At 33.7% G+C, this 72,089-nt stretch overlaps 2 protein-coding genes and 1 pseudogene across 2 annotated transcripts; all 3 read left to right on the top strand.

The window, feature by feature from the left end:
- Positions 1-9,858: 9,858 nt before the first annotated feature.
- LOC129233088 (zinc finger protein 239-like) lies at positions 9,859-17,853 on the top strand (the record flags this gene model as incomplete). Its single annotated transcript, XM_054867152.1, has 3 exons — positions 9,859-9,944; positions 17,112-17,184; positions 17,470-17,853. Coding segments are annotated over exons 1-3 (543 nt in total), but the record flags the coding sequence as incomplete, so codon positions are not given.
- A 48-nt stretch (positions 17,854-17,901) lies between these two features.
- Positions 17,902-18,466, top strand: LOC129233089 (zinc finger protein 239-like; the record flags this gene model as incomplete). The annotated part of the gene is made up of 2 exons (XM_054867153.1): positions 17,902-18,370; positions 18,456-18,466. Coding segments are annotated over 2 exons (480 nt in total), but the record flags the coding sequence as incomplete, so codon positions are not given.
- A 14-nt stretch (positions 18,467-18,480) lies between these two features.
- On the top strand, positions 18,481-40,040 carry LOC129233090 (zinc finger protein 570-like; annotated as a pseudogene).
- The last annotated feature ends 32,049 nt before the right edge of the window (positions 40,041-72,089 follow it).

Raw genomic sequence — 72,089 nt, forward strand, 5'->3', positions numbered from 1 at the left:
TGGAAAAAAAATCCAAGTAGCTCTTTTCTTATTTTATTTATCGTTATTTTTCAGTCTTTTGCATTTCAAAATGGTCCAAAAAGCATATTTCAACCAAAACTTCATGTACTACCTAATTTGCTTGATTACTTAAGATTTATTGAAATATATTATGTACCATATTGAAGCGATGCATACTGTAAAAATATCTCATTACTAGAATATAGTCGAGTCCCGACTTACGCGAGGGATGCGTTCCAAGACTCCTCGCGTAAGTCGAAATTTCGCATTGTGGAAAAGGATATGTATACACATTTTTTTGAACCATACCAAATCCTTTTAGACATATATAAACACCCCTCAAACTGATTTATAGCATTCCTCAACTATACATTAAAGTTTCTTATAATTAAGAACTGTACTTATACTGTACTTAAAAAAATAAAAAGCTGCTTCTTTCAACATAAAAACTGTTGAGATGCACAAAATAAATGATCAATGGCAGGGAAAGAAATAAATTAAAACTACATGGTACGTACGTCACTTATACTTATTGTCCTGCTACCGTCGACGTACTTTTTAGTTGTTCATCAAACATATCTTAAGCTTTTCCTTTTCTTGCCAGAAACTTTCTTTTTCTTCCCGTATTTACAAACTTTAGATGAACCAGTGCACTAAGGTGCCATTTTATTTCATCAACTTTAATATTTAGAAAGAAACAAAGACGCCGAGTAGTTACTTGATGCACTAACAAAACGATGCGTGGACTAGTATGGTGAAGGGAACTTCTGCTATCAGAATCATTATAGGGATAAAATATATTAACGAAATCAATATTTAGGACCCAATACACGAAACCGATACTTCCTTCCAAGAAAATTCGTATTGCGAACGAGCAATTCACGTTAGCCCTAAAGTTCGTTATTCGGGAAAAACTTGCGTTATAGCCATTTCGCGTAAGTCGAATCGCGTTGTAGCGGGAGTCGACTGTATTCAAATGACAAGCGAAAAAAATAACTTAAGAAGTCCAATAACAATTAGAGTAGGCATAAAATTGCGCGTATACCTGAACACTTTTTGCATTCCCGATAGACGATACAGTCTGAACAAGAAAAGAAAATGTATAAAATTATGAAAACAGAAAACATTCATGTAACTACCCAGACAGCACGAAAAGTCCTTTGGACGTCCATTTTATGTCCTGAACGTCCAAATCTAGTCCGTTGTAAAAATCGATGAAATTTGGCGATTCTTAGACACGTCTCGCAGGACGTCCCAAGGACAAACTCTTTTTTAGGCCTAAGGATGACTTAGTGATCCTTATCTTTTCAGGACGTACCACGGACTTTTTTTTTAGATGACCTGGGGACTTATCTCTAAGGATATCCCGAGTCACAACAAAATCAATCATTTTTAGGACATTCATCTATCTCAAGTTGAAGGAAAAATTTTATTTTATTAGTTTTCTCACTAAAATTTTCTAAAAATCCTAATGAACTATGATGTACAAAACTTAAAACGAGTTACGAAAATAACATTTAAATTAAATAAACGTAAAAATTTATTATTATTTTTAGTTTATTATTTTTTATTCATTTTATTTTATTTTATTTCTTATTTATTTATTTATTTATTTTTATTTTGTTTTATTTATTTATTTATTGAGGAAAAGAAGTTTTCTGAAAAAATACAATTTTTTTAAAATCCCAATTAATTATGAAATAGGAAGCTCAAATTAGCAAAAGAACTCATTTTAAAAAATGAAATAAATACAAAACATGCTTGTTTATCCAATGTGCTCTGATAAAAAAAAAATTGATGCCAAATTTTCGCCTTTCAAAAAACTTTTTTTATCCCAATAAAATAAAAAATAGTCTCATGTATTAATGGTGAAAGAATCAACAAACATCATTTTTTTATGAATCTTCATTATTAAAATATATTAAAAGAGTATATTCATTTAAGTTTGTACTGAGGCTTTTAATTAAAATGATTTTTTTTTTCTTTGATAAAAAAATTGTATTCCTAAATGCTAACTAGGAGGCTAATGTCAACTAGGAGAAATAATGTCAACAATGAAAAACATAGTGATTTTCATAAAACCTACTTGTCCTGTTTCTATAATTGTTGTCACTGATACATTAGGTAAATAAATTACATGATTTGTAACTTTTTTAAAAATCTTTAAACAATATAGGGTAAAGATCCCAGTAATTGGCACTTTAAGAGTTGGTCCTTAAACTTACCTCTGGGGGGGGGGGGTTTTCAGTACTTAGAAAAAAAAAACTCTCTTGCGAATATTTTTGCATCAAAGAGTGCACATTTGTGCATCTATTTGGTTCACTAAAATCAAAAATATTTGAAGGCACAAAATTAGTTTGTAGCATGGGAGTGTGTACCTCGAAGCGATTTTTTGAAAATTTTATTTTCTTTTTTTCTATTCCAATTTTAAGAACAAAATTATCATAAGATGGACGAATAAATTACGAAATTATCATAACGTGGAACCGTAACATGGGCACCAGCTTATTGGCGAGATACGAAATTATCATAACGTGGAACCGTAACATGGGTACAAGCCAATTGAAGAGAAAATTCGCCACACAGGCGAATCAAAAGACCTTTTAATTTTTCTATTACGGCCAAAGCCGTGCGCGTACCACTAGTTTTATATAAATTAATGCTAAATCACTCTTCTTCATGTTGGAAAAGTATTTTAGAGAAATAAAAACATAAATTTGGAATGTTCCATGGAAAAGATATTGAAATTAATGCTGTTTCATCCTTCGGTTTACAGTTTTGATTTTACGAATGCTACCAAGTTAGGTTTTCCCCAAGTATAGTTAAAAACTCATAAAGAATACTTTTTTGCATAAATTTTCCTCTTTTCTATTTATCAAACGCAACAAGTCGGTTTTCTTTCTCTTGAAAAACCACCCGCTGCAGGTGGCATTGAGATACCGTAGATGGCGAACGGGGGTTAGCGAGCGAATCGAGCAGAGGACGGAGCCCCCAGTATAATATTAATTACTGACTAACTTTCATTTGGATTTTCTTCTGGTGAAAGTCACTCCAATTGACAAAAAGTCTTAACTTCAAAAATTGATGATTTTTTTTGACAATTACTGTACAAAAGCTACCTATTTCAATTTCCGCTTTATCATATTCGTAATCTACGCAAAAAACGGAAGATAATGACACCTCACTCAGCTTTATCGCGAAAATGACGCTATTTCCCCAGTACTTGGCACACATGCCAATTACTGGGGGACTAGCAAAATTGAAGCACCAGTAAATGGCACCCATCATTATTTTAAAATTCCAAATAGGGACGAAAATATACTTCTACACAATTAAAGTAACACCTTTCAACGAAACAAAACTTTTGACAACGAAAATTTAAAATATATTTTAAGTCAGATTTTAATGGATTTATGTGCATGCTTCCCTTAAGCCAGAGAAGAAGCTTTTGCAACAAAAATGGCTGATTTGACACAAGTCACAATGTTTCTCTTTCCTACGTACTGCTGCCATTTAGTAACATGAATTGAAGTTATAATCTTTAAAATTAATGTACATTCAGTTGGTATATAGCCTTCTATTTAAAAAAAATTGGATACGAGTCTTTTTTTAGGACATTTTTGTTGGAAGTGCCAATCACTGGTGCCGTGCCAGTTACTGGGGGTGTTACCCTATGTGTTGATCTTTTGATTTTTAAAGTTGTATAATGTACATCAGACTTAAATGATTCATTTTTAGACATGTCAAAATACTTTACCATGTTTAAGAATGCATGATTTTAATTTTACTTTTCTATTCGTAGTAGATAGCTATGATTATGACATAATTATTTTGCAAGAATTTGTTCTTGGTTATTTGTTATTAATAATGTCTGCACTATCACAGTAAATTATTTCTTTGATTATTTATACAAAGACCCATTTACTGATTGTATTTTTTTAAAAACAGTTAAAGATTTTCAAACAACATTCTCCTATAGAAATCTCCAAGTATGAGGAAATAAAATTACAAGATTTTACTCTTAATTATTTAATTAATTACAAAGAAATTAGTTACAGATATAAACATTAAATACCCCTTAACAATTAACTCATAAAATCTTCATGATTTTCCTAAAATAAAAATGTTTTTTTTACAAATAGTGATAGAAACCAAATAAACCTGGTTTAAACCAAAAAAACCTGATTTAAAACCAAAAAAAAAACGTTTTTTAGGTGTTACGTTTTGAGGGTGCAACACTAGGGTGGTGCAAAATTTCGAAGGTGAAAATGTTTTGAGTCTTACCCCTTTCCCTCCCATTTGGTTCCGATACAGTATTAAATAAACAGAACAAAATTTAATAACATCTGAATAATATTACTGGTAAACAAAGGTTGAAACATTTATAGGATCCCTAAAGGTAATTTTTGACGCTGATTTCAAATATCTACGTAGATTTTTTTCCACCACCCACAGTTTTTGTGTGATCATAGGTTTTAAGGTATTTATTTTTCCCAAGTTTTCCTATAACACGTAATGATAAAAACTAATTGACTGGTAAACAAATACTTCGTTAAAATGAAACATTCATGGTTTTGCTAAGGTAATTTTTGACACTGATTTGAAATATTTAATCAGTTTTTCCATCACCCATACAAGCGGAACATTTGAAAATCAAATAAGATATTTTTATTTATTTATTTATTCATTTTTCGGAATCGGAAGACGAATTTATATTTGTTCAAGCAGTTTTATTTATTTATTTTAAGTTTATAGTTGTCCACGCGAAGTTTTGGACGCGAAGTATTGTCTAGCGAAGTTTTGACCCTTTAACCATGGACTAGCTCTCAAGGTCTCCAGATCTTAATCCTATTGAACATGTTTGGGATGGTGTGGGAAGAGTTGATCCACGGCGTAACACCCTCTAAGGAAGAATGGGCCTTGTTGCCCCAATCATTTATTGCAGGGGTGCCCCCTAATCGCGAAGTCCCCCTCCAAAAAAAAGAGAAAAATACTCGTCAAAACCACCCTCCCCTAAAAATTTCAATGGCGCTGTCTGTGTCATGACCCTTCCTAGGTGGGCACCCCTGTGAATTAGCACCGTCATAAACAGTATGAAAGCTAGTTGTGAAGCTAGTATGGCAGTGCAAGGGCAAGGTGATTTATTTTTCTGTAAATAAGTAATGCTTCACATAGATCGAGGACTGCGTACAATGCGCCTTGCCTCCCGGAAAGGCACGGGAAATATTTACATCACACGTGAAAAAAACACCCAGGGCACCTGCGGGAATCGAACTCGCAACCTCCGGCGTAGAAGACGAAGCTTCTACCACAGCGCCACGGAGGCCTCCTATGCAAAGTGATCACTCTCCAAATTAGGCAGGCTTTTCCTAAGATGAATGCCCGCTTAAAATAATTTTCCACGTTGTTATGTTTCTATGCTATTTCTCCCATTTTTTTTAGATTTTATGTTTGTGCCCCTTTTGGCCTTAAATCTAGAAGTTTTCGAAGATGGTGTTGAAGAGGAGGAACTGTTCCTTGTCATACTCCGTTGCGAGCATGGAGGCGGACGCCAGATATTGAAATGAATTTAAACTTAACTGTGACCGATCGTCATTGTTGACTTGACGCGCCTTTTTTGTCGTGAGCGTTTTTGTCCTGTTTTTAATTTCATCAAAGCTTCCTATTTAGCTACATTGCTAACTCTTTAAGTCGCTACCATTCGTGTTTAGTGTTCCAAGTTCCGGCTTTTGTATTCAATGCAAAACCCCGTCAGTTGGAGTGTTGAAGTTTATCCTTCGAATGTTGGCAGAAGATAATGGATCAGTAATCTACCGAACATTTCTCAACAGCATCGACATTTTGATACCAATGAGGAAGTGACCGTGAGTATCTAATTAATCTTTTCGGGAAATAAAGTACCAAATTTTTATGTGTAGGGGAGAGGGGGGCACCTTTGAACAATTTTTTGAAAAATCAACATATTTCTTACTCAAATTGTAATTATTAATGCTTAAATATTTTATGATAAAAAAAATGCATTTCTTTATCATATAAAATCAATATCAAAATTTTTACTGATAAATTAAATATGATACAAAGCTTTAAAATTTGTAAGTATTTCTGTTCAAACCGTGCCCCATGTAGGGCACCTTTGAACAAACAAAATCAAATTGTAATAATAGAGTGATTTTATCAAAAATCACATACCGTTAAGAATTACAAAATAAAATTAGAGCATTTTATTAAACTGAAATTAAAAATTTATAACTATTTAATTAATTTTATATGAATCAAAATTGACATCAAAGCAAAATGTTGTAGCAGCAGGTTAGGTCCCTCCAGAAATCTGTGGTTGTGGCAGTTTTTTACTATATCTTGGAAATCTACTGTGCTGGTGTCTGATGTTTCGGGAAAGTAAAATTTATTGCTTTCCTTTTTGCGAAAAATCCTAACATTAAATTCAGTTTCGTCTTGCAACTGCTGTTCAATTTGACCAACGTAATGAAGAACGGTTCGTTTAGTTTGGAATTGAAACTATAATGAAATCGTTGACATGTAAATCTTCTAGAACAAGAGCTTTTTCCTCTTCATCTGTATCCAAAATAATATCTTCAAAATTGGATTTTTTTTTTATAAAAGACATTTTTCTCTAATAGGAATAATGGCAATGTGCAAAATAAAAAACAAGAGTAGTAATTAAAAGTAGTGTTTATATATCAGTAGAATTTTAATATTAAAAAACAGACTATTCAGTAATTTGTATGTCTTTCATTTTTCATATTTTTCTTTTAAATCCAAAATAAAAATAGTAATATTTAGGTGCATTTATAACTCTTTTCTTCTAAGTTTCATTTGTTCAAAGGTGCCCCCAACTTTTCTGTTCAAAGGTACCCCATTATATGGAATTAGAAATCAGAACAATTTACTCAAGTAGGCTTAAGAATAATAAACAAAACAAAACCTAAAAATTAAAGCTAAAACTTATCTTTAAATATTGTAAAATCATTTAGAATTATAGAATTAAATGTTTTTAAACAAAAACCTTACAACTTTATTTTGAAAAGTTTAGATTTCAGAGAGAAAAAAACATACCTTGCTCAGACAATAGTATGCATGCAAAATGATCAAACTTGGCTTACTTTGCTACAGTGAAACAATAGTAATGTGCTGCCGTATACATTAAAAAACATAACATTTTAAGATAATACAGTACAACCTCGATATCTCAAATCTCTCGGGACAGAAAAAAAATTCGAGATATCGAATTTTTGAGTTATCAAGGTTTTGAAAAAATTACACTAGAAATTCTCACAATTACATGCACAAACGCTATATGCATTTATACATGTTATATGAGACCACTTTGAATTACGATCAATGAAGTAGTCTTCAATATTTTACTAGATTTGAAATTTTTATAATTGTCGAAAGTGCACAGGAAGAGATTTTAAAATGAACAACAACTTCAACTTGGTTTTTCACCTAAAAATTCAAAATCCTTATCTTCAACTAGTAGCTCCCCACATTCAAAAAAGTTTTCAGTAGCCATTTTGTAGGAGTTAAAAAAGCAGAATGATGAAAATGAGGAACGCATTTTCCGTTTTCACTTGAAATCTGACTGGCGAAAAATCAACCCCCTTTCCTCAAAGTGGACAACATGTTCGAGAGAAATGCACAAAGATTCTAAAACTCTAGGGAAAATACAGCACCCCTTTCATACCAACACTTCCTTATTATCTTGCTTCAATCCCCCAATCAAAGTTTCCAAGAAGAGAGATGAAAACTGGTCCCTGGAACTGGTTTTACTACAAAAATTGCCTAAGAAAAACGACAACTGAAACTTGCTTTTGTGCAAAAATTTCGACATATCAAGGGTTTCAAAAAATAAATTTCGAGATAACTATGGAAAATGCATTCGGGTTTTTATAGAAAATGCAGGGAAAAAATGTTTTTTTTGTGACATCAAGGGTTTCGAGATAAGGAGGTTCGAGATATCAAGGTTCGACTGTATTTACAGTATTCAAAGGTGCCCCCCTCTCCCCTATACCTTCTAAAGTGTTTTGGGGGCTGTCCATAAAAGATGACACTTTTTTAAAAACGTATTTGAACCCTTTCTCCCTTTACCACACCGTGTCCTTCTGCCGTGGGATGGGAAAAGGCCGTATCTGCAGAAATGAGTTTTTTAGGTGTTTAAAGAAACTTGTTTTGGATCTCCTACCAGGGGAAGTGTTGAAATTCGGGGGATATTTCGATAATTGGGAATCTGGCGATCTTTCTTCATTGGCGTCAATTTTTGGCTCCAGCGCCTGCGCGAGAGGTATTTTTCTTTGCAAATAAAAAAAAGAGATCGGAAACATCTATTCACATCGGGTTACTATAAATCAGCAGGGTTGCCAAAAATAAAATTATTTACGCCAAAACATGAGACGACCGCTCCAGATTCCCAATTATCGAAACATCCCCGAAATTTGCCTTTTTTTGCACTCTTAAGGTAAACTGCAACAGATGACCAAAATGCAAAAGAATTTAAAAAAAAAAAAAAAACGAGATATGCAGCATAGACTGTATTTTATTTCCCCCACCGCAGTTCACTTTACCCTTCCTTCTCCTTGTCATGTGAGGCTATTTGGTTACAAAAAAAAAAAAACTAATTTGAATTTTTGGCATTTTGAATTCAAATTTTGTTTTTCGCAATCACGAATGTGTGTGTGTTAGTGCTGTACGATATATCGATATACCGCTGAACACCAGTTTCATAGCCATAGCATAAAAACCAGTTTTTTGAAAACGGAACCCATGATATATCACGGCAGGCGGTGTATCGTAAACGAAACCGGTGTCTTCGAATTTGGAATTCACCGACGCTGGAATCGGCTGCAGGAAACCGGTTGGATAGCGATCTCTCCGACGGACGTTCGATTTGCCGGAAGATCGGTGATTCCCCTCTGAGACCTGCTGATTCGAAGACTACGCTCCCCCCCCCTCTCCGCCGCACGATCGCTTCCCGTCGCATAGCGCGAACGGCAGACTTAGATAAAATGAAAAGCTTTCTGCGAACACAAATCCTAACTGGAAAATTTTCTGCAAATAACTATTTTGCCTTATTCACGCTTTTATACAAAAATAAAAAAGGGGGGGGGGACTTTATTTTTATTTATTTATTTATTTATTTTAAAACAGCATATAGTTTATGCTTACTTTTCACTAACTGAAGAAAACTGCTTAAACTATTATTTTTTGCTCACTATCAATCACATGATCATTATTCTTACTTTCATTTTACAGTGAAAAAGTTCATGGAGATCTGATAAAACATGAGCTACCTGCTTTTTACTTGAAAATTTTATGAAGATATTTGATTTTGTACACAAATCAACAAATCTACTTATTTGTTTGAAATTAAGTATTTCTGCAAAAATAAATACCGTATTTTCTGCATGTTATCTGTTAAAAAAGTTTTAAATTAGTGCTCCCCCCCCCCCTCTTTCTACGGCAACGCATTTGAACTCAATTTACAGCGGGAGTGATCGTTCCGTAGTCTGTAAAGTTGTTTATTTTATGTACTTGAATTTTCCCCTTACGCGATCCAGGCTGTGTAAAATAAAAAACTATACAGTCATAGTAGGAGCGGTCTCGACTTGATTTGCAACTGTCGACTCCTTTGTCTTTTAAGTAATTAGCGTACTATAATCGCGATTTCAAGAAGAAATAATTATTTTTTAGATTAATTTTGCATAAGATTTAGAAGAAACAAATAAAATGTGGGTATTTTAAAAAAAAAATTCATTTTTTTTAAAATTAACGTTAGTAGTGAAAAATAAATTTCTGCAGAGCCAAAAATTTTCTGCGAACACCGTTCGCGCGTTCGTCTATATTATGCAAGACTGGCGAACGGAGGAGTGTTACGTCATCGGTGCATCTGGCATGGACCACGCTTGCGCTGCTTCGAGGGTGGATGAAGGGTGAGAGGGGACACGCCCCTCCCTAAGGCCTAACGATACCGGTATTTGGTAGCAAGCTTCGTCGTTTCGAATTTCGGAGGAGATTCGAAGATTCGAATTTCGAACTTGTCGAAGCTGCTGAAACCGGTTTTTTCACCTTCGTGAGCATCACCGAATTTATCACTAAGCTTTTATTTGGAACCGTTCATTTGGTTTTCTGGCGCTTTATTAATTTTCTTTTCTCTGTTCTCCTTACTTCATTGTTATCGTTATTGTTACATATTTCAAAATAATTATCGTTGTTTATTGTTCCTATTGTTCTTTTTTTAACTTTCTTCTTAGTTTATGCTTAGACCGTTTGATGCAATTTATATCGCTGTAAGTTATATATAGTTAAAACTTATTCTGACAGGGATACTCACAGGGAGGAGAGGAGGGGGATATAGCACGACTTGTGCCATCCAAAAAAAAAAAAAATTGAACCAAGAAGGGGGGGATAATTTTTTATTTATTTAATTTTTTTTTTATTTATTTAATTTTTTGATTTATTTGTATTTTAAATTATTAATTTTGTTCTGTTTATATTTTATTTCATTTATTTATATAGTTTGTGGGTGTGTGTCATTGGCGTAGCACACAGAACATTTCTAATAAAATAATAATAATAAACCAATAATATATATAAAAATATTTAAAAAATAAATGAAATAAAAAGGAGATCTAAAAAATAAAAAAGGGAGAGGGTTGAGAAAAGGGGGGGGGGCGATTGGCACCCCTGTATTCTGATGTGATTGGCTGATTGGTATCTGAATAGTATTTTATAAATTTTAGAAATTGTCTATATAATGCCAAAATCTTTGATGCAAATGATCCCAAAGTGTGTGTTGTAACGCTCTTGTATTGTACCCATAAAGGTTCGGAAATTCTTCAAAACTCTCGTTTCGAATTGAAAAAAGGAATTATTAGTATGATCCTGTAAAAAATGAGAGCCTGATTTTGATATGTATTTCATAAAGGTGTGGACAAGGGATGCCATGATAACTCCCCCTCTATATGTATACAGCTGATTATACCGATATATCGATATATCATGATGTTTACTTTCTGATATATCGCGATATGGAAATCCAGATATCGTCCAGCCCTATAATGCATAATTAAATTTCAGCTGGAATTTTGTTTTAAAAACTATTATTTAAACATGGAGGTCTGTACTACTACTCCGATGAGTTCATAATTCGTCACATGTGGTATTTCTTAAAACATAATTGGAACTCGGTACTCGTTCGAATAGTGAAAGGCCTCTTACTTGGTACTCGGCTACTCGGCCAAAGGTACCGCTCGTTATGTCTCTATCATGTATCATAATCCGGTTTCTTACTCCAACTTTAAACAACAAAAGTCATTTTTGACTCTGATACTTAATTGTATTGCGGTACAAATTTGTAAGCTGTCCCCTCTGGCAAATCTTCCATCTCCATGTTTTGATTATTGATTCATGTCAGATCAACTAAAAAGATTTTTGAGTCAATAATTTGTCAGTTTTTTTATTAATGTGTTGTTATTCGTGTCCTCTCAACAAAAATAAAAATCTGAAATTACAGGAAGGTTTTCCTTTGCTTTTTGAGTAATTAGCTTTTGTAAAGCAAAAACTGGGTTTAGGGTTTGTGCTCTAAAATCTTGCAATGGAGAAGGAGCATTTTAATTGTTTGAAGAATATTGAGTATTTTTTAATTTTTTTAAAGAAGAATCTTTGATGTCTAGAGTTTATTCCATGGTTATTAATGACGGTTAAATCCTTTTCAGCTTTGATGTTGGAGAAGTTATCAGGGTTCGTACGGGTCATGGAAATCCTGGAAAGTCATGGAAAAAAAATTAACACATTTCAGACCTGGAAAAGTCATGGAAAATTAATATTTTTGTTAAAGGTCATGGAAATTTATTTAAAGTCATGGAAAAATGTCCTGGGCAGAGAAAGAAACAGTAGCCAAAAAAAAACATTTGAAATCTTGAATGAGATAACAGTGTTGCATATTAAAACTGGAAAAATTTAACTATCCTAAAAGTAAATCTAAATTTTTAAATCCCATTGCACCCACTTCTGTAGCAGCAGCAGCCGCCTGCCTTCTTTTGCAATGAGATTTTACTGCTTCAAGATCACTAAATTTGAATTTACCATTATTTATTTTCATCACTTTTTTTATTTTATATTATGTGGTAGCAGATTTGCACATTCTTAATTTTTTACGCCCACTCAAAAAATCTCAATTTTATTGCATCTGAATTCGTTTCAACTATTTCTAAAAACTTGATTATCAAATTTATCAGAATTTATCTTAGTTTGCTGAAGGTTTTAGAAACTAATTAATCAGGTAATAGATACAGAAATAGGAGAATCCTAGTATTTTAAAACAGTAGTACCCAACATATGGCGGGCGAAACTGTGGCCCTCTGCTATGTTCAATGTCAGGAATCGAACATTTTTCTGAATTTTAGAAAAACCTTTTCATTTTTATGCGTTTGAAAATATATTCGTAAGAAAAAAAATACATTTAAGTCCGAAGATTTATTCACTACTGAACGGTGTTTTATTATTATCTGGTTTAGAAAAATGAGTTTACTGTAGACTGTGACTTTGCTTTTAAGAACCAAAACACTGTCAAGTTAAATAGATTAATAGATGCACTGTTGACACCAAAAGGCAATGTTTTGTTGAAGCATATTTGTTGAAACTAGTAATGACTCATTTACGTTTTGTGTCCCATTCTCTATCATTTTGTTCCATTTATTAAATATTTATTAGACATTCCACCAGTATATTGCATTTGCTGTATCTTTACTTTACTTAAATTTATATAATGAAGAAAAATAAAAATAGCTTAGCTTTTGCTGTGTACACTGATATTTTTTCAATTACAAGTAAGTGCTTTGATGAGGTAGAAGCATTGACATAGAAGTTTCGCTAATACTCATTTCCAAAAATTAGCGAGTTTGATAGTAAATAGTTCTATCCTCCTCATTTAACAGGGTCATGAAAGTTTTTGTGAAGTCATGAAAAAGTCTTGGAAAAGTCATGGAAATTTTTCATCCAAATAGAGTATGAACCCTGAGTTATTAATATGCTCTGCTCAGATCTGAAATTGACCCACTGGTACGACTTCCAAATTCTCCATCTCAACAAAAGTAATTTTCAAAGATTTTTTTTTTTTTTTTTTCATTTTACTTCTTTATACATTCAACATTCTGTTCATAGTAAGTCTTTCATCGAATGCATTTTCGCAGTTGAATGGAAATATAAAAGTACATTCACATAGCATAGTGAACTAACACTTCAGTAATTCTATTTATATTGTACTTATAAATTTAGATTTGAAAACTAACTTTTATTTCAATCGAAACAACACCCACCATGAAAGCTTATCTGTTTATTTTTAAATTGAGAACAGATGTTTCAATTTACCTATTAAAAATAAAGCAAATGCTGTAATTTGTTTCTCACGACCCTTATTTGTATAAAGAGAAATAACAACAGCTGTCAGGATTTTTATTGTGGGTTCATCCAGCACCTCTGGTGATTTAAAAAAAGGTGACAACATTTTTGTACAGAGGTTTTTCAAAAAACAAAAAAGCACATAAATACTTGTTGAATGTTGTAAAAATATATTCATCCTAACTGAAATTGCATGGCTTAACAGGGCCCAATACAGGCTGTTTTTCGGTACTTTCACAAAAATCTTGTTTTGAAATCGGTACTTTCACAAAAATCAAGTAATAAAATCAGTAACTTCACAAAAATATCGAAAATTTCACAAAAATTCGCATTTTAAAGTATAAAATTTATTTCTCTGTTTAAGACAGAATATACTCATAAAATAAAATTATAAGCAGGTTTATATGAACAATCGCTTAAATAGAAACCTTTTTGTAGTATTTTAACTAATTTTTAGCTGTTTGTCACCAAAATGTATTTATGCAATATTATCGCAATCTTTAAACATCTGTTTTGAGGAACCGTTTTTCTAATAATTTCCTATATTGTACACAGTACATAGACCATTAAGCTGAAATTACGATGGTATTTTTCGTACTTCTTAGGTTTTTAGCCCCCCCCCCCCTCCAAAAAAAAACGAAACATGTTAAAAATAATACTAGATGACATTTACACTTTCGAACTAAAATTTCACTTGTTCTACTACTTCTTTTGCAAAAATTAGGATGCGTCTAAAATTTCACAAAAACAATGCTGATAAAAAAACTTTCACAAAAATAGATTGATGCAATACTTTCACAAAAATAGGTAGCGAGAAAAAAATCCTGCATTGGCCCCTGCTTAAAATTATTTATAGCTCTATAAAAGTTAAAAGTAGTTTGGTAGAATGTTTAAATAGAGATTCAGATTGGTATGATTTTTTGAAAAACAGGAAAAAGTCCAAGCTTTTCATTACCCCCCCCCGTACCCCGGAGTATTTCATCAAAAACCGAAAAGGGCTGGGGTTCTTCTAAAAATCCCCTGGTTTTTTTTTCAACCATTGGCAAAAAGTCTTCCACTAACACTGGAGATACTTAATACAGTAGAAGACCTTTATAATGCACACCTTGGGACCAGAGTTTTTGCGTTATACAGGTTTTGGCGTTATATAGGTCAGTTCACAAATTTTTAAACTAATATTCAAAATACATCTGTATAATAGCACTTCAGAATGAGTTTTATCTGTAGTGAGTGTTAAAGCACTAATTATACAATGAGTCATTCACAAATAAATATGTTTCTTTATTACAAGAAAGTGAAATATCCTGCACTCCTGCTGGCTTCGTGGTTTGCATAATAGCTGCATTTTCAAGAACCATCTGGTATTTTCATATTACTGTGAATGCTGATTTTCCTTTAAAAGCTTTGAATTAAGATGAAAAGATGAAAAACTGATTCAAAATTTAATTTGCCTTACAATTTTTATGTTTGCAAGCCAAAACAGAGGGATTTTTTAAACTTCCAAACTTATTGTTTACTTCTGGAAAGTTGTGCGGTTTGTTGCGTTATACAGGTCGGTGTTATAAAGGTATTCTACTGTAGTGCAATAGGACTTCCATGATTTCGTTTGAGAAGTCAGAAAAGAGAATACAATCAATAAAAACAAATCTGTATAATCCTAATAACTAAAGAAATAACCTGAAAATTTAAAAGAAAATCACAGACTCACACACACAATTTCATTTTTAGTGTGACAAAGGGCTTAAGTTGTTTAAGAAACCTAAAAGCAAAATTCAAGCTACGGTAAATGAATTTTCTCAGTGCTTTAGTTGGAAAAAATAGTTTGGGTTGACTCACCTTGGGGTTTGAAGGACTCGTCAGAAGGAAAAAATAGAACCTGTTTACATTGCATTTGTAATATTTTTACTGTAAAAGGGGGATCCAACATTTAAGGGGATGCAACCCCTCCTCCCCCCTCCAAACAGCCCTTACTGTGTAAACAGAACTCTTGACTGTTGTAGAAAGGCCATTTTGGTGCCAGGAACAATGTGCAGGAATATCTCTTTTAGCCCAGCTCCATTCAATAACAGCCCCATCATAGTTAACACGATTTCTGTCAGTACTCTAGATTATAAACAGGTCCTAGGGCATGAAGCTGGGCAATTATATAAAAATCTCAACTTTTTTACAAGAGTACATCTTTTCGCATGGCATTTTTAAAATTAGCTTTGTGAAGAATAAAAATTTGATTTGTTTTGAAAACTGAAAACGTTTTGCTTTTTTCCCCCGTTAATATAAAAAACGTTTTCTATTTTTAGATCGGAGTTCAAACAAGGAGATTATGTATGTGACCATAGTTCAACCTTGTGATTTGCTCAAATTTGAAGCTTAAAATGGGAATGAACGTAGAAGACAAATCATATTCCTGTGAATATTGTAAAAAGACATTTAGGTACATTTCATGTTGGAAAGTACATTTGAGGACACATACTGGAGAAAAACCGTATTCTTGTGAAGTTTGTGCAAAGTCATTTTCTCAGAGTGGAGACTTGAAAGTCCATTTGAGAATACATACAAAAGAAAGACCATATACTTGTGAAATTTGTAAAAAGACATTTTCTGTGAGTGGAAGTTTGAAAGATCATTTGAGGACACATACAAAAGAAAAACCATTTTCTTGTCAGATTTGTAAAAAGTCATTTTCTGAGAGTGGAAATTTAAAAGTTCATTTGAGGACACATACAAAGGAAAAACCATATTCTTGTGAAATTTGTAAAAAGTCATTTTTTCGAAGTGGACATTTCAAAATCCATTTGAGGACACACACAAAAGAAAAACCGTATTCTTGTGAAGTTTGTGCAAAGTCATTTTCTCAGAGTGGAGATTTGAAAATCCATTTGAGAATACATACAAAAGAAAGACCATATACTTGTGAAATTTGTAAAAAGTCATTTTCTCAGAGTGGAAGTCTAAGGAACCATTTGAGAACACATACTAAAGAAAAACCATATTCTTGTGAACTTTGCAAAAAGTCATTTTCTGTGAGTGGAAGATTGAAAGTTCATTTGAGGACACATACAAAGGAAAAACTATATTCTTGTGATATTTGTAAAAAGACATTTTCTGAGAGTGGAAATTTGAAAGTTCATTTGAGGACACATACAAAGGAAAAACCATATTCTTGTGAAATTTGCAAAAAGACATTTGTTCAGAGTGGAAATCTAAGGACCCATTTCAGGACACATACTAAAGAAAAGCCATACTCTTGTGAAATTTGTAAAAAGTCATTTTCTGAGAGTGGAAATTTGAAAGTTCATTTGAGGACACATACAAAGGAAAAACTATATTCTTGTGAAGTTTGTAAAAAGACATTTTCTGAGAGTGGAAATTTGAAAAATCATTTGAGGACACATACACAGGAAAAACCATATTCTTGTGAAATTTGTAAAAAGACATTTTCTGAGAGTGGAAATTTAAAAGTTCATTTGAGGACACATACAAAGGAAAAACCATATTCTTGTGAAATTTGCAAAAAGACATTTGTTCAGAGTGGAAATCTAAGGACCCATTTCAGGACACATACTAAAGAAAAGCCATACTCTTGTGAAATTTGTAAAAAGTCATTTTCTGAGAGTGGAAATTTAAAAGTTCATTTGAGGACACATACAAAGGAAAAAACCATATTCTTGTGAAATTTGCAAAAAGACATTTGTTCAGAGTGGAAATCTAAGGACCCATTTCAGGACACATACTAAAGAAAAGCCATACTCTTGTCAAATTTGTAAAAAGACATTTTCGAGGAGTGGAAATTTGAAAGTTCATTTGAGGACACATACAAAGGAAAAACTATATTCTTGTGAAGTTTGCAAAAAGACATTTGTTCAGAGTGGAAATCTAAGGACCCATTTCAGGACACATACTAAAGAAAAGCCATACTCTTGTCAAATTTGTAAAAAGTCATTTTCTGAGAGTGGAAATTTAAAAGTTCATTTGAGGACACATACAAAGGAAAAACCATATTCTTGTGAAATTTGTAAAAAGTCATTTTTTCGAAGTGGACATTTCAAAATCCATTTGAGGACACACACAAAAGAAAAACCGTATTCTTGTGAAGTTTGTGCAAAGTCATTTTCTCAGAGTGGAACTTTGAAAATCCATTTGAGAATACATACAAAAGAAAGACCATATACTTGTGGAATTTGTAAAAAGACATTTTCCGTGAGTGGAAATTTGAAAGATCATTTGAGGACACATACAAAAGAAAAACCATATTCTTGTCAAATTTGTAAAAAGTCATTTTCTCAGAGTGGAAGTCTAAGGAACCATTTGAGAACACATACTAAAGAAAAACCATATTCTTGTGAACTTTGCAAAAAATCATTTTCTGTGAGTGGAAGATTGAAAGTTCATTTGAGGACACATACAAAGGAAAAACTATATTCTTGTGATATTTGTAAAAAGACATTTTCTGAGAGTGGAAATTTGAAAGTTCATTTGAGGACACATACAAAGGAAAAACCATATTCTTGTGAAATTTGCAAAAAGACATTTGTTCAGAGTGGAAATCTAAGGACCCATTTCAGGACACATACTAAAGAAAAGCCATACTCTTGTCAAATTTGTAAAAAGACATTTTCGAGGAGTGGAAATTTGAAAGTTCATTTGAGGACACATACAAAGGAAAAACTATATTCTTGTGAAGTTTGCAAAAAGACATTTGTTCAGAGTGGAAATCTAAGGACCCATTTCAGGACACATACTAAAGAAAAGCCATACTCTTGTCAAATTTGTAAAAAGTCATTTTCTGAGAGTGGAAATTTAAAAGTTCATTTGAGGACACATACAAAGGAAAAACCATATTCTTGTGAAATTTGTAAAAAGTCATTTTCTCACAGTGGAGGTTTACAGAGCCATTTGAGGACACATACTAAAGAAAAACCATACTCGTGTGAAATTTGTAAGAAGTCATTTTCTCACAGTGGAAGTTTACAGAGCCATTTGAGGACACATACTAAAGAAAAACCATACTCTTGTGAAATTTGTCAAAAGTCATTTTCTCATAGTGGAAGTTTGAAGTTTCATTTAAGAATGCATTCTAACGAAAAGCCATATTCTTGTGCAATTTGTAAGAAATCATATTTTCGGAGTGACAGTCTCGGGAAGCATTTGAGGACACATACTAAAGAAAAACCATACTCTTGTCAAATTTGTAAAAAGGCATTTTCTCAGATGGAAGTCTAAGGAACCATTTGAGAACACATACTAAAGAAAAACCATATTCTTGTGAACTTTGCAAAAAATCATTTTCTGTGAGTGGAAGATTGAAAGTTCATTTGAGGACACATACAAAGGAAAAACTATATTCTTGTGATATTTCTAAAAAGACATTTTCTGAGAGTGGAAATTTGAAAGTTCATTTGAGGACACATACAAAGGAAAAACCATAGTCTTGTGATATTTGTAAAAAGACATTTTCTGAGAGTGGAAATTTGAAAGTTCATTTGAGGACACATACAAAGGAAAAACTATATTCTTGTGAAGTTTGTAAAAAGACATTTTCTGAGAGTGGAAATTTGAAAAATCATTTGAGGACACATACACAGGAAAAACCATATTCTTGTGAAATTTGTAAAAAGACATTTTCTGAGAGTGGAAATTTAAAAGTTCATTTGAGGACACATACAAAGGAAAAACCATATTCTTGTGAAATTTGCAAAAAGTCATTTGTTCAGAGTGGAAATCTAAGGACCCATTTCAGGACACATACTAAAGAAAAGCCATACTCTTGTCAAATTTGTAAAAAGACATTTTCGAGGAGTGTAAATTTGAAAGTTCATTTGAGGACACATACAAAAGAAAAACCATATTCTTGTGAAATTTGTAATAAGTCACTTTTTCACAGTGGAAGCTTAAAGCGCCATTTGAGGACACACACCAAAGGAAAGCCGCATTTGTGTGATATTTGCTAAAAGACTTTCATTGACACATCATATTTGAAATGCCATTTAAGGATACACACACTGCAGAAAAACCACATTCTTGTGATAATGAAATTAAAAATTTCACTACCAGTTGTTATATGACATGATGGTGTGGTACACTTGATAGTGATGTTGGTACACTTGAAATATCTTTGATAAAAACAAATTCTTGTGATGTTTCTGAAAGAACCTTTTCTGATGATAAAATTTTTTAAAGGCATTTGACATGTTCACTAAAGGACCTCATTTGTGTTTTTCTTTTCTTTTCGAATATATTTTATGAGAGCACGTGTTGAGCAGACATTTCAGAATAAGCACCAACGCAATAGTAGAGTGTTGTGATTTTTGTTACGTGACATTTGTGTGATTTTTTACTGGTAACTGTTTTTGGGAATACTTTCTTAAAAGAAGCTATTATTGTTTCGATTATTACAAATGAACATTACTGTAAATTAAACTATGAATGTATCTATGTTTCTGGATATTTCATAAAGAAATATATTGTTCCTACTGATGATTGCAACACATCATTTACTTAGTATGTGCATAAAATGGCAAATGATTTTGGGAGGAGATCCCATTGGCCTTAAAGACACACCATATTTAACTCCTTTCCTGTTTTCCTGAATTGAGTTCCAGCAAAGCAAATGAAACCGAATTAAGGAGTGCCCAATCCGAGGTCCTTCAATTGTATATACGGTATTTCCATTTTATGAAGCCCAAACTCAGTTTGTCCTATGGATAATTATTCGACTAACCATTTTCCCTGTCGAGATTACCTTTCCAACAACCCCAAGTTGGTGCAACAATTGACACTTTTAATTTTACACAAGAAAAGTAACGTTTTGAACTACTTTTTGAGGCTAATTTGATTCACACCATCATGGAAAAGATGATATAGATATGCTCAAATTATTTGAAAAGGAACACCTGAAGCCAAAAAGTGTATAAAAAAACTTGGTGCCTGCAAATAGATAACATGCTGAAATGAAACAAAGAGTTCTATAATAGGGTAGAGGAACGACTCGTATACTGCTTCCATTGGCCGCCATGACCAAGCACGAAGACCGGTTTGAGAGAGATTAGAGTGGCAAGAACAGTAGTTTTGTTATGAAACGTAATGAAATTCATTGGCAATAAATATCGGCACTGCGTCAAATTGCTGATATTTTCCCTCAAATGCAATTTCAAATGGAAATAACGGTGGAATATGCTGGGAATTTTTGTCAATTAATTTGAGGTTAAACTGTATAAAAAGTTTTAATGAATGATGTATAAAAACATAATGCACTGACAGAATACAGTGATTTCCAACAGATAAATCGGGAAATTTTTAATCAGTACTCAAGAACAACAAAAAGCTCTACATATTTTATTAAACAGATTATAAAATAGTTTTTATATTGTTGGATCTTACTTTATAACAGAGTTGATAAAAATCAGGATTTTTAAATATATATATATATATATATATATATATATAAATACTCAGATTTTTTTTTATTTAAATCGGATTTTTTTGATTTAAATAGAATTTTTGATATTTAAATTTATTTAAATATAGTATTTGATATTAACAAGTTAAAATGCCCAAGTTAGATGTTAAATTAGATAATTCTTTTCCTATATATGGTTAAAAATTCATCAAATCAAAGTTTGAGTAATTCAGAAATCAGTAAAAAATAATTACACATCAGACTCGATAAAAGCTTGCTACAATATAAAGTCCCATATCCATATGGGTGTATTTCCTAGACATATTTAACAATCAAAATAAATAACACCTTTCTTTTTTCTAAGGGGAAAAAAAGGAAATAATATGGAATTACATAAACTGAGAAAGAATAAAAATAGCGTAGAACATAGAATTATTTTCCCCTTTTTTTTTGGAAAAATAACACCTGAAATAAAATGCAAGAAGAAAAAAAGGAAACCATATGCTACTTGTATTTTAAATATTTTAATAAAACTCATCAAGGACTGAAAAGAAGACTTTTTTAGAATTCTTATGCATATTTTTTTTTCACTGTTTTGACTTACTGTAAGTTGAGGAGGATTGTATGTTTCTTTTTAGCGTACTTTCCCAGTAAAAGTCAGAAAAAGAAGAAACGAGCATGAAAGAAGGCTTAATGCATCTTAAAAATATCGTGAAAAACAAAAAAAAAAGTCAAAAAATAAATTAAATAATTAAATAAATATTGAAAAATTAAAAATTGGAAAGTAGGGTATTAAGATGGAGAAAAATGTCTGTCGGGCTATCTGTCTGTCCCCCCCTCCCCGCTAATAACTTTTGAATGAATAATCAGGGGTAATTGTGTTCCGGTATTTTACCGGATTTTCGGTATTTACATCTTTATTTCCGGTATCTTCATCTTTGAAAATACCGGAACCATCCTATATTTTCAGAAAAACCCACTTTTGTAAAATTTAGGTCGATGTTTAATGAAACGCCGAAAGTCCAAATTGAAGACGTTTCGTTTGGTTTAAAGCGTAAGCTACCGTCATATTTTTCAATCTCTATGGTAATTATTGAAGAACAGCTGGGGTGAGAGATGGAATAAAGGCTAGATAAGAAGAGAAAGGAGTGTTACTTGATATTTTTCCCCTTAATATTTTCTTTTCAAGATGTCTAATATCGTGTCTCTGTTGCATATCTTAATATGCAGATGATGTAACTAGGGTTGCCCATTCCCCCCGACTGCGATGGCACCCCTCAATTTTACCAAGCCCCCTTTTCCCTCAAGAATTGCCACCCACTAATAAAAAGACTTAAATTCTTCTAAATTAATTTCTCCAAAAGTTTCTGTGGTATAATCTGCTTCATGACGATCCCTCCCCCTCCCCTCCCCACACAAACACATGAAAATCCTTGCTATAACTATATTATTGGATTAAATTGCTGAAATATTTATTCACCAAGATGGCCTACGACTTTTCTCTGTTGTAGATGCTTATATAATAGGTTTTACAGTCCCCCCCCTCCCATGAAATGTTGAATTTAACGACTTATATATATCGAAAATATCGATATTTGGAGAGCGATATATCGTGGTATTAAAATTCGGATATCGCCTAGCCCTATTGCGCAGTGACCATAATACATTCTGCGCCTTTTGCCCCAAACTTATTTAATTCTGAAATATTTATGCACTTTTAGAAAATGAATGTAATAAATGGTTAAGAATACAAATACAAATGTGACGACCAGCAACAGGCTCTGGGCCCAGCTAGACTGGTCCTAGTCAATTTACAATCCCCAGTGAAGATCAATGGCCCTCTTAAAACTATCTACTCCCTTGCTCATTACCACCTCTTCCGGTAAACTGTTCCAAGGTTCCACTACCCTGCTAAAATAATAATTTTTCCTAACATCCATGTTAGCCTGAGATTTAAATAGCTTAAAACAATGACCCCTTGTCCTGTTTTCAGTGCTAAACTTCAGCCCCGTAACATCTTTCGTTTTAATAAATTTAAACAACTGAATCATGTCCCCTCGGTCTCTTCTTTGCTCAAGACTGTACATTTTTAGCCTTCTAAGCCTGGAATCATAGTCTAAGTGAGAAAGTCCATTTATTAGCCTTGTAGCTCGCCTTTGAACCCTTTCCAATACATTAATGTCTTTCTTAAGATAAGGAGACCAAAACTGAACAGCATACTCCAAATGAGGTCTTACCAAACTTCTATATAAGGGCAGAAGAACTTCTTTAGAACAATGGAGGAAGATAAAACATTCTTTGAAAAATTTTTAGAAATGAGAAAAATTAAAAGAATTTAATTCTCTCCATGCACATGGACATACTAAGTCCAATTAAATCTTCGAGTTTTAGCCCCAACAAATAATTATGTATATAAATAATGTGTGCATACACGTAATGTGTATATGTATGCCCTTCAAAACACTTTTTCTTCTTGGGGGAAAAAAGTTCAGGTATTTTTGCATGGAGTTACAATCACCCCTGTCTGAATAGTCCGATTCGAAAAAACTTTTTATTGTTCGAAAGATCTCGGCGAGGACTCCTCATTCCCATATTTCACTTTTTGATTTGAACTATTTTTTGTTCAGTTTTGAACAGCTCAAAAAAACTTAACATTAGCGCCTACGGGGAAATTCAGGGCAATTCCGAACTGTGAGGCGAATTTGCTTCAAACAAGCTTTGTAGGGAAAAGATTTTGATGTAAAACTTGTATATAAAATATCTTTTTGATTTGAACAATTTTCTGTTCAATTTTGAACAGTTCAAATCCCTTAACAATAGTGCCTACTGGGAAACTGAAAGTCAATGTAGATTCCGTACTTGAAGGCGGATTTACTTCAAACAAATTTTGTTGGAAATAACTCTTGACGCCAAACTCCAGACTTCAACTCCGAGAATTTAGGGGCACTTGACTCCGACTCCGACTCCTGTGCCCGACAGTTAATCGGACTCTGACTTCCGACTTCGACTCAGACTTCGTAGTTTTGGCAAAAATTTATCCTCCGAAAATTTATACTGGAGAAATGACTTACTCCGATTCTTAAATATTCGACTCCGACTCCTTTATCTCAAAATGAGATTGACTCTGACTCCGCAGCTATGGTTTTCACTGTGAAATAATTGTTGTTGATATGACTTGTTTTTTTTTACGCTAAAGTTTCAATTTAGGTACTCAGTTTTTGGCGAATAAACTCGAAGTCATTTATGTTTCTACATAAAGATATGCGCAGACGATTTTTTTTTTTTTTTTGACAAAGAAAATTATTTCTTAAGTTGACATTTTATTGTTTTTTTTTTTTTTTTTTTTGTTTTGGTAAGTGCATTAATTCATTTTTAAAAAATGTTTTTGGCAACACCGGAAAAAGAAAAGATTTTTTTTGATATGATGTATTCATTTTAATGAGCTTATTAATTTTAATTATTATTTTTTCGTTTTGAAAGCTGTTAAATATTTTTTTTAACGGAAAAAAGTGTATTAGCTGCTTTGTTTAAAAGTTGCTGCTATTTTATTTGTTCGTTTTTTTTTTTTTAAGCATAAAATTTTTTTTAGATGAGTGGGGAATATTTTATTCTTAGAAATCAGCTTAAAGTATTTTAAAAACATGTTTGAAAAAATTTGCGATTTTAGCTATTTTTGAGAATATTAATCAGGTACTAGAAAGTAGTATGGGTATACGGGAAAGTAGGCTCGTCTAGTTCTAGACAGAGCTTCTTGTTTAGTGAATAAGTAAATAGCTTAACTAGGGTGGTTCAAAAATACATGTAAAAAAAAGGGTTTCTCCTAGATAACAGGACACCCCTCAATATTTTTGGACCTGTGGATAGTAATGTACCGGAAGAATTTTGACTTCTTATTTCAACTGAGAGAGGGTGCTCAACCCCCTCCCCCAAACATCATAAGTACAGGGAGAGGCGTTAAACCGTTAAAAATTACATTGAACTGAAAAAACAATGCTACATATTATAATATACAAAACTAATATGCATATATATTGCAAAAAAAATTATTTACAAAAACACAGCTGGGGAAATTAAATGTTTCCAAATTTGTGACATTTTATTTTCCATGCTACGACTAATGTTAAATTGAGCGCCCTCTTAAAATTTAAATAAGAAACAAACTTTTCTAGCATAATACTATTAGTAAGTCTTACTATTAGTAAAAAATACTATTAGTAAAAAAAAAAGGAACTTTGACATCTTGAATTCAAATTATGTTTTTCGCAATCACAAGCGTGTGTGTATGTAGGCGTGCGTGTTTGTGTATGTGTGTGTGAGGGGGGTATGTTTATGTGTGGGTGTAGGTGTGTTTATGTGTAGGTGTGTGTGTTTGGTAGTGTGTGTAGGTGTGTGTGTATGTGTTTGTTGGTATATGTAGGTGTGTGTGAGTGTATGTGTGTGCGCGTATGTGTGTGTATGTATGTGTGTGTGTGTGTAGGCAAGTGACGCAACCTGGAGACTGTTTTCGCTAGAGGAGCAGCATCGTGAGTCTCTTAATAAGTACATATCCAATTTAATTTATTATTTTTAATTTCATTGAAAGGTAATCTCGTTTCATATATATATACATATATATATACTTTGCAAGTTCTTTCTTTTTTAATGTTAATTGATACTATGATTTTTATATATTTTTCTTCGGTTTCAATTAAATTTAAATAACAATATGAATTTTTTTGTTTTTTTAGTAAGATTACTTATAATTAGTACTTGCTTGTTCATTGTTTTTCTAATAAAAATACTCTAAAGTTCATGTCCATCAAACTCAGCCTTTTGAACTTTTAAAAATTTTATCTTTAAAAATCATGAATTTTGTGAATAAATGATTTTTTTAAAATCAACTGATTTAAATCACTCAACCCTGCTTCATAAGAAAAAAATAAATAAAAGCTTTATTCAGCATTTTTTATTTACAATGTCACATTTAGTTTTTTAAAAAAAACTAACAGTCTGTAAGATGATCCTCTAATTTTAATAACATGAAACAAATTTATTTGCACTATTTATTACTTCTGTATGTTGTATCCAACAAGAATACTGTGTTGCCTTTGAGTAAACTTCAGACAGATTTACTAAATCGCATCACCGATAAAAAGTTAATTGCATATATTTCACAACCATCTGTTATCATAGAGTTCGATAATAGTTTGAATTTGAAATATATTTTTATCAAATGCAAAATTATTGATTTTTGTAAACACTAACACAAGCTTAAATAAAGTTTTTTTTTAAATTACTCATCTAAAAGTTTTTAAATTTTGATTGAGTGCGGTTGCTCTGTTTGTGCAACCATATGATGAACAAGATTTCACCATTTTAAAAACATAAATAAAGGCGAAAAGCAGAATTAAAATTTTTTAGTCGACTCGAACTCAATACAATGTTTCATATTCTGCCACTCTAATTTTTCCCCTTACTGGAACATGGAACTGTTGCCAGATTCAGTCTCTACCCTATTATAGAACTCTTTGAAATGAAAGGATTTCTTTCACTTCATGTTGCACTAGGCATTATTCATGAGCCAGATGTCTCAATGTTTTGATGAAGAAATGGTGTTTCAATTGCATATTGACCGTTCCCAAGCGGTAATTCTGTAATCCACTCTATGGCTTGGTTTCTTCCATGCTCGATAGATGGCGCCACTACTTTTCATGATTTTTTTTGCTTTCGTTTTAAAAATGTCTTGTGTCTTTTGAAGTTTTAACCATGGATAGCTTACCATCCGGCTTTACTTATTCAAATATTAATATTACAAACGATCAAAACGAAAATTTAACTTACAGAGTAAAAGAAATCACTGATGAAAATGCTGCAAATGTAAGTTTTAAAATTTTTTTTCTTAATTTAATTGCGGATAATCCCGAAAAAAAAGATGTTATTAAAGGGACAGAACAGCCGATTTAAATTATTGGAATTAAAAAAAAATGTGAAAATTCATGTGCCTAAAGGTTTAACGTTGTAATTAATAATTTAATCAACGGTCTAATTGGTACAACTATATAAGATAACATTATATGCAGTATTCGGGGGGGGGGGGGGAAGACATGTATATAGTGTGAAATGTAAGTCAGAACAGCTCTTTTACAAAAGTACTCCAATAGGCTTTCTAGTTTTTTATTTATTTATTTATTTTTTGAAGAACACAAAGACACACACACATATATATATGCCAATGATTTTTTTTTGGCGGTGGGGGGGGGGGGGTGATCGCTTCCTTTTGGGGGGGGGACGCATTCACCCTTAGTTTTATTTACCCATGTTTTGTAGCATTTTTTAAAATTAATTTTCTGTTTAGTTTGTTCTTTAAGTTTTGTTGTTTTTTCCACCAGTACTTACATGTTCTTTACTTAATTGCTATGTTGGGCCTTTTTTGGTTAAAAATTTTTTAGATTGTATTTGTGCTTTAATAAAAATTGAATTAACTTCTCTTTTGATTGGCTTATACAGATTTAACTTAAATATGCTTGTTAATTTTATACACAGAACTGGTTACAGCAACACAGTGAAGATACAAAAAGTACTTGGCGTGTTGCAACAACGTATCTGAAATCTGGGTGATTTAATAAATACAAAGTCAGCTATCGCTGTGTGCATGACAGACAGAATAGCTTCTGGGGATAATCCTTCAAAGCATACAGGATGCACTGCTAAATTGACAATCACAATACAAAGGCAAGTTTCTTTCAATTAAATGTATATATGACAGGGTTTGAAATAGGGTTCAATTTCTAGAAGGGGAATGTCCCCCGTTACTTCAGGTTCCAATGGGGATTTTTTGAATTTCGGGGAGATTTTTTATAAGTTCTGAAAATTTGTTTACAATTTTTTTTTATAATTCATTTTTATTTCATTTTTCTATTTATTAATTTTTAAATTATAATTTTTTTGGTGTATTATCAGTCCCATTTTCAAATCATTATTCCTTAATTTTGCAATTTTACTTTATTATTTCATTTTCAATAAAATATTTTACAACTAAGTAACGTCACATACACTCAATTATTTCTTTTAAATAGAACATTTTCTGGTTCTAATTATCCGAATATGGTTCGGTCCCGATTGTTTAGAAAAATATTTCTACTGAACAAAGACTTTTTTTCTGGCGATCAAAAAGTTAAAGTAAAAAATTGCCTATAATTTTCCAAAACGGACTGTCGTTTCCAGCAGTTTTCGGATCGCATTTCGACCGGCGGATCGGAATTAGTTGATATTGGCGGATCGGAATCGTTTGATGTAACCAGTTCTGTGTATAAAATTAACAAGCATATTTAAGTTAAATCTGTATAAGCCATTCAAAAGAGAAATTAATTCAATTTTTATTGAAACACAAATACAATCTAAAAAATCTTTAACCAAAAAAGGTCCAACATAGCAATTTAGTAAAGAACATGTAAGTACTTGTGGAAAAAACAACAAAAGTTAAAGAACAAACTAAACAGGAAATTAATTTTAAAAAATGCTACAAAACATGGGTAAATAAAACTAAGGGTGAATGTGTCCCCCCCCCCCCAAAAGGAAGCGATCACACCCCCACCACCAAAAAAAAAAAAAAATCATTGGCATATATATATATATATATATATATATATATATATATATGTGTGTGTGTGTGTGTGTGTGTGTGTTTTGCAAAAAATAAATAAATAAATTAGAAAGCCTATTGGAGTACTTTTGTAAAAGAGCTGTTCTGACTTACATTTCACACTATAATATATATGTACTCCCCCCCCCCGAATACTGCATATAATGTTATCTAGTTGATATAGTTGTATCAATTAGACTGTTGATTAAATTATTAATTACAACGTTAAACCTTTAGGCACATGAATTTTCAAATTTTTTCTTAAATTCCAATAATTTAAATCGGCTGTTCTGTCCATTTAATAACATCTTTTTTTTTTTTCGGGATTATCCGCAATTAAATTAAGAAAAAAAAAATTTAAAACTTACATTTGCAGCATTTTCATCAGTGATTTCTTTTACTCTGTAAGTTAAATTTTCGTTTTGATCGTTTGTAATATTTATATTTGAATAAGTAAAGCCGGATGGTAAGCTATCCATGGTTAAAACTTTAAAAGACACAAGACATTTTTGAAAAGAAAGCAAAAAAAATCATGAAAAAGTAGTGGCGCCATCTATCGAGCATGGAAGAAACCAAGCCATAGCGTGGATTACAGAATTACCACTTGGGATCGGTCGATATGCGTTTCAATTTCCTAGTAAAACGGAATGTAAACAACTCAATTTTGACCCACTTCCTGTGATCAGATTCTTTTGAAACTTTGTATATGACCTCAATCAAATCAAATTAATAAATTGATTATTAATTAATAGTTTATTCCAATTTTTGTCTACATTTTTTTCTAAATGTTAATATGAGTCCGAAAAAAGCTCGCACAAAAAAAAAAAAAAAAAAATTAAATATCTATAGAAACCAGTAATTTTTCTGCATTAGATAACATTTTTTCCAAAAGTTGAAGGTAATTACAAAATGTCATTCCACCTTTTTCTTCCAGGACTACACTGGACTGACACAATACTAATTTAGTGCTAATGCCCAAATTGCTGCAAACAACTTCCATGCATTTATGAACAAATAAGGCATTTTTCAAAGCGCAGTATTACTCTGGAATAGTGAGCGTACTTATTTTTACTTATTTTGAAACGCGGTGTAAAATAATTATTTTATTTACTTTTTAAAAGAGAAAAGGGTAAAATATAATACATAAATTTCATTCCTTAAAAACATTCTGCGAAAGAGTATAAATCTATGTGTTCCTTTATGTTTTACCTATTGATTTCTGCTCGCTCGTTTTAAGTTCTATAAATTTTTAAAAAATATTTGAAATTTTTTTTCACGGAAAATGCCGTAGTTCTGTTTGTGCGTATTTATATTTTTATCAGAGAAAATTAAAGTTCCTACAGACCGACAAACCAGTAGATCGACACAGCGGTCCATCGTGATAGCAAAGTTGGGGAAAGAAGAGGGACAATCCCCTCGGCATTTAGAATTCTTCCAGTGGAGGTTCGTTGCAAATTTTATCGAAAAACAACAAAAAACATGCTCCCTTACATGCAAAAACATTATTAACGTTTCAAAGTCGGTGATAGGGGGGAGGAAATTGATTCCTTGATCTCCTACATGAAGGGTCTGGGCGGAGGATGACTTTTACAGTTTTCAACCGCCACCCCCCCCCCCTTCAAAAGACTATAAATCCGCCCCTGTTAGTTGTGCTGTAGAAACTCGTTTCATTTGATAATCACTGGACTCTATATGCAGCATAAACATGCGTAGGCCTTAGAAAGATTTATGACTGCATGAAAAATGCTAGGGAAAGGGGAAAATAAAAAGAGAACGCTTTTTACCATGTTTCTGATGAGGAACCGAGAGCTTAAAATTATTAAAACTTGATTATAAACAGAGTATTTTGTAAAAAAAGGAATACTTCATCTTTCTTTTACAACGTTTGTAAATTAAAGACTTTCATAAGACTTCTTTTTGAAATAGAAAAAAGAGTTTATAATCGGCCGGCATAAAAGCAATTGTTAATAAACGCTGCAAACCGGATTTTCGACTACAACAGCCACAATACCGTTCAATATCCGCAGCGACGTCATCTAAATGGGAAAGTGTTGGTAATTCTGTTCGAACAAGACCGTAATCAAGCAGTCTGCAAGTAGTTCTAGAAAAATTAACTGTAACAGTGCTCAGTTGTTTAAGCGATGTTAACTGTGTCTTAACTGGCTGGGGAGTCTGTTTTTTGCGCAATGGTTTTCTTATTTATAGATCTGAGAAGCCACTCTTTACAACACTTTTTTTACTATTTTTATAATAAAGCAACTGTTGTCGGAAATTTGAAGTGCACCAGAAAGTATAGCATCTATCAGCACATCTGTGTAGTTCCATCTCTGAACGAAGAAACAATCCGGATTATTTTAGTTCAATAGGTATGAAACCTTCTTTGCCAATAATGAAGAATTGTTTTGGTTTTTCAAAAACTTTATGATCACGCTTTACTCTATTCATTATTTTATATTCAGGGGCGGACTGGCCACATGTGAGATGTGGAAAATTCCACATGGGCCGTTCTTAACTCGGGCCGTCTTCTGTGCATTCAATGTGTACGTACCATTTTCCTCAATTTTATTTTTTTTAAAAAAGTTCTTAGCTAGGCCGGCCGTTCTTGTGTCGAGGGCTGCAGCCAGAACTGCTGTTTTTTTTGGAGGGGGGGAGGGAGGGGAGGACGGCCGCTCCTTTTCCAACGGTCACTCTCAGGACGTTAGTCTGTTCTTGCCTAATTATTACCGTATCTTGTTACGTAGGGAAAAAAAAACAATGTCTTTGTTGGGAGGTCTTTGTTCGAAGCGAAGCCTTCAGGGTCCATGGGTGTCTTTCGTATCTGTTCGGGATTGATGTTTCCTGGAATTCTCCTAAGAATTTTATTGGGGGTGGGGATCTTTTTTTTTTGTGGCCATCTGAGACGACCTGAGACTCTGGGAAAAAATTACATTGAACCTTTTTCTAGTGAAATAAGAGAAAGGCGCCATCCTAAGAATAGAATGTATAGGAACAAAACGTCTGCTAAAAAGCTTTTTTATTTTTTCTTTTCATCCTTCGTTTTTTTTTTTTTTTTTTTTTTTTTTTTTTTAATGTTTCCCAGCACTTTGCATTAGATAGATCCATGACTTTCTCAACCAATTAGATAATTTTGAGTTCTCCTCAATTTCGTCTCTGAGAAAAAAAACGAGTCATTTGTTATACAGAGAGTTAGAGTTTTTTCTAAAGGGTAAATAGTACCGCTCATGGCCATATGAGGTAGTGAGAAGCGAATGCCGGACATAACGGATGTTTTGTTCCTCGGACGTTTTGGATCTGGACGTTATGTCCATGGACGTTTTGGATCTGGACGTTATGTCCGGTTCCCAGTGAGAAGCAGAGGGATGCAAGAGGCAAAATTAAAAATTTGGAGATAACCAGTACAAATGGTAGGTGGACCCCTTCTCTGTCTTGGGGCAAGAGATAGTACTATTAGCAGCCCTGGTAGGTGCCGCTGTATAGCATGATAGAAAAAAAATTCAATGAAAGCCTACCTAGGATGTGATCTTTATACGAGTTTTACTCAAAACTTGAAAATGTCTACTTACACCCCTTTGCTTCTCACTGCCTCAAATGTATTACGTTTTGTTTTAAATAAGATTTTTATTCACTTTTACATAAACGAAATACTCTTAAATGCGGATTTTCAAAGAAGCCACACAGTTTTCACAGTGGTTTTTTTATTGCGTAGAGCAATTTAAGCTTGCAAATATTTTTTAGAAAGTTAGATCCTTAAAATATCATCTGTATATTATGGACGTTTTGCTGTTCGCTTGGTTCAAATCAATCTGCTCACTAGTTTACTTGAAATAAAAAGTTAAATTAGGATTTCTGGGGGAAAAAAAAAAAAAAAAACTTGGTATTTCAGCGGGGGGAGAGAGGTGAGGGGGTGCTGGGGGGGGGAGGAACCTTTTTTTTTTTTTTGAAAAAACACACTAGAAACTTTTTAGGTTTGGAAAACTACATCCAAACTTTTTTGGATGGGGGCGGCATGAATTTTTTTCCACATTAAAAGTTTAGGGCCAGTCCGCCCCTGCTATCCATTAAAATTCGATCACTTGTGACTGTTACTGGCAGACATTTTGGTTGTTAGAGACTGTTCTGGCAGAAGTTTGCTCTGTATTGAAATAAGATGTATTCAGCTGGTAATTAATGGATAGGGGCGGCTCTAGGGTCGTGCAGTCTGGGCAGCCGCACAGGGCCCCGCCGCTAGTGGATTCCGCGCTGACTAAAAGTAAATATCTTGGAATAAGAAATCTACAGTTTTTGAAAAAACAAAAACTGAAAGTTTCTTACAAGTAAACTTGTAAACAACTTGGTAAAACGATTAGAGACTGGAAAGTGCTTTAAATAAATTTATGTGTACGAGAGTCCTTGAAAATAATTAAATTAGTCTTTGAGTGTTGTACTTGAAAAGTGCTTCAATTTTATTTCTTATCTAGTGTATAAACTGTAAATTGTTTGAATGTCAAGGATTTACTCTCTCGTTACTTATTCTTCGAATCTACACACCATTTCTTTTAAGAGTTTTATTTATTTTTTATTAGTCATTTTATTTGTTGTTTGGTTAAGGGGGATGATCCAAAATTAACTCTACCAATATTCGATGTGAGCAAGTGATGATACGTTGTCCATTCTCGTCTCTCTCGATCAGTGTCGACGATTTGCCGAACCAAAAAAAATTATTTTGCATTTTCTTAATTTGCAAAAAAAAAAGTATGAAACTTGGTAAAAAGTTACGGTTTGCCTATTTTTTATTGATATTTTTCTAGTTCGAATTATGCTGGATAAGGCCTCAAAACGCAGGGTTTTAAATCTATTTTTCCAAATTTTTCACGGAGGAGAAACCCCCCGAATGCCGGACTTTGTCCGGATCCCGAAACCCCCAGAGCCCCTCAAACTGAGTATTCTATATCGCATTTAAGATCGTCCTCTTATCAAACCTTCTCCTGATACTCCCCTCCCTCCAAGTTCGGGGATTGTATCGAGAAAAAAAAATGCTTTGTTAATTTTGTTAATCTTAATTAGGTATAATTAGGATTAAATTATTATAAATACAGATTTGTTATATTTGTAAATTAATACGGGGGGGATATTAATAATAGGATCTACGTTTCGAAAAGATTTTTAACGATTGAACTTTTATCTGCATTTCCTCTAAAGCTTTTCAAAAAAAAAGATGCTGCCTCATGATTGTCAATGTTGATTAGTCTAGGATATACTCAGGACAAAACGCCAAAGGGTAAGATTTTAACAAACTAATTTTTGAACTTCTTGCATTTATATGATATTTGTACAAACAGTTCTTCATTTCAGTTGAAATTTTTTTGCATATACTTGAAACAGTGGAGGTGTTTGGGGCCGCCCAGCCCATCATTTTAAATTTTTCCAGGAAGTGGGGACAAAGGATGTATACTCAATGCAAATTTTATTGGAAAATGACAAAAACCACACCCACTTATATGTAAAAACATTAATTTTTCAATACCTGGGGGAAGGGGGGGCAATAGACCCCTTTAAATGATTGACAAGGGGCCGCCAATTGTCAACCCCCCCCCCCCCCCCAGATATTTTAGCTAGCGACGGCCCTGCTTCGAAAACAATTAATATCATGATTCCAAATTCGAGGTCTCATACTCTATCACCATTCATTCCTGTTGAAAAAAATGACAATAATCTTTGATTCGTTTGGTCCTTTGTCCTTTGCACACTCTTCGGCAATGAAGCAAACTTTATCTGCTTTGAGCTACCTCTAACTATTGTTGGAATGTTGTCAAGTGCTGTCCCATTTTTTTCTAAAACATTGGCACCAAACTGGAGAGTCTAATCCCAAAGCTCTTCATCCTAAATATCTTACCCACCCTAAAACCTACACACGTTGAATGAACTTATTTTAAATGGGTAGCAGGTGGGGCTTAGAAGTTTGTTGGGAAAAAACTTTTTGGAAGCTGAAGTTCTTTTATGCAATTTTTGGGTTACCTACTTAGGGAGAGGAGTGGCTTTGGTGGATCTACGTTGGAAATTTTTTAAAGCCGAAGTCAGAAAAGAACTGTTTATGCTATCTTTTGTGATGAAAAACGTGCAGGGACGGTCACTGCCACTGGTTCATTAAACCTGAACATTTCCACTGCTTACATAATAGATATCTGTAAAGAAAAGTCATTCGGTAAGTCAGGAAACATTGTTTTAAAAATGTTTGCCGCACTAATCTTTTATGAACAGATTTTATTTTTCCACACGATCTCCAACAACGTTGATGCCCATATCCCATTATTTTATCAGATCCCAATTCTAGTTGCATAAAATAGAGTGGAGCAGGGCACTGCAATTTTTTTACCAGGTTTTTAGTTAATATTTGAGCCGAAACAAATATGTAACTAAATGGTAAGTACCTTTGTAGAAGGTACTAAAAATAATTGGGTTTCTAGTAAATGACTAAATACGGATTATTGTTTTTTTCCCCTAAACACTTCAAGTGTGACAAAGTGCCCCCTAACAGGGTATTTTATCACATGTAATTTTAAGAAAAAACTAGTTTAGCCATTGAGATCTATTTAAATTATGTTAATTACATTATTTAGATAAAATGTTTTATTCGTAATTACATAGTCGACGATAATGGTCTGTATTGCAATCATATTATCATATAAAATGTTACTCAGTAACCTAGTTATACAGGCTTATCCACCTAATATTTTAATCATCCTCATCTGCGTCACAGTTTTTATAAACGTAGGAAACTGAACCACGCCCATATTTCTCGTGCGTCTACTCTTTGCATTTCTTCGTACATTCTATCCGTACTTGTGACCCCCAAATTGTTCGCGACAAAGTGCCCTACTTGTATTTGCTTTGTAATGGTTTTAGCAGCTTAAAACTAACCACACATTTACATTAATGCACTAATGAGTAGCTAATTCCCTGGGGATCAATATGAAGTAATATTCACATTCAATTGATTGAGGCAGAGTAACAAAATGCCAAACGCCAACTGTAAAATGTTTTTGAGCACTTAATAACAATAAATAATGTGTTAGTCAAGTTCCCTGGCTCAGGAGGTGTCTGAGACTCTGCAGGGTGGCAGTGACCTTGAGGAGCTTGAGTTGGTGACAAAAGTCGTCTCCCCGTCACACAATTCCCCAAATCAACTTGTGACAAAGTATTTCGATCAGGGTTGCCAAGGTTTTGGACACTAAGTTGGACACCAAGGTTTTGGACACAAGGTTTTAACACTAAAACAAACCTTCGTTTTTACCGTCCTGTCCAAAACTGACCCAAAGTGTCCGAAACTATATTTTTGGGAAAATTGTATTTTGTGAAAAAGCATTAAAAGCAGAATAAAATGTATCAAAGTAATGTTTTATATTGAACATTTATTCAATGAGAACATTCAACTTATTCATGCAACTGATTTTAATTTAGTTTATAGAAGTTGAATTCTTGATTAAAATTTCAACTTGTATGTAACTTGCGTGAGTTTATTTTATTTTTTATTTTTTGATAATAGTAACCAAATTTCCCTATGTTTATGCATGTGTGCAAATGAAAGCAGGGATAGCAAGGTTTTTACCACCCTGTTCAAAACTCTTGTGTCTGAAAGTGTCCTAAACTATTTTTTGAGAAACTATATTTTGTGAGAAAATATCAAAAACAGAACAAATTGTGTCATTTTTTTTTTACTATTTAATATATTTATTCAATGAGAACATTCAAGTATAAATATAAAGGTAACTAATTTATGCAGCTGAGTTTAATTAGTTATGTAAAAATTAAATCCTTCATTAAAAATTTCAATTTTTATGGAATATTTTTTTTTTTCATTAACCAAATTTTGCAACATTTATGCAAATGTGCGAAAGAAAGTGTTCAAAACACAGTGCAATAATTCACTTAAATGCAATAAAATACAATTGTTTTAGTTAGGAAATGTATTATATTAAAAATATCAGCTAACAAAAGAATAGCACAAGTTTTATAATATAAATGTTTAATCATCAATTTCTTGTTCTTTAATCTATGATTTGAAAAATAATTTTCGGTAAAACATCGTGCAAAAATTATTTAAAAAATTAAGGTTTTTTTTTTTTTTTTTTTTTTTTTTTTGCACCTAAATATTGCACATTTAATAACATTCCTTTGAGCTATAAATGGAATGAAATTAGTTGTTTGGTATTGTTGTGAATTTCCTTTCCCAATTCTACCAACTGTTACATAAGGAAGTTTTTATGTTTTAGTTATTGGCAATTTTTTTAAGTAAAATGTTTTTTAAATTTATAGGTTTAGAGAAACAGGTCACAGTGCAGATAGGCTCCAATATTGTAAGGCAAGGCGTAAATTTAAGTATTTGGTATGGATTCAGAAAAGAGAGTTGGAGCAAAGACTGGCAGATAACATAAACAGGAATCCCAAGAGGTTTTTTGCATACGCTAATTCGGGGAAAGTTCAAAATAGTCATATTGGGCCACTGGTTGATGAGCACGGAATTTTAATTCAGAACGATAGTGATATTGCTAATGTTCTTAATAACTTTTTTCGAGTGTTTTTAACGATAACTGTATCTCAACAGTTGACACCAACAAGACACAAGCTATAGTACAGCTTGAGGACTTTGTATTTTCCAGGGATGACGTTTTACTTCATTTGAAAAAAATTAAAGAGACTAAGGCTCCGGGGCCAGATAATATTTATCCGAAAATTTTAGTTGAATGTGCAGAGGAATTAGCAGATTTAATCGCAAACATTTTCAATGCTTCTTATAATTCGGGGACAGTGCCAGAGGACTGGAAGCTGGCTAACATTACACCGCTCTTCAAGAAAGGGTCTAAAGGGAGTGCGGGAAATTATAGACCTGTGAGTCTAACTTCGGTGGTTTGCAACATTTTTGAAACATTGATGAAAATTAAGATAGTAAATTTTCTAGAGACTAATAATCTATTGACTAGCTTTCAGTACGGTTTTAGGAAAGGTAAATCTTGTGCAACTAATTTATTACATTTCTATGACAAAGTTACCATGGCTTTGGACAATAAGAAGCCTGTAGATGTTGCTTATATTGATTTTCAAAAAGCTTTCGATAAGGTACCGCATGTTGCTCTACTTAGCAAATTAGCTGATATAGGAATAGGAGGGAAAACTTTCATTTGGGTAAAAAATTGGCTGACCGGAAGTAAACAAAGAGTAGTTGTAAGGGGAAATTATTCTAATTGGAGTGAGGTCTTAAGCGAGGTTCCTCAAGGATCAGTGTTAGGGCCTGTTTTGTTCATTGTCTTTATGAACGATATTCACAAAAATATTTCTGGGAACATGAATTGTTTTGCTGATGATGTCAAAGTTATGGGGACTGTAGAAAATGAAGAACAAGCAAATCAGCTGCAAGAGGATCTAGATCATATTACGGAGTGGGCTGATAAATTGGGTGTGGCTGTTAATGTTGGGAAATGTCAAGTGCTACATTTAGGGCATGGAAATAAGTGTACAAGTTATTATTTGCAAGGTTCAGTCATTAGTCAGGCAGACAAAGTTACTGATCTGGGGGTCCTAATAAGTCAGGATTTAAAGTTTAGCCAACAGTGCAGCATTGCTAGCAACAAAGCCAATAAGATGCTTGGGTTTATCAATAGATCTATTTCAAATAAATCTAAAGAAGTTCTTCTGCCCTTATATAGAAGTTTGGTAAGACCCCATTTGGAGTATGCTGTTCAGTTTTGGTCTCCTTATCTTAAGAAAGACATTAATGTATTGGAAAGGGTTCAAAGGCGGGCTACAAGGCTAATAAGTGGACTTTCCCACTTAGATTATGATTCCAGGCTTAGAAGGCTAAAAATGTACAGTCTTGAGCAAAGAAGAGACCGAGGGGACATGATTCAGCTGTTTAAATTTATTAAAACGAAAGATGTTACGGGGCTAAAGTTTAGCACTGAAAACAGGAAAGGGGTCATTGTTTTAAGCTTTTTAAATCTCAGGCTAACATGGATATTAGGAAAAATTATTATTTTAGCAGGGTAGTGGAACCTTGGAACAGCTTACCGGAAGAGGTGGTAATGAGCAAAGGAGTAGACAGTTTTAAGAGGGCCATTGATCTTCACTGGGGATTGTAAATTGACTAGAACCAGTCTAGCTGGGTCCAGAGCCTGTTGCTGGTCGTCACTTTTGTATTTGTAAATGAACATTTTGTAGAAAAATATAGTATCAAATACTCATTAAACCTCATTAATATCTATATTTATGCATTAAAAATATTGCAGTAAATACAAATTGATTAGATTTAGCCCTTGAGCATCAGCATAGTTTTGGACAGTTTTGGACTTTAAAAATCACCTGTCCTGTCTTAAACCAGTTTTGGACAGTCCAAAACCCCACCCTGATTTTGATGGATGCTGTAGTACTGGAGCCATCCTGAACAGATGACAACGGCGTCCAACATAAAGTCCAGCTCTTGATGAGACAGCAACCCTAAGAATATAATGCAGCTGGAATGCAGGCTATGGTAAAACTATGGGATAGGGACCTCACTTAATATAATGTGGAAAAATAAAAAAGGTTCCAAGTGGAAAATTATTACTTTATTATCTATTTCGACTTTTTTAATGACTTATACTCATAAATTTGCCCTGTTACTCAACAAAATTAAGAGTAATTATGAATTTATCTGACAATTTTATTAAGATTTGTTTTTTTTTTTATTGTTGATTACAATCAAATATTTTAAGATGTTTTCATTTTTGTGTGCAGGTGCTTCTTCATGCCCAGTTCAGCTCTTTAAACTGGACATCACAACATAGACATCGGGAGAATCAGTTTTGATGCAAGTAATTTTCATATGTTGAAAGGTTTTCGATATTGGTATGTTGCCTGAACATACTTTTGAAAGAGGGCATTCATCATTACACTTCACTCTACTGTTAAATAATAATTTTTTAAATTTTGATTTTAAGAGTTGGACATTGCCTGTATCCTTACAAAAGGTCCCTTAAGGTGCAGAATACAAAACTCTTACTCATGTGTTTTAATGAAAATTTGCCACTAAGGGAATAAATTTAGAGTCATCAGAGAACAAGTTCCTTTGAAGAATGATGTTTTCATTAGATTGTTGATAAAAATCTGTGACCATAATGATTATTCTCTAGTGCTCAACAAAAGAAATGTAACGCATGTTTTCTTAGTGGAGACATATGCTGTACATATGTAAAATTTGGTGGTTTGTAAGCTGAACTGAAAAAATTAAGAAGTATATAGGATTTATGAAACAAAATGGTACATTATTGAACAAGCCTTAGAATCTGCCTTTGTGCTACTGTTTAATGTGAAAAATAATCTTCGAATTTTTACGACATGTCAGTTCCTATAAAAACAGAATCAAATCTGCATGAAACATTGTGCATTGAAGACAAACTATATTGTTGTGAGTATTGCAAGAAGACATTTTCAGTAAATTCAAGTTTGAAAAGACATTTGAGGATACACACTAATGAAAAACCATATTCTTGTGATTATTGCAAAAAGGCATTTTCTGATTGTTCAAATTTGAAAGTACATTTGAGAGTACACACTAATGAAAAGCCATATTCTTGTGAGTTTTGTAAAAAGACATTTTTCTATAGTTCAAGTTTAAAAACACATTTAAGGATACACACTGGTGAAAAATCATATTCTTGTGAGTATTGTAAAAAGACATTTTCTGGTAGTTCAAATTTAAGAACACATTTGAGGATACACACTAATGAAAAACCATATTCTTGTGAGTTTTGTAAAAAGGCATTTTCTGATAGTTCTACTTTGAAAAAGCATTTAAGGATACACACTAATGAAAAACCATATTCTTGTGAGTTTTGTAAAAAGACATTTTCTGTTAGTTCAAGTTTGAAAACCCATTTGAGGATACACACTAATGAAAAACCATATTCTTGTGAGTTTTGTAAAAAAATCATTTTCTCACTCAGTGCATTTGAAAACACATTTGAGGATTCACACTAATGAGAAACCATATTCTTGTGAGTGTTGTAGTAATACATTTTCTCAGAGTTCAAGTTTAAAAACGCATTTGAGGATACATAATGAAGAAAAACCATAGGATTGTGATTAGTGCTGGGTGATGTTGCAGATTTTAACATCACATTACAGCAGTAAAATATCACAATATTCTAATACATTGCAATGTTTTCGGTACATTTTCTTTTTCTTGAATCAGGTGTGTTATCGGCAAAAGGGGGGGGGGGGATGGTTCCTGTTTCATGGCGCTCTATTGAAATCTTTTAAGGGTGTTTGGATTTCTTTCAGGGTTTGTATGATCCGGGAAAACCTGGAATTGTCAGGGAAAATGACATAGTTAAAAATGCTGGGAAATTTCCAATTTTACCCCCATTTTTTTTTTCTTCGAATTTTTCCCCAGGGTATTGCGTATTATGAGATCTAATCTTTGTTTTTGTCGATGTTTCTTGAAAACTATTGAAAAGTTTTGAGGCAAAATGATGCTGGCCATAAAAAAAAAAAAAAAAAAAAAAAAAAAAAAAAGCAATTCAAAAAACTTCTGAGGACGCCATTTTTGCCTCTCTACAGTTCCTAAGAAAAAAATTCCCAGGGTGAACAGGAATTATGCACTAACTCAACAGGGGAGAAGACAATTTACTGCTTCTGAAGCACAAGCCTGCGGGTGCAAGGATTGATGTGGGAAATCGTTTTTCTTTTTAATCGAAAAATCTTTTCAGCTACTTGTGAAATGTAGTAGCCGTTTTTGGTCATTTATAAGATAGAAGTAGACACGATGCTTAAATGCCTATATTTCCAAAAACAAAGCAGAATTGGATGTTTTCTATTTTGTTTTAAATATGTTAATTTCTTGAGGAATGAAAAATTTTGTTCTTAAAACTTAATCATATCCTTATTGCCTTGGACGCAAATGTGCTAAAAACTTTTCAAATGAACTGTAGTTTCACGAAGATTCATTATTTAAAAATTGTTTTTATGCTGCAAATTCAAAAAATTATTTCTTAATTTTTGTCGTCGACGCCATATTTGGTCATTCCCAAAATGGCAGTACACAAGTCTTTTTAAGTACCTAAGTTTCCGAAAATGGCATTGGATATTTATTGCAATGCAAACTATTGATAACAACGCAAAATGTGCCCTTTTTTCCGGATAATTCGTTACTATTTTCTAAAAAAATGCGAAATTTTATCTCCGTGATATTTTTTTAATTCTAATTGATTCAGATGCTCATGTACTAAAAACTGACTATTTTGTCTTAATTGTAGTTTTTTAAGATTTATAATTATTTATAACTACTTTTATGATACAATTTCAAAAATCTATTTGTCTTAAATTTTTTACTTAGTCACCATATTTGGTCGGATTATTGGCAAGTTGGAAGTAGCCATAAATTTACAAAAACATAATTGTATGTTTATCTCAATGTAAACTATTAAAAATAAATGCAATTAATAAAAAAATTTTAAAAATTAATTATTTTCTAGAAAAAAAAAATTTTTGATTTTAATGTAAGCATCCTTTGTATGCAAAAGAAAAAAAAAAACCTGATGATTATTGGCATCGGATTATGATCGACGAATGTTGATTTTGTTATGATGCATTATATGGTATGCCCATCAATGCAACAAGTCTATCATATTTATACTGAAAAATAGCTTTGTACTTTGCTTAATATGTTTTGTGTTACATACTAATAGGAAAATAAAAAAAAATTGTAAAGCTAAAGCGGAGAAAGATTACACGATTACAGCAAAACGCTAATATGCATGACATGTGGCATCAAAGAAACGTTAAAATAAGTTGTAAGTACTTTGTTTTCAATTTTGAACAAAATGTTTGTTACGAAAAGAGGTAAATTATTTGCCAAAAGTGTTGGCAACCTTAATTTGCATTAGTTTTTTCTCATTCGTGCTTTCCTTCGTGCAACAAAATCGCGTCAGCAGAATATGCAAATTGCCGGTAGCATTTAAGCTCCTGGCACTTTGCCTCATTCTTTTTTCTTTCAATTACAATCCAAGTCAGACTTGGTTGTTGCAAATTGCCCGTACCATTTAAGCTCCCGGCACTTTGCCTCATTCTCTTTCCTTTCAACTTCAACCCAAGTCAGACTTGGTTGTTGCAAATTGCCTGTAGCATTTAAGCTCCCGGCACTTTGCCTCATACTTTTTCCTTTCAACTTCAACCCAAGTCAGACTTGGTTGTTTTTCGGCAATTCATTTGAGTCTGTTTTTGCCGATAGCTTCGGCTTACTGCTCTTGACCTGAATATCATAGCTCAATATGTTTGATGTTTCATTCTTTGACTTAGAATGTTTGCTTCAGAACTCATTTAAAGTATAATGAGCTACTTAATACTGTAAAGAGAGCATTCCCAATATTTCGTTTAACATGTCATTGTATAAATCATAGCCATAATAAACAAGTTACTTTTAACTTTGGCTCTTCTTGGTGTTGCACAAGATAAATATGTTTTTTCAAAAACTATCGCGCGTCTTGGTTGAGCTTCCACTAAAAGTTAATAAGCTGAGCATGTTTACAAGCTCACGGCTTAACAATGTTAAAAAAAAAAAAGAAAAATCTTAAATTGTGAGAGAATTTTTTTTAAAAAATCCAAGATTTGTTTTAAATTTACAAGTGGAAAAGTTTCAGTTCTTACGCATTGCTAATTTAAACAATTTTGATTATTTTGAAAATATTGTTACTTAAACTTAATTTTGCATGAAGCGAGTAACCTGGAATTTTTTATAAATTTACCTGGAAAAGTCAGGGAATTTCTTTTAACCACGAGTGTATGAACCCTGTCTCTTATTCTTTGGTATGAGTGAGTGCGGCACTGCTGTATAAATGTGCGTAAAAGACATTTTCACTGAAAATCATTTCTCTAACACCAGTAATAATTTATTTCGTATGTTGTTGTTCTTTTTGGAAATGTTGCCCCCCCCCCCCCCCCCGTTTCTTTATTATAAAAAAACTGTATTTGTGTGAGCAGTGATGTTTCCATAAATTTTTCTGAGGGCATATTCCCAGTTAGGGGCGGACTGGCAAGGTCGGCTAGTCGGGGATCCCCGACTAGGCCAACCGCCGAGTGGGACACTTCAAGCAAATTTTTTTATTGAACTTAATACATTTAAATTTACGGCTAACATTTTTGAAAGTGTCATAATAAATTTTTTAAAAAATGTGTAATTTGTTGACTCTATGTTACTTCTATGACTCTATGTCGAAAAAAGCGTTTGAGAACAGTTTTTTTTTTTCCATACTAAGCAGGGACCAAAGTAAATAGCCGAAGTTCACGCGTTGGAATGCTTTAATCTCTTATCAACTTTCTCTCTATTTTTTAGTGGGGGCCATGACTCCCACACTGACGAAACAGGAGGGGGCCAGCGAAATCGGGACCGACGCTACCTGAAAAAAGGACCGGGACGAAAAAAAGAGAGTTAAAAACTTCTATTATTACGTCTATTAACAAATATTGAAAGAGTCTGCACCATTAGACAAAGCGGCCCCGGCCTTGCTATAAATGCATGGGCCATGCTTTGGGTTGTTGATACATGAGCAGAGGAATGCACAGGTAGGTGGGGGGGGGGAGAGAAGGGACACCTGTTGGCCCAGTTCGGAGCCTGAAGGGGGCCCGAGATTTTTTTAAAGAGGGGTGAAATTTTTGTAAGGACGTAGGGGTAAACAAGAAAGACTTGTCCATTCATGTTCAAATCATTTGTGACAGGCCCCAAAATTTCTGTGCACGCCCCTGGTATTCACTGGTTTTGTGACAGGTTCAGCTAAATACTGTCAGTTAGCATGATATTTCATTAATTTATGGACAGTATTCACCTGACGTCACTGTGGGTCAAAATCGTCACTGCAGTGCATTGTGGGAACTGTAGCAGACGAAATTCCGGTACTACAGGGTATAATAACACTAGCTTTTGTGCGGTTTATAAACTTTTCTTTCTATTTAAAAATGAGTTTATTTTAAAGCTTTTGACTAAGAAACGTTGTAAAAGAATGATAAACGATTCATTTGATACGAAATACTCTCTTTATTATCGTGCTTTCATGGGTTTAAGCCTCTTTGGTTCCTCATCAGAAACATTGTGAAAACTCGCATTCTCTTTTTACTTTTCCGTTTTCTTGGTCTTTTTCCTGCAGTCATAAGTCTGTATAAACCCTAAGCATGTTCATTATGCGCATGAAGTCCAGTAATCCTTAAATAAAACTAGTTTTTTTAGCACTGCTGACACTACGTAGTTGGTCAAAATACCAGCAGGGGATGATAACTGATGGGACCGTTGTCCAAACCGTGAATACGGTCTATTGTAAATTATCGCTATACGAGTATTTTTTATCTGTGAATCGCGTATGGAAAAGCAAGTTTAGATTACAAACTGAACTAAATTGAGTGTGAAACAAGACAAAATTTCGACTTAGAAGAGAGAGCTCCTGAACATAGGCTGATTTAAGACTGAGCTCCCAGGAGGAAGGGGGGGGGGGGGGGGGGGGGCAAGGCTGGATTTTTTTTTTTTTTTTTTTTTTTTTTTTTTTGAGCAATTTTTAGTCGTAATCAGGGCCAGATTTTGACTCAACGAGGTCCCTAAGGTATTTCAGGTATGAGATCCCTTTGTAGTCCTAAAGTCGCAAACGATAGTCTTTTAAGTCTACAATTGAGGACTTTGATGCAAGAACCAGTTTAAAAAGTCCAAACTTTTTTTAAAAAAATTAATTTTTGCGTGTGAAGAATACAGAAGTTCCGATTGGGGCAACAACGGGACAAAAATGTCAGATCAGACCACTGCTTTTTAGTAAATAATGTGGGAAAGATATTAGCCTTTCGATCGGACACTGATGTTATTTGTTGATCTTACCAAAAATATGTGAGCCTGGACTTACCTGGTTCTTGCATCAAGGCCTTCAATTGTGTTTTTCATATTTAAATATCGAAAAATTGCCAGACAAAGTTTTCGAACCTTCGCTATTCCCTTAAAGTCACTAAAGATAGCTTAAAATTTCACTTATAGAAATGTTCGTGCTTCCGTAGCCCTTCTGTTTGCACTATAGCCTAAAATTGTTACAGGGTGGAAATGGCATTCCTGGATGTCCTGTACCTGACGGTGCCGGTACTGATTTGGCAGACATTGCCAGTCCAGAGAAGATAGAGTTACACACTATGACAGACGCCCACAGAAATAAATAGTATAGACTAGGGGGTGCCGCCCCCTGCTTGTTTCGCTTGCAAACCCCCTCTCGCCTCCTGCCAGTGGCTCAAGCCAGTTGCGACAAGTGAGGAAGATTTTATGCCTGAAAAGGCGTGACATCCCTGGAAATCCTCAAGGCATAATCCCCCCTACCGGCCTATCTAACCTCCCCTCCCTTTCTCCTCTTTCGACCCCCACATTTTTAGTGCCCCTGCCGCCTATGGGTTTAGCTCTATCTTATAGTATTTTTTTTAGTTCATCATTTCTTGTATTAACTTCTCTGCAGTAGGCAAAGCAAAGATTACCCAGTATGTGTTCCTTTTTAAATGTTTCGATTAAATGTATTTCACTTGACTAATAATAAAGAGTTGTGGTGTCTTCATTTTGAAAAGATAAAACTATCTTCGCAAGTGCCTGTAATGTTCAGTACTTTGTGCCTTTTTATAACAACCAAGGAATGCATTTGAAAAATGAATTTCACGGAAGACTTGATGTTTGTGATTACTGGTCAATAAATTTGTGTCTCTTGAAATGCTGCTTGTGTGTTTATGTGTTTCTCGTCAGGTTTGTCACTTGACTTTTTTACTTTCTCTAAGGCCAAAAATTGAAAAGTCACTTCACTTGTCCTACTCATTATCCTCCCGCTCCCTATCTAGTTGTGCATTTCAATTTGCTTTTAATGTTTATTTACAACTCAATGTATTTATTTAGCTGACTGTATTACTTGTTATTTAATGGAGCTTGAATTTCTCTTTCAACAAACAAAATTTACATTCCCTTGGAAGTTGTTCTAAGAGGTTGTCCGGAAATGATGTCACAATTTTTTTCATCATTTTTGAACCCCCCTCCTCCCCCCCTCTTAGTCACAAAATGTAAGATTTCATTTTACCCCTCCCCCACCCTTCATCAGATATCACACTATTTTTCATAAACATATTCTTGTTAAAAAAAATATGTTGTCACACTTCTAGTAACCCCTTACCTCCCCCTTGTCTGAATTTCGCCCCCCCCCCCTCAAAGAAACGCTTAACTTATGGGAAGGGTTTAGAAAAACGTAACTTTTGGGAATACCCATATTCGTTTTTCCTTCTTAACGATAAACATACGTAAGATTTTTGAAAAAATTAGCCAATCAAAACAAATCATTGGAATTTCCAGACCATCATATTGGGTAAACAATGTATTTTATTTTATTTTTTTTTTATTTATCTTTTTTTCCCCTTTTACCGTAAAATTTGCAGTGTTTTTCCCTGATGAATTGAAATTTTAAGGAATACTTATGTTATTTTAAAGTTTGTTTTATACATCTATGTATATGAGTGCACAATACATAACACTGGTGGGAAAAAAATACCAACACCAAGAAAGACTTGTGCTAGATAAACGAAATTTGGTGGGCGTGTTTCTACTTGTGAAAGATGACATCAATTAATTACTTGCATAAGTGAAGCACTAGTAGCGCAAATCAGAACTTCGCAAATTAGGGTTGCCTAAAATGCGTGCTGCAAAGTTCGTGAGCGTTTTGTTTTTTTTTTTTTTTTCATTTGCGATGTCATGAAATTCGACGTATTGAGTTGATGTTAGCGTAGAATGCTTTTAAGAAGACGGACCCTAGTTTGAATGACGTTGTGCAATAGGCTGGTGGATATTGTCTCCACGATATTGCATAAAGGCTTAGTGGGAATGAGTCCACAGTGCATGATTTTCGGAAGCTGTGATCAAGGGAGGGTAATGCCTCAAGAAGAACGTTTTCCAGGCTGCCACGTGGTCTACGTAGAGGGAAGATCACCATATTTGGTGGTCACATCGTACTGCGTCTACGCAGGCCGGGCTCCTAAAGGTAGGCGCCTGCCTAGAGTGGCAGATTTTAGAGATGGCAAATTTCAAAGCTGAAACCTTTTTTTAAAGCATGAATATCTGTTTCAGCGCTATAAAATTCACTGCTTCGATGTTGAAAATAATAATAATCGTGACAATTTAGAATGTGAACCAGTGCTTGAACATTCAAAGCCTAGTTCGGAATTCAACTAGAAGTTCATTTTAATTTTAGAGGCGACAAATTGCGTCATTTAAGAGACTTTTTAAAATATTAAAATCGGTTTCAGTACCATAAGATACACTACTTTAATGGTATAAAAGATAATGTAAAGTGTGTACCAGTGCTTGGATATTCAAAACCCAGTTTGGAATTCAATTAGAAACTCACTAATTTTACCCACATTACTATGATTTCTATTTTATTGATATATTATTATTTTATCGTATTTTTATTATTCAATGGCGGGGAGGGGGATCATTGTCAGTAAATCCTAGTGCTTCAGAACTAATAGGGTCGGCCCTGCGTCTGTAGCAGAAATTCGAGCTGCATTTGGTGCCACAGTGAGACAACGAAATGTCAGTAATTTCACGGACAGCTCTGAGTCAGATGCCCTGTGTGGTGTTTTCCACTTAAGCCAAGACCTTGCAGTTTGCGATGCCAAAATGGCGTCAAGCCAGAGCTCATTGGAAGACTGAGTGGAGATCCGTATTCTGGTGAAAGCAGATTCTCGCTTGGTGCCATTGACGGCATGTGTTGGTCAGAAGGAGGCCAGGGGAACGCCTGCAACCAAACTGTCTGCGGCCTATGCCAGTGAGAACACTCTCGTGGTTATTCCATGCACACTGACTGCAAATTTGTATGTCAGTCTGGTATTGCAACCTGTAGTATTGCCATTAATGAACATCACTCAAGGGGCGATTTTCCAGCAGGACTACGCTTGCTCTCACACCGCTGTTGTAATGTAACATGCTCTACAGAGTGTCGACATGTTACCTTGGCCTGTGAGAACACCAGATTTGTGTCCAATTGAGCACAGGGTTGGTAAAACCTTTTTATTATTTTATTCAAATATGTATTTTGAAAAAAAAAAACTGATTTTTTTTTTTTTTTTGGATTAAACCAGGTTTTTTTTTTTTTTAAGTTTAAACCGGGTTATTTGGTTTAAACATTGTAAGAAGAACAATTTTATTTTTGGAAGATCCTTAGGATTTTATAAATTTATTGTCAATGAATGCTTAGCATTCGCATTCGTACCTGATTCCTTGATGATTAATTAAATAATTATGAGAACAATTAATTTTACCCTCAGTTTGGAGCATCAGAAAAAGGGAAAGAGGAACCAGCAGGAGTGCTGATAAATCTTTTTTGTAAGGCATGTGGGACTATAGGGAAACGTTTTAATAAACATAAAACTCCAAATTTCCAAAAAAAAAAGGTTCATTCGGCCTAGTGCACAAGCGCTAGAGTAATTTTATGATTATAGTCTACCAAAACCTTCAACTTCAAAGACTATTTTTCGCCTCCAGTTTTATTTTTCTATGCCATTAAAATCGTTTTGGGAATACACACCGAATTATTTTTTACATCAAAAGCGTCGAAGCCCGTTATAATTCGCAACTCCAACGAACTATAGGGGGCACTGCAGTCACTGTCTAATGGCGGAATTAAAAACCAAAACAAACGCATGTGGTAACGAAGAAAATGCTAAAAGTGTTGTGATTTTTGTTGTTATGTATGATTTTTTCGCTTTATTCATTTGAAAAGATTTTTCAAAGTCTTTTGGTTATTCTGACCCATATAGAAAGAGATTAGAAACCAAAAAGTATTACGAAAGTAAACAATTAATGCAGAACACACAGTAAGTTGTTCTGAAGCAGCCATTTTCACGATGTTGAATTCGGAATTCATAAATTTTTGGTTCGCTTCGAACGGCATTTTCATTTTGTACCGTTTTTTCTATACATTAGTACATATTAAGTTCAGTTTCGTGACATTTCCGGCATTTGTTGACATTTTTGTCACATAGTGCACATACGTGGCAGACTGTCAAGAGTAACGTTTAACACTAGATAATTTATTTCTATGACTATATGATTGGATATCTAAAGAAATCATGCATTTAATTCATTCGTCATGGAAATGATTTACCTGATATGCGAAATCTTGTCAAGATACATTATTCTTTTACACAATTTTAAAACCATAACCTTATAAACAGATTTTTGGCGAACTTTTATTTTTTATTGTTCAAATTCTTAACGTTCTTTCTGGATTTTTCAATCTGTTCTGCGATAAATATTTTCAAGAAAATTTATTTGCATACTGTCTAGTACGATACTGTAGTAATAAAGGTTATTTAAATCATTTATGTGGAATTAGGTTAAGGAAAAGTGTCCAGTCAATGTTGTTAAGTTCGTTTTTTTTTCTTCATCGAATTGAAAAACTGATATTTATTCAAATTCACTCAGAACAAAATAAATAAAATGTGTACTCACAGTTTATATATGGTGGTAGTTTTCTTTTCAGTTGATTGACCATTATTTCTCATTACTTATCGAATTCTGTAATCTTACTATCATTTTATTCCACTCATGATAAAAATTAAAAATGGTTTAACTAAAAACGCGAAATCTCGCCAAGGCTACTTTGCTCGCACAATTCCAAAACTATAACCCTAAACAAATTTGACGAAACCTTTCAGCTGAGAATAAAAGGAATAAAGTAAATTCTTTCACATTTTTCATTTTGTTCTACGATAATAAATTCAAGAAAATATTTTGCATACTGTCCATTCCAACTAAATGCTGCTGTAAAATATGATTAGTTAAATTAATTTAAGATTAAAAAAAACTCATATTCTTACAAATTCATACAAAACAATAAAAATTTTTACCTGGTATAACGTTATCCAATTTTGTTAATCCAGAGTTTTCTTGTTTACGCTTCCACCATTTAATACTTTTTTGAAAGAAATAAGGAAAACTAACATTATTTTGAGAAGCTCGAGAATACTACTAAGGGACGAATTAATTTCTGTTGTTGAAGGCGTTCTTAGACATGTTGAATGCGTTACTCAGAACAAACTGCCTGTGTTTACGTCAACAGATACACGTGGAGAGCAACGTGGCAATGTTTTAGTTGCATTCGCAGTTTTATAAATCACCGCAAGGTAGCGTATTCGAGCGCTGGAGTTGCGAATAGGTAACACTATTCGAGCACGACCATTTTGATGCGGATTGAAGAGGAGGAGCTCTTGCTTGTATTTCATTGCAAGCTTGGAGGCGGGTGCCCGCTATTGAAATGAATTAACTGCGACCGATTGCATTGTTGACGCGCCATCCCCGGGTCACGTTCGCATGTTGCTGTGATTTTAATCTCATTAAAGCTTCCTATTTAGCTTTTTTGTTTACTTTTTGAGTCGCTATTTGTTTTTATAATTTCTCCAAGTGCCGGACCATCTTTTGTATCCAATACAAAACTTCCGTTGGTTAGTATGTTAAAGTTAATCCTTCGAATGTTGGCAGAAGACAGCGGAACAGGAATCCACCGAACTTTTCTCAACTGTTTGGTATTTGGACGCCAATAGGAAAGTGACCGTGAGTATCTTTTCTTTTCAGGGAAGAAAAGGGCCAAATTTTCATGTGTGTACCTGCTGAAATTTGACTCTTCCCCCCCCCCTCAAGATTTTGAATACCCCAATAAAGGTAAACTACAACAGATGACAAAAATGCAAAAAAAAAAAACTCACCCACTCCTTGTCACCTGTGAGCAGGGTTGCCAGACGTCCCGGATTTCAAGGGACAGTCCTGTATTTTGAAAAGTTGCCCCGCATCCCGGGGAACTTGCATACGGGACGGCTAAAGTCCCTTATTCTAGCTGATAACAATATTTTACAGAACAAGACATTTTAAGGGGAAAAAAATAAAATAAAACAAAAAATGAAATACTGAGCAATAAGAAAATCATGTGACAGCAAACACAAAAAACTATTTTCCTTTTGATTTGGTTTATATGTTTTTGTTTTGGCGGCGGACCATGATGAACCGAATGGTTGCTTCTTTGCTCATTGATTGATATTGGAAATATATATCTGCTCATGCGTCGTCAATTGCAATGAAAACGATTTTTATACTTTGATAAGCGACATTTTGTGAGGTTTAGTGATTTGTTGCGAATGAATTTTTCAGATTTATTAAGGAAAGACGCCTCAAAAATCCCTCCCCCCCCCTTTTCACTCCTAAGAAGCCTGTCCCGTATATACTGTTCTTAATTCTGGGAACTATGCCTGTGAGGCTATATCACATAATTATACAGTGGACTCTCTGTATCCCAACACTCCCTAATGTGAAAATCCCGATATTCTAAAAACATTTTGATGGTCCTGGCAAAACTCCTTAGGCTTTATATTGGCTGACCTCTCTGTGAGGCGTTTAGTAAGACCTCATTTGGAGTATGCTGTTCAGTTTTGATCTCAGGAAAGATATTTTTGTATTGTAAAGGGTTCAAAACAGGTCAGAGAAACACTATTTTTTGATTTTTTTTAAAGAGTTACGTATATGTGTGTACATGTACGCTAGGGTGGTTCGAAAAAATCTATTTCTTAGTTTTGGACTTGCGTTACCTCTCAAAAGTTGTTGTTTGATATTTTTAATTGAGGAAAAATAATAAATAAATTCTAAGCTAACATCTTCAATTTCTGAAAATTTCAATTTTGAAAACATTTTTTCAAACTTTCAGCCTTATGCGTGAATTTAAGTTGTCAACTTAGATTTTTTTATTATTTTTTTTGGAATTGAGGATACAAAACTAAAACTTTTGAGAGGTAACACATTCCGAAATAAAGAGATTTTTTCAGGCTCTTTTAAAAAAAATTTTAATCTTTACTTCTCCAACCCTTTTCTACTTCCTTTTACAAGAAAGGAAGTATTGTATTCCGAAAAAAAATTTCACTCAAAAAACGGCCTTAATTTCCATTGTGCTCGCCCCCGAATGAATATAGAGTTTCTTTTTCGACCCGACCACCTGTGCGTATATACATAAGACCGTATAGATGCCCAAAATATCCATTTTGACAATTCCCAAGTTAATTACAACAAGATTGTGACGTCCATATGTATGTGCGCATGTATCTCGCATAACTCAAAAACGGTATATCGTAAAAAGTTGAAATCTTAATTAGATTCCTAGTGGGGTCTGGTTGTGCACCTCCCCTTTTGGTTGCATTGGGATGTAACAAAAGGGGTCTTTTACAACTTTTTGGGTTAAATCACTGTTAATTTCGATACAAACTCAAGTGGTGTCATAATTTGGTGGACACTTGGCGATATATCGCCAGTATTTTGGTCGCCAAGTTTTGTCGCCAATGTGGTGACAAATTTGGTGATTTTTTTTTAAAAATCTGGTTTCAATTTAGCCACTGTTGGTGACATTTAGAGAGTAAACTAAAGAATACATTAAAAAAGCCAATAATGAGGAAATTTCCTAGATAACAGGACACCCTCAATATTTTTACACTTGTGGATAGTAATATACTGGAAGAATTTTAGCTTCCTATTTCAACTGAACGAGAGTGCTAAACTCCCTCCCCCAAACTTCATTAACATGGGGAGGGGGGCTCAAAATACATTGAACTGAAAAAACAATGCTACATATTACAATATAAAGTATTAATATGCATATACATTGCACTAAAATTATTATGTAGAAGAAAACAGCTGGGGAAATGAAATGTTTCCAAATTTGTGACATTTTGTATGGTGTTCAATGAAGTTAAATGAAAGGGTCATTAAGCGCCCTCTTAAAATTTGAGTAAGAAGCTAAATCTTTTACACTATAATAGTATTCAATTTGGCCACTATTGGCGATATATAGAGAGTTAACCGCTGAATCACACATTAAAATTGCCAATAATGGGGAAATAAATCTGTGTAAAACCTTTTTTTCTTTTGTTTCGCTTTGCGACAAACTAGGGGTGAAAATATTTAGTGTTTCCGTGCTTACTCCAAGGCACTATTATCATTAAAATGGCATTTAAAGGAAGTCGTGTGATGGACACAGCAGCTCATTTGGTTCTATCTTTGCCAATAATAATATTTGCCCAGATCGAACTCCTAATTTTAATTGTTAGAGGTTAACATTATTTCAAAGCTCTCGAAGATCCTAATTTTTCGATTGAATGTCGTTAATGTCCTCCCCCAGTAGGCCTGATATCATTTAAAGAGAAATAAATCTGGTCCACTATGTACATCAACAATAATCAATTCGTAATTCAAAGAAATATGCTACTCCTAACAACTTCGTTTTTTGTTCCAGTAAAACAAGGGTTTGTAAAATAATTCTGAAATGTATATAAATTATTACGTATTACAATAAACAACTGTAAATAATATGACATAGTTTTAAATAATTTTTTGATTTAATTTTACATGATATTTTATATTTATCAATATGACACTGGTGTTTTCCTGTGATTTTTACTGGGCACATGCATAGCGTAATTAGCTTTAAAGAGTGCATTAATATGACAGACAATATCAAAGCATCAGTCATGTTACTTTATTTTCACAACATTAAATTATGACATTTCAAAAATGATTGTAAATATCATAAATACATTACTACCATTTCCCAAATGCAAAAAATTTTCAGAAAATATATATTTGCATACAAATAATGACAGAAATACTACTTTTATAAACCTACCAATATTATTATAACAGTATTAAAAGAAGATAAACTGTGTTTTAAGCATATATACACAGGGGTCTGGCCAGAGGATATTTGGGTCCGTTAACGGACCCTTCACAAAAATCCGATCAACCAAAACGGACCTTTCACAAAATCCCGATCAACCAAAACGGATCCTTCACAAAATTCTGATAAACAAGATTGGATCTTTTACAAATTGTTTATTGAAAGAGCAAATCTGAAAGCGAAATAACGCATATTCCAGTGTATAACCTTTTCTGAAGTCAAATTAGCGGGATCAGCTTATACAAAATCTGCTAATTTTGCAAAAAAAAGGCACTCTTGCGATGCTCCTGCAAACGATAAGTAATTGCTACTGCCAAATAAAATATAATGCTTGTTTGTTTCTTGGAAAGAAATTAACAGCTGAAAATATGTTTGGTTTTAAATAATTCGTTTTATCACAGCTAATTAGCAGCGGTGTTGTTGTAAACTTTTCTGAAAAGGCATTTGTAAGCACTTTTCTCCCCGCTCATGATTTAATAAACAATGATAATAATAATATATATCAGCGAAATGAACTTAGAACTGCAAAGGGATAATAAGGGTGGGGGGAAAATATGATCGCTTCAGATAGGGTAACCAACTTCAAAATTATCAACACTTAGCTTCTCATCATTTTACCAGCTTCTCAATATTTGCGTTTTTATGGTGCGGTGCTATGTTTAACTTATTTTGGAAGAGAATTACATGGGTCTGATTTTTCGATGCTAACAAGGATGATTGACTTTAAATAAACTTTTAATTACCTTTTTTTTTAGATGTCTACATTTTGAAAAATGCAATCTTTTAACATCCGATATGAGAATCACATTTTGTTCTTTTTTCAAGCTAACTTCGCTGTATTAGGATGCAAATAAATGAAAAATCTCTTTACTTTTGTTAGAACTCTCATTTCAAGTTTTTAAAGCAAAATTCCATTTTCTTTTAGGAGTCAAAAATTAAAATGCTGAATTGATGGTTTATTTTATTTATTATTATTATTATTTATTTATTTATTTATTTATTTTTTTTTTTGCTTCAACTGTGTCCACTGATATTAATGAAATGTTTAACATAGGACTCTAAAATTCAATTTTAAAATAATTTTATCAAAATTATTTCTTTTACAAGCCGTTTTTATACTTTTGATGCCTTCACTTTGAGAATTGCGATCTCTTTGCATCCGCTATGGGAATCCAATTTTTCGAATTTTTGATGTTTAGTACGCTTTGTTAAGAGGTAAACAAAAAAAATCTCTTTTTATTTTTGTTAAAATCACGGAATTTATAAGTTTTAAACGAAATTCTGTGCTTTTTAAGAGTGTCTTGGGTCAAAAAGTTAAATGCTGAACCATGTCTGAATTTTATTATTTTTTTGTTACAATTATTTTAAGTACTGTACAGAAATATTCCTAGTATAATTTAACATAATATAGAATGGTAGATAAATATTGATACTTGAGAGAGCAATGCCGCCCCCCCCCCCCCTCCGGCAAATAGTAGAAAAACACTCCAGAATGATATTTTCGACATAGAAGAGGAAAACACTCAAGTTAAGTTGAAAAGATGCAGTTTGTGCCATCTCTAAATTCCAAAATTTAGTTTTAACAATTTTTTTTTTTTTTTTTTTTTTTTTGCGAAATTATTTCATTTTTTACAAAATTCATTCATTTTTCACAAAATTATTTGATTTTTCACAAAAAACGGACCCTGTGAAAAATTCTGGACAGACCCCTGATACAGTTATACTATTTAGAGAATTTAATTTGCGCAGATGGGAGATATTGGATATTTTCGAACCCTGAGTAAAACACAGATGCTCTTGTTTTTTGTCAGTGTTGAAAGTTATTGGGTCAAAGCACATTGCAGACACTTTGTCAACTAAGCCCCAGTCCTGCAAAGCTGTATTAACTGCAACAGCTTACAAAAATGGTTTTTTAAAATTATATTTATTACATAATTTAAATGAATGGTTACATTCATAATTAATTACATGATCAACAACAATCTAATGTGTACTCAGTAACCTAGTTATACATGCATAGCCACTTAATACAGTCGACTCTTGCTAACTCGAAATTGAAGGGAAGACATAAAAAATTCGAGTTACTAAAAATTCGAGTTATCAAAAATCTTACAAAAAAATCATTCTATTTAAGGTATAAGTATTCTTATATGCCTCATTAACAAAAGCGCACACAAAATAAGAGCATACCTTACTTTATTTAAAATATCTGTCAAGAAGAGTTTGATGGGTACTCTTTTTTCTCTCCACGTCAATTATTTTTTCCAAATGGGAAACAACATTGAATGTCTTTAAGTCCATATCAGGTCTCGATTCAATAAACAACCGCATCACATGCATGGCACTTTTTGCTTCATTAAAGTTTATCTGTTTCGGATGGATAAGTTCTTCACTCTCATCATCTTCCTCTTCTGAGAGTGGTCGAAATTCGTCAACTATGTCTTTGTCCGATAAATTTCCACACTTGAACATCATCATCTATGTTGACAAAGTCTCGAAATGTTGTTACAGGATCTAGCTGCAGAGCTTTTGACACTAAACTCCATTCCTCATCAACTACTTCCTCCATTTCCTTTTCTTTTTCTTCCTCTTCTAGGTGGATTTCCTCAGCAGATGCTTTATGGAAACCTGCCTTTCTAAAGCAGTTTGCTATTGTCTTTTGTTCAACCCAATTCCAGGCTTTATCAACCATTCTCATTGCTTGCAACACATTTACAGAAGGGTTGCTTCCTTCATCAATTTCAGCAATGCATTTTTTTTACGATTTGATGAGGATATTTTAGTTTGAAATTTTGGATAATTCCCTGATCTAACGGCTGTAGTTTTGAAGTGGTATTGGGAGGAAGGAACAAAGATGAATGACAAAGACACGTTCAACATGAAGCCCTACTTTAGATGGGACAGCAACCCAAAGAATTTAATGCAGCTGGAATGCAGGCTATGGTAAAATTATGGGATGGGTGCATCAACCTTATTTAAGATAATATGGGGAAAAAAAAAATTCCAAGTGGAAAATTATTTTTTATTATGTGTTGTGACTTTTTTAATGACTCACACTTGTAAATTTGCCCCGTTACTCAACAACTTTAATACTGTATTTTGATTATGAATGTAAAAAAATTTATTAAAATAAGTTTTTCTATTGTTGATTACAATTAAATATTTTAAGATGCTTTCTTTTTGCGTGTAGGTGCTTCTTCGTGCCCAGTTCGGCTCTTTAAACTGGACATCGCAACATAGACATCAGGAGATTCAGTTTTGATGCAAGTGATTTTCAGACGTTGAAGAGTTTTCGGTATAGTTATGATGTCTGAGCATTCTTTTGAAAGAGGACATTCAGCGTTACACTTCTTTGCACTGTGAAATAATATTTTACTATTTTATACCAGAATTTTTTAAAATTTTGAATCCAAGAATACTTGTTGAACATGGCCTGTGTATAAACTCCTCTCACAGGAGGTCCCTTTAATTGCAGGATACAAAACTCATATTTATATGTTTTTATGAAAACTTGCCTGTTAGGGCATAAATTTAGAGTCATCGTGAAAGAGGTGCCTTTGAGAACTGAAGTTTTCATTTGTTTGTTGATAAAAATCCGTAACCTTGATTATTATCCTCTAATGGTCAGAAAAAAATATGTGTTCCATGTTTTCTTTTAGAGACATTTGCTGTACTTAAGTAAAATTTTGCAGTTTAGAAGTTGAACTGAAAAAAAATTATGACCAAGCATATAGTGTTTGTGTAATTGTGGTTTGGTGTGCGTCGGTTTATTATTGAACTTACCTTAAATTCTGCCTTTGAGCTACTGCTTTATGTGAAAAATCATCTTCAAATTAATTGGACATGTCTGTTCCTGTAAAAAAAATCTCAAATGTGCATGAAACATTGTGCACTGAAGGGAAAATATATGTTTGTGACTACAGTAAAAAGACATTTTCTGATAAAGGACATTGGAAGAGCCATTTGTGGATACATTTACACACTAATGAATGGCCATATTCTTGTGAGTATTGTAAAAAGACATTTTCTGTTAGAACAAGTTTGAAAACACATTTGAGGATACACACTAATGAAAAACCATATTCTTGTGAGTTTTGTAAAAAGACATTTTCTCAGGCTGCACATATGAAAACACATTTGAGGATACACACTAATGAAAAACCATATTCTTGTGAGTTTTGTAAAAAGACATTTTCTCAGGCTTCACATATGAAAACACATTTGAGGATACACACTAATGAAAAACCATATTCTTGTGAGTTTTGTAAAAAGACATTTTCTCAGGCTTCACATATGAAAACACATTTGAGGATACACACTAATGAAAGACCATATTCTTGTGGTCAGTGTTATAAGAAATTCTCTCAGAGTTTAAGTTTAAAAGCACATTTGAGGATACACACTAATGAAAAACCACATTCTTGTGAGTTTTGTAAAAAGGCATTTTCTGAGAGTTCGTCTTTGAAAAAGCATTTGAGGATACACACTAATGAAAAACCATATTCTTGTGAGTTTTGTAAAAAGACATTTTCTCAGGCTGCACATATGAAAACACATTTGAGGATACACACTAATGAAAAACCATATTCTTGTGAGTTTTGTAAAAAGACATTTTCTGATAGTTCTTATTTCAAAAAGCATTTGAGGATACACACTAATGAAAAACCATATTCTTGTGAGTACTGTAAAAAGACATTTTCTGTTAGTTCGAGTTTTAAAAGACATTTGAGGATACACACTAATGAAAAACCATATGCTTGTGAGTACTGTAAAAAGACATTTTCTGTTAGTTCGAGTTTTAAAACTCATTTGAGGATACACACTAATGAAAAACCATACGCTTGTGAGTACTGTAAAAAGACATTTTCTGATAATTCTACTTTGAGAAAGCATTTAAGGATACACACTAATGAAAAACCATATTCTTGTGAGTATTGTAAAACAACATTTGCGCATAGTTCAAGTTTAAAAACACATTTGAGGATACACACTAATGAAAAGCCTTATTCTTGTGAGTATTGTAAAAAGGCATTTTCTCAGATCGGAAATTTGAAAACACATTTGAAGATGCACACGAATGAAAAACCATATTCTTGTGATCAGGGTTACTAGACATTTTCTCTGAGTTAAAGTTTAAAAACACATTTGACGATACATACTAAAGAAAAACCACATTCTTGTCATCATTGCGATGCATGGGCAGTAAAATATCGTGATAGTGTTCTAATGCACTGTGATGTTTCGGTAGACTTTCTGTTCGCTAAATCAGGCGTGTCGTCGACGGGGGGGGGGGGGGAGGTCATCGCGCTTTGGGCACTATTGAATTTTTTAGAAGTGTTTGGAGTTTTCTTATTCTTTGTTTTGTTGAGGAGGGGGGGGGGCACTCCTGAATAAATATAAATAATATAAATTTTCACAGAAAATTATTTCTCTAACACCAGTAACAATTTATTTCTTATGTTTTTTGTAGAAGTTGCCTCCCCCCCCCCTCCTCCTCTCGTAATTATGAAGTAACAGTACATGTGTGAGATGATTATGAACTGAACATGATATTTTTGATTCTATGAATATGTTTTGAATGTAAGTACGAAAAAATTAAAAATACAATTATTTCAAACAAGCATAGTATTTTAAAAAATAAAATTGTAGGCTTTGTTAGTTTGCCTTAGGTTGATGAAATCATGACTTCAATAAAGTGTTTAAAAACATTAAATTCTTTTGATTTTTTAAATCTTCATTTCGTAGTTTTAGAGAATGTCATTGTGAATTTTAAGTATGTTTTCAGTAAGTTACCGCCCTATAGCCAGCTCTAAGGCAGAAATACGCAAAAAAATACACTGCCAGCTCAGTCATTCCATCCAAGGACTGCAGTTTCGTGCCTGTTAGCAGTCATCAACTCGGGATATAAAGTAAGTGAGCTGAAGGTGGAAAACCTCTTAAAGGAGCCAAGAGTGCCAAACAAACTGGTAGCCAGTGACGGATCTAGAACTCAAACAAGGGGGGGGGAATTAATCTCGGTCCCTGTGGGGAGTTACTGTATTAGAGGGTCTTTTCCGTCGTTTTTGCGAGTACTTTCAACTTCGGGGCGGGGGGGGGGGGGGGTATCGCTCTTAGAGTGACAGACAACCAGTGTTTAACCAGTGTGAAATTTTCTCTGCAAGGGGTCCCTTTCCCAAAATATTTATTACTTTTAATACGTTCTTTTACTTACAATAAACTTATATAGTATACTGAAGAATATAAATAGTCTCGCGGATGTTTTAAAAGTCTGAAAATACTATATGCACCTCAGTTGGATCTAAAGCTAAAGCTGCAAATTACCGCCCCATGGCCAGAGCTAAGAGGGAATTGCAAGCAAACACCAAAAACATCAGTTACAGCATACAGAGATGGTGCTCCAGCTTTGTGCTTATGAGTCTGGAGTAACTATAAAACCATGCTCTGGCAAAAGCCTCAAAAAAGCTGAGTAAATTATCACATTGGTAGATAAAAATACATTCGCATAACAGGAAAAAATGTAAATATGGTATGGCTCCCTATCGAAAAAGTGAAGATAAAAGCTAGGGTATAAACATTATACCCCAGCTATTGCTAGAGAAAGGTATAGTAATTAGAAGTGGATCCGTGAAGGGGGTTTGGACCCCCTCCCTCCCCAAATTTTCGTAATGCTTTGGTGGTACAGTTAGATGAGATGGGGTTGACGTTACTTCCCAAGTATTTTTCCTTACTGAATTCAATTTCAAGCTTTCTTTAGCAATATTAGAGATTCGAATGATCTTTCCAGAAATTTGCACAAATAAAAGGTTAAAAACGTAACTTTATGTTATCTGTGATAACGGTAAGGTGATGGGGAAGGTCCAGAGGCTCCCTCGGAAGTATTTTGCTGTAGAATTCGGAAACACGATTGTAGGCTATCTTTGGGGACATTACAGGAGGAATAATTTGGTGATTTGCTTTGGAAATTTTTCAAAATTGGAGTCTTTAAGGAGTTTTACCTCATTTCTGGTGAATTTACCTTACTAGGCGGCTCTTCTCCAGAAGCTTTTTGAGATTGAACAGTCAAATATAAGGCTATAAGTGGTGACGTTTAGGCAATGAAGAGGGTTCGGAGGCCCTCTCTGGAAAAGTTTCGTCAGTAAAGTCTGAAAGACACAATTTTTGCTGATGCTTTGTTAAGTTTAGGAAATGGAAAGTTTTGGATGCTCTTTATGGAAATATTTTAACAACTAAGTTTTCAAAAAGGTGTCCCTAGAAGTTTTTAACCCTGAAGTTCGAAAAAACTCAATTTTACGCCTTCGTCAACATTAGGGAGATCTCCTGACGTCACTAAAGTTGTGTCAAGTCTTTATTCTGGACTTTTTTCAAAATTGAGGACTTAAAGATATGACTTAAGGTTTAGGTTTGGGAAAGATAGAGGAAAGAGGACCCCCCTGCTTCCTCTTGACTCTATCGGCATCCTTCTCTCAAGAAATCTCTTTCAAGAGGTCATTTTTAGTTTGTATTTGAAGAAGAAAGGTTCAGGGATTCTTTCGACGAATTTTTTAAAACGAAGTTTAAAGCTGTCTTTGCTGACACTGGGGGGGGGGGGGGGTGCTAGGGAGGACCGTCCGGAAAATTATCAAAGTTGAAGTTTAAAGCGTATTTTTTGGCTACGTTTAAAGACTTAACGCGTCTAGAGAAGAATTTAGGTATCTTCTTCGGCTACATTTGCAGACTGAGGTTTCAAAGACTCAATTTATTCTATCTCTTATAGTAATATAAGCTGTGTTATTGAATAAAAATACCGTTAGGATGCACAAAATCAACGGGATCGAGGACTGCGTACAATGCGCCTTGCCTCCGGACAGGCGCAGGAAAGATTTACATCACAAGTGAAAAAAACACCCAGGGCACCTGCAGGAATCGAACTCGCAACCTCCGGCGCAGAAGACGAAGCTTCTACCACAGCGCCACGGAGGCCTCCTATGCCAAGTGCTCCCACTTCAAATCAGGCAGTCTTTTCCCGAGATGAATGCCCACTTAAAATAATTTTCCACGTTGTTATGTTTCTATGTTATTTCTCCCATTTTGCAGATTTTATGTTTGTGCCCTTTTGACCATGAATCTAGAAGTGTTCGAAGATGGTGTTGAAGAGGAGGAGCTGTTCCTCGTCATACTCCGTTGCGAGCATGGAGGCGGACGCCAGATATTGAAATGAATTTAAACTTAACTGTGACCGATCGTCATTGTTGACTTGACGCGCCTTTTTTGTCGTGAGCGTTTTTGTCCTGTTTTTAATTTCATTAAAGCTTCCTATTTAGCTACATTGCTAACTCTTTAAGTCACTACTATTCGTGTTTAGTGTTCCAAGTTCCGGCTTTTGTATTCAATGCAAAACCCCGTCAGTTGGAGTGTTGAAGTTGATCCTTCGAATGTTGGCAGAAGATAATGGATCAGTAATCTACCGAACATTTCTCAACAGCATCGGCATTTTGATACCAATGAGGAAGTGATCGTGAGTATCTAATTAATCTTTTCGGGAAATAAAAGTACCAAATTTTTATGTGCATACCTTCTAAAGTGTTTTGGGGCTGTCCATAAAAGATGAGACTTTTTAAAAACGTATTTGAACCCTTTCTCCCTTTACCACACCGTGTCATTCTGTCGTGGGATGGGAAAAGGGCGTATCTACAGAAATGAGTTTTTTAGGTGTTTAAAGAGACTTGTTTTGGATCTCCTACCAAGGGAAGTGTTGAAATTTGACTTTTTTTCGCACTCTTAAGGTAAACTGCAACAGATGACAAAAATGCAAAGAAAAAAAAAGAAAAATTAATTTGAATTTTGACATCTTGAATTCAAATTATGTTTTTCGCAATCACGAGTGTGTGTATGTAGGTGTGTGTGTTTGTGTGTGGGGGGTATGTCTGTTTATGTGTAGGGCCCCAAAGCAGAATACTTTACGATGTTCTGCAACGGAAAATCATTTGACTAAAATTGTTCTGCAAGTACTTTAAGCATTGTACGTGTAAAAACGTGACATTTTAAACAAGTTCAGTGGCAAAAATCAAAATCATTTCACATAGTTTTTTTTTAACTGGACTGTTACTATTTATTTTTGTGGAAATGAGATATTTCCGGAAACATCACAGCTTTCAACCAAATGACTAATTAAAGAGCACTGAATTTGGAAAATTAGTTGATCATGAAAATTATAAAATCAAAAAAACTTTAACAATGTGTCAAACCTAAACCGATTGGGATTCTCCAAAAATAGTTTATATGCTTTCCAAAATGCATAGAAAGAGCAAAGATACAAAATTTTATAAAAATCCGAACCTAGGTGTCAAACCACATTTTTTGGTTAATTTTACATAGCATGAAGGAGCAATTAAAATAATGTTACTCAACAAAGAAATTACTGAAATAATAAATACAGGGGTCGATCCAGGTTTTATTTTTTGGGTCCCCATTTTATAAAAAGGCAAAATATTTTTGTGAAAAAGCAAAATATATTTGTGAATTTTCTTTATTTTTGTAAAAAAGGCCTTCTCGTGATTTTTTTTCTTGGAAAAGATTATATTAAAGCATTTTTAGCTGTCGTATCGTTATAGAAAAGCCCTAGACAGGTTTCAGGGGTGATTGCAAGTTCTTGAAGAATACCTGAAAGCTGTCAAGAGAAAATGTGCTGGGGGGAGGGGGGAAGTAAGACCCTTAACATTGTATTCGTAATTTGACACATACATTACATTTATTGTTTTTTACAAATATACATATGCAAGGCACACTTTCTTAAGGTGAAAGTCTCACAACAGATTTCCTGTTTGCCCCTCTCAAATACTTTAAGAGCAATGAAAATTGCACATGCTGCTGAACGTAATGATAACTCCTAATAAATACAATATGAACAGACTCAAAGATATCATATATTTCTTAACACAGAAGGGAAATACTCATTAACGATTCCATGTATGTGTTTGAAAAACTTAAAAGTAATTAAAACCCAAAATAATACCTCTTAATAATGCCTCTTAACAAGGTATAGTAAACATCAAAAATGCGAAAAATTCGTTTACCATGGCGGATGTAAGGAAATGTAAAAGGACAGCATGTAAAATAATTTTATTTTAAGTAAAGTTTTTTTTGAATTTGATTTTGAAACTTAACACAAATTAATACTAAATATATATTGCGTAATCAAAGTAAAATTTAGGATTTTCCTGAAAACAAGCTACCAATCACAAGCGTCCCTCTCCCGTCCCCCCTCGGACGCTCTCAAGCAAAAACACCTCACGCAGCAAGCAAAAAGATAAGATGGGGGAGGCTCCCGCGTAAATGCGTATACATTTGCGGTTAAAAAATATTGTGAAAAGGCTGCCTTTTCATAAATTTTTGTGAAGGGGCTGCTTTTACGACGCGGAATTTTGTGAATGGGGCCGCTTTCGCCATGCGGAATTTTGTGAAGGGGCCGCAAAACAGCCCCAATTTGGCGCTGGATCGCCCCCTGAAATAGAATGAGTTGAGTTTGGGTTGCATGTAATAAAATACTTCAAAACAATTAAAATTTTCTGGATGCAAAAGGACTGAAATCTTAAACAAGACACGCAATTTCCAGCGATGGACATGTTGGCATGTTTCCTAAACATGCATGGTGGAAATTGTAGTGGATGAAGATCGATTGGGAAAAACCTACAAAGGACTAATCGAATTCAACATCGCGAGCTTTCCCCCAAATTATCGTAATTTGAGACAATTTTAGATTTTCTACTAATTTTAAGAAATTTGCAAACTCTACAGATTTTCTGCACCGCAGTTTCTGCAGATTTTCTGCACCGCAGTTTTTGCAGATTTTCGGCACCCGCGGTTTCTGCAAATTTTCGGCACCGCGGTTTCTGCAAATTTTTGCCACCGGGGTTTCTGCAGAAATTTCAATGAAATTTGCAGAATTTCTGCAGAAAATTTGTCAGTTTTCCTCTCACATTTGAACAGAATTGTTCTGCAGCTCAGGCATCTGTTCTGCGACGTACGTCGCAAATTTAGTAATATTCTGCTTTGGGGGTGTAGGGGGTATGTGTGTGTAGGCATGTGTGTTCGTGTCTGTGTGCTGGCATAAGTGTGTGGGTAGTTGTGTGTATGAATGAGTGTGCGTGAGGGTGGGGTATGTGTATGTAGGCATATGTGTTTGTAGGTGTGTGTGTGTGCAGGTGCGTGTATGTATGCGCATGTGCAGGGGCGTAGCTAAGGGGGGGTTTTGGGGACAACCCCCACTCCCCCGAAACATTAGTCTCAAAAAAAAAAAAGAGAGAAAGAAGAAAAAGAAAAAAAATCAAAACGACTTCTTTCTGAGTAACAAAGATCAAAAATTCACTTCGCTCTCCCCCCCCCCCCCAAATGCCATTGAAAATCTGCTCCATGGCTGACCCTCAAGCATAAAGACACCTCCCTCTGCTGCGACAATTTTTGGTTAATTGAGTGACATTTGACACTCCGCTTTAGAAATAAGATTGAATTGTTAAATCCATGTATATGCAGCCTATCTTTGTCATAGATTCTGCAAATTGTTAAATATGTTTAATTTTATGAGCCCCGCAGTGGGAATATTGCATACAGTCGAATCTACATGTTTCGAATTTCACATTAAAGAAAAAAATCGAGATAAAGAGATTTTGAGATACGGGGGCTTTAAGAAACTTTTTATAGAAGTTTGAAATATGATGGTGAAAATTTGAAATCGATACTAAAGACAATATGGGCTCTTGATTAAAAAATTCCTCTTTATTAGTTTTGTTAGGTATTTATTCTATTATTACATTATTAAGTGCTTTATTGCAAGTTTAAGGAATCATTTTGACCCTAAAAGAAACTTTAAGCATATCTTTTTCAAGAAAATCTTTTATTGCTTTTTGGTCCCGGATTTTTTTTTTTTTTGATTCATTATTTATCCTCTTGAGGTTAACAATTGTTGCAAAACTAACTTGGCCAGCATTCTACGATTTTCCTTTTTTCATCACTTGAAAAAAACTTATACTTTCTTTTCACTCCAATCATTTTGGTTTTCTAAGAAATCACAATTTTAAGAAAGAGAGCGACCAAAGAACAGTACTAATCCAGATAACAGAGCGAAATGGCTTTTAACTTGAATGACCTTTAACCATGAACTTGAAATGTTCATTTTTTTACATGTCAAACCTGTGAATTTCACTCCTTTACTCTTCTGCCAAGAAAGTGCGTGAAACGACTGTCCTTTGGTTAATCTTCGTGGAAAGCCTATTCGTGGAATGCATTTCTCCCTTTTTTCCATGCCTCCTCAGCTCTTGAAGACAATTCCTCTGTTTCTGAGTTGAAGAAAATGTTTTTGTTTGCTGCTTTAAAGATCATTGGGCTTCGAATTCAAAAATGATAGCATAACCGGAATTCGAAGCGATAGAGGTTTTTGTTGGTCTGGTCTCGTGCGTGTCACAGGTCATAGTCAAAACGACCTTTGCTAACCAGAGTATACATTGCAACCACATTGATTTTTCAGCCAGTATTTACTGCATATTCTTTTGGAAACGTACAGTCTGGTTAAAATAGTACATTCTAAGTGAAAGTTGTTGCATAATGAATAGGACTCGACCGATGCATCGGCGCCGATGGTTCAACAATTTAGCCATCGGCATCGGCGGCCGATGCTAACTTGCAGGAAACATCGGTCCATCGGCCTTAAAAAACATCGAAATGCCGATGGAATTGGCCGATGTTTTTGAAAAAAAAGGACCTTTGTTGTTTTACTTTTTAATACAAAGTAAAGGGAGTTATTGTTTTTATATAAATTGTTTACTTAAATTTCAGTATGAATTTCTATTTTAGCCACAACTGGAAGAGTTTTTAATACTGCATTCAGGTACCAAACAAGTTAATTGTTGCGTTGTTTCTTGCGGATGAATGTACGTATGTATCTCTTATAAGTCATAACTCAAAAATGGTAAGCTGTAGAAGGCTAAATTTTCGCATGTTGGATGTGCGTACGTTCCAGTTGTGCACTTCCCTTTTTGATTTCGATCGGATGTTTTAAAAATCCTATTTACTCATTTTTTGTGGCTATTAATTACTTACTTCAATGCAAAACTCATATAGCGTCTCAGACTGACGATCATTTGGTGATATATTGCCGAATTGGAGACTATGGAAACACATATGAGATGGCGAAACCGGTTTTTGTTTCATTTTGTTCGATTCCCGTTGAAACCGACGGTAATTTTTAATTTTTCGATGTTTGTAATATGAATCACAGTAATGCAGTCTTTTCTGTATCGCTTCGGCGGAGCTACAAGTTTGGGGCCCGTCGAAATACATTTTGTGGCCCTATTTCTCTTTCACAGAAGTTGTAAAACATTTATCATAAGCATTGTTGTAACTCCTACGGTTCCAGTATGGTTATGGGGCCTCACGCGCAATTGCAACATTTGCTATATTTTAAATCCGCCACTGCAACGTCAAAACAAACTCGGGTGGCAAGTTTTAAAAGGGTATTTCTACTCAATGTTTATGATTATTTTAAACTCTATTTTTTACGACTATTTTTTGTATTTCCAAGAAAACTTGCGAGCCCCTCCTCCAATCCCAGTTTCTGAAATTAAACTCTAGTTGTTCTTCTGAGTTGCTTAAAACTAACACCATCCATAAAATTAGAGTTTCTTTTCAAGCTTTATCTATTATTTAGGAAGAATTCAGAGCATTAATGTAAGAAATTGATTAAAGACGTTTCCAATAGTAGCATAACTCGGAAATCAAAGGGACTTTTGAATTTTTTTCTTCGGAAGTGCTGGAGTAGCTTCAGAAACTCTTCTAGGCGTTGGTAGTAGCGGTTCTGTACTAAAAAAAAACGACGCCGAAGTTGGGGCCGAAGTTTAATGTTGTGAGTTACTCCAAAATCAGAGGGGTGGCCCTCCTAACACATACTTGTCGTTTCAAGCATTTCTTGAATATTTAGCAATTATTTATTTTGATCCAGAAATATCATTTTGCGTATTTCTTATACTTGTTTCACCTATATTTCGTAATGCGCTATCTTTTTGGCATCATTAATAGCGATCGATTTTTTTTTTCTGTTGTAAGTAACTATTTTTATGTATTTATACAAAATCAATGAATGAGTTATTTTCGTGTCCTTCTTCCCCACGATGAAGTTTAAAGCAGCAGTGCAAGAGGCCTTACAGGAGGTTGCGAAAAATGGCTGCCAGGAGTGCTTCTTAAAGCTATACGAACATTGACAGAAGTGCATAGTCGTTCAAGGTGACTATTTTGCAGATAGATGTACTTCGGTAATGTGAACTATTCAGGGTAAGGTTTTATGCAACTTGCCCTCGTATGAGTTTTCAACTTACGATTTCATAACGTTTTTGAGTGACGCAAGTTTACGCGCATGAAGACGTCACAAGAGAATTTACGATAATTAACTAAGGAGGCTTTCAAAATGGATATTTCGATCATCTATATGTTCTTAGGTACATGTGCATGTACAAATGTGCCGAAAAAACTTGTGAAGTTTCAATTGGGTGGTCGTAAAATAGAAATTTAGATCGAAATCTGATTTTTTTTTTTTTTTTGTGATTACAATTCCTTATTCGTAGAAAGGAAGTAAAGTGAAATAAATCAATGATCCTTTAAATCCCTGACATTGTTATCAATTTATTTCTATGGTTTTTTTTTTGCCATCGGCCATCGGCAATCGGCCATTTGGAGGAAAACAATCGGCCATCGGCCATCTTTGAACAATCGGCCAACAATCGGCATCGGCCCATCGGCCAAAAAAATTACATCGGTCGAGCCCTAATAATGAAGCGAGCAAAACCAATAACAAGCTTTTTTAAACCCAAAGAAAAAAAATTAAAATGACGAAAAGGATTGCTCTAAAAAGAGAAAGTTAACGTTATCTGAAGAAAACGAAGTACAGTCTGCAAAGCAGCATTAGTCCCATCGGACCCTTCTGAAGGTAATTTTATTTTAATTCAAAAGAAAAACTGCATAGCATTACATGAATAAAATGTTTAAAAAACGAAATGAATCTGGATTATTTCTATTAGCTTGGTTCGCATTAAAAAGTAGAAAATAAAAAAGACTTCTGTTTATAATGCACGAAAATTGCTGTTGCTCTCCCAAATAGATATTTATGTAAATTCTAAAGCAGCTAATAAAATTAAAAATAAAGCTCGAGACGTACCGAGTACTCGGTAACTACTCGGTACTCGGCCAAATTTTGATCAGATACTCGGCCAATACCGAGTGGTTGCAAAAAATTGAATAAATTAAAATTTACAAAAAAGTTCAAGCATATATAATTTTCTGCAACCATTTACAATTCAAATTAAAATTTTGAGAATAATGAAGTATGAAATACTTCAATGGAATAAATCTTGGTTCGAATGTCTCGAAAGTTAATAAAACTTTTTTGTTAAAAATTGTGCAAATATGGAATTTTTGCTACAAGCTAAAATTAGTTATAAGATATATAAAAATACCTTAGCTTTAAAAATAAAAGGAAATAAAACAACGTTAGAAGCACAGTGCAAGATCACTGCAGACACGTGTTTTGGCATTACGAGGAATTTCTTTTTCAATGCACAAAATGTGAGCTCGTTGATTTAAAGGCATCCGGCAAAAGTCGAATTTTTTGTCGTATGCCTTTACATTCTTTAGTTCACATGTTATGCACTGAAAAGACGATCCTTGTAACACAGAAAAACGTGTCTGCAGTGTTCCTGCACATTTGTTTTTTTGCTTTTAAAAATTATTTATGTTTAGCGAACTAGACCGATAATGAATAAATTTGTATAATTTGTTTTAATTCCAACTTGATAAGTCATACCTTTTATTTATTCATTTTTAATTTAAAAAATATTATTTTTGCAAAATTTTGTAGTTAAATTTCAGCAGGAATTTAGTTTAAAAACTATTATATGGACAAGGAGGTCTATACTACTATTTCAATAAGTTCAAAATTCATCGGTGTGTGTCGGTGGTCCTTCTTTCAACATAATTGGTACTGGAAAACTCGGCCGAGTAGTGAAAGGCCGAGTTACTTGGTAACTCGGTACTCGGCCGAGTAGTAAAAGGCCGAGTACTCGGTACTCGGCAACTCGGCCAAAGTGCTACTCGGTACATCTCTAAATAAAGCCTTTAGAGGAGAACAGATGGTATGCATTTCAGCGAATAACTTTCTACCGCCTGTATTTCTTCCCTAACTTTTTTCATTCAAATTTTATTAGCTGCTTTAGAATTAGCATAAATGTAAATACATAAAAAGCAACATATAAATATAACGATATGAAAAGCAATTTCGTTTTTTGCGAGTTATAATTCAAGAAGTCTTTTTTTTATTTTATTTCGTACTTTTAGTGCAAACCAAGTTAGTAAAAGTAGTCTTTATAGTCCGACCACGGATGAGATTGAAAGCAAACATCCAGTTTACAGGCGGAAATGGAAGTATCTATTAGTTTTCAGGGTTGCCAGCTTTTGTAGATGTGTGTTAGCCTCTAAATTAAGCAGTCACACTGAAATGAACGGAACACGCTCATCAGATATTTGATTTTCCCCTTGATTTGGATAGACTGGTTTTGACAAGACCGTTGCTAGAAAATTTCACTTTAAATTAAATGGAGGGAAAAGAAAAAGAAGTTGAATTTTCCGTAACATTATAAAAAAATCTTTGCTTTTGTTTTGTTTGACACAAGTATTGGAATTGGGGCACTCCATTCCAAAGTATGTAAGATTCACCTCCCTCTTATTTTTTTAATAATAAAAAAATGTACACACACACACACACACACATATATATATATATATATATATATATATATATATATATATATATATATATATAAAAGAAGTAACCCCCCCCCCCCCCGAAAGTCGGATCTAGCTACGCCTCTGATGAAACTGATTGCTAGTATTCATCATTATGCATCACAATTTATATCAATTAGGAGTATGCTACATATTAAAAACAAGATATTTAAATCATTTAAAAGTACATTGAAACAATAATGAATTCGCCACGAAAAACATGCCAATAAAAATTTCAAAAAAAGGAAAATATGGCTGTTTTTCATTAAAAATTTTTTTATAAACCTACATTCCAGCTTTTAAAATAATAATAATAGAAATTCCTTCCATTTTTTTTAGAACAAAACTTTTGCTTGTTGAAAAAATAAATAAATAAAAATAATAATAACAGCTAAAAAAATAAAACAAACCTGTGTTAAAAAGGTAAACAGTGTTCAAATATTTACACATTGTGAGGAAATTTAAAGGAGTGAAATTTCACCATATAAATAAATTATACCACAAAAAAAAAAAAAACAAAAAAACAAAAAAAAAAAAACATGAAAACTTCCCCAAAGTTTTAACTTATTTGCTAAAGTTCAAATTTAAGAAAAAAGCCATTAAGTAGCATAAAAAGTGATATTAAAATGAAAAAAAAATATATTTGGAAATTAAATTTAGTACAGTGAAACCTGTGTAAGTTGACCACTCGCGGTGCAGAACTTTGGCGGCCAACTTAGACAGGTGGTCAACTTGTAAAGGGTGGTAATGATTTTTTTTTTTTTTTTGTCATTTCTTGCACCATGTATTCATTTTTTGAGTAATTCACCCTTACTATTTCTGTTCAACTCACTTTCATTGTTTAACATCATTGAAAGTGAAATAATTATTAAAAATACTATCCAAATATTTTTTTTACTTTTTCCTTGTTTTTAACTATAATAGACACTGTAGTTTTAGAAATTCCATAAGTGGTAGCTAATTTTCTCTGGCTTTCTACATTTTAAATCAATTTTAATATTTCATACTTTTTATTAATCTCAAGTTCAACTAACTTTCTTTTTGAAGCCTTTTTATGTAAAACTTATAGCACAAAGAACAACAAGCTCGACTCTCC

This window comes from Uloborus diversus, unplaced genomic scaffold (genome assembly GCF_026930045.1).
Source record: "Uloborus diversus isolate 005 unplaced genomic scaffold, Udiv.v.3.1 scaffold_163, whole genome shotgun sequence".
In the NCBI taxonomy this organism is placed as follows: domain Eukaryota; kingdom Metazoa; phylum Arthropoda; class Arachnida; order Araneae; family Uloboridae; genus Uloborus; species Uloborus diversus.